Source organism: Lissotriton vulgaris, chromosome 8 (assembly GCF_964263255.1).
Source record: "Lissotriton vulgaris chromosome 8, aLisVul1.2, whole genome shotgun sequence".
NCBI classification, from domain to species: domain Eukaryota; kingdom Metazoa; phylum Chordata; class Amphibia; order Caudata; family Salamandridae; genus Lissotriton; species Lissotriton vulgaris.
Genome location: NC_141696.1, coordinates 1166431963 through 1166504051, shown reverse-complemented (window position 1 = coordinate 1166504051; position 72089 = coordinate 1166431963).

Here is a 72089-nt window from a genome sequence, read left to right as displayed (position 1 = left end):
TCTACCTTGAGTGGTATATTTTTCAATAATTAAGGTTTCTAAAGTTAGTTTGAGTGTTTTACTCAACGTCTTTCGCCTTTTCCTTCCTTTTTCTGTCTTTTTTGGGCAGTTAGCCCACATTTATTTTGTCGAAATGCCATCTTTGTTAGACAAGTGCCCTGAATGTGGCAGGAAGAAGGCCAAGTCGGATGCCCACAGAGTTTGTATTCTCTGTCTACCTACTTCACATGTTCCTGAATCTGCGCCATCTGTAAATCTTTCTCCAGGGAGACCCTGCGTGACAGAGAGAAGATTTGTCTTCAAGACCTGGAGCAGAGATGACAACAGGCTGCAGGTGGGACATCTGGGCAAGGAGAGAGCCAGTCCTCCTCCAAGACCCATACGTCGGCCTCTGGGGGGCTCCCCAGTCAAGCGAAGGCTCTAAAACGATGCCGGTCCCGATCGACGTCGAAGGCAACAACATTGACGTCGAGACCAGGTATGACGATGATATGCTCCCCGTCGACTCAGGGCTCTGGGTCAAAACGACGTTGAAGATCGACGTCGAGGGGACGGACGTCGAGGCCTCATCTGAGGTCGATGTCGAGGACATCCTGGTCAATGTCGACACACCATCGCCATCGATCTGGGTCTAGGAGATATTGGCGCTCGCCGTCGAGAGTACACCGCTGCTCATCGTCGACATCGATGAGATGTTTGACATCGAGAGAAGACGGTCGACGATGAGAGGTATCATCGTAGCTCGATGTTGAGAGCTTAGTCTCCCTCTGTGGTCAGTCTTTCAATGACAGCTGCAAGTTCTAGAGCACGATGACGTCGGTGCTTGCCGTAGAGGGGCACTACATCCAGGGCTCCCTCTTCAAGGCCAGCCCCTAAACGCAGAAGGGTGGTATCTTCCTCGGACTCTGAGTATTCCAGGACCTATTCTCCAACTAGGATACTGGAACCTGCTCCTCGTCAGTTACCGCCTCTGCGGCCCAGGACTCCTACTCCTCCGCCTCCTCCTAAAACTTCTCCGCCTCCTCAACCTCCTCCTCCTCTGCTTCCTCCACCCCCTCCTCCTCGTCCGTCTCAACCTCCTGCAGTTCCTCCTCCATCTCTGCCGGTGCCCTTTATTCCCGTGCCTGTGCTCCCTGCAGAACCTAGAAGGGCAAGATCAAGGTCCCGGCCAAGACATCGCTCTCGCAGCTGGCACCATTCTTCTATGAGGTCTCACCAGCGTGGTCATCATGAGAGTTCTCGTTCTCGTTATACTAGGGACACAGCATCCACTATATATACTGTATCCACTACAGATACTTGCCCACATTATCGGACTCGCCACCTCTGAGAGTGTGACCTATTAATGACATTGCCACGTTTCAGGAGGTTCTTGTGAGGGAAGCGACGAAGCTGGGAATTGCGTTGTCTGTGTCTACTCCCACTACTCAGTCATTTTTGAGACGCAGCGGCAGAGGCAAACTCTCTCGTCCTCTGCTTCCATTGGTGCCCGGATTGGAGGAACCCGCGTCTTCCTATGTAAAATCTGCGCCTTCGAGGCTCCAGAAGAAATACCGCCCCCCGGACTTTGACCCTGCATTCCTTCGGGCATACCCCCCCTGGATTCAGTCATTGTGGTGGCAGCAAAGAAGCAGCATGCTACGGTCCCCTCGTCCACAGTCCCTCTGGACTGCGGCTTAAGGAAAGCCGTAAGCTGGACTCTGTAGGGAGAAAAGTCTGCAACACTGCAGCCACATCAATGAAGGCGGCTAGCTCTCCTGCCCTGCTGGGCCGTTACGACCATTCCTTGTGGGAGTCTCTCCACCAGTTCATGGACCTCCTACCTAGGGACAAGCGGAAGGATTTCCAGGAGGTACTCAATGAAGGACTGATGGTCTCTAATCAGATTATCAGCACGGCAGTGGACACTTCTCTCCTTGCAGCCCACGATTATTGCCATGGCGTTACTCTCTGATGACATTCCTGGTTGCATCTCACCTCTTTAAAACCGGAGGCTCAGCAGCGTATCACAAACCTTTCATTCTCGGGTTCCTCCCTCTTTGGTTTCCATGCAGATGAGGAGATGGCCCGCATGAAGGCTGAGATGGAAACCCTCAAAGCTGTCGGCTTGGAAAAGCCTAAGGAGCAGTGTAGGAATTTTGGCCCTTTCCGACAGCATTATTCCTCTCAGTGATTCCAGCTTGGGCAGGGCTGTCAGTCTGGACAGCAACAACAGCAACAGTTTCAACAGTCATTTCAGCCATTTCCGAGATGCCAGTTGAGAGGAAGGTCTAACCAGCAGTCGACACCAGGGAACAAGAACCCAGCAGGTTACCAAACCCTGAAGGGTTACTTCCCCCTATTCTGTTACCCACTCCGGTGGGGGAAGCATTCCAAATTATCTGGCAGAGTGGAAAAACATAACTCAGGACAGTTGGGTGCTGAAGATTGTTTGCAAAGGATACTGTCTACTTTTCACCAGCCCTCCTCCATCGATACCGCAAGTTCGCTCTCAACATTGGCTGTGCGAGCTTCAGGTAGAGGCTGATACCCTGCTAAGGAAAACAGCGATAGAACTGGTTCCTCCTACCCTACCCAGAGGGGACAAGGTCTATATTCAAGATTCTTTCTTATAAGCAAGGAGGACAAGAACAAATTCAGATCCATTCTCGACTTGCGTCAAGCGAACAAATGGATCAGCAGAGAAAAGTTCTGCATGTTATCCCTGCATCAGATCTACCCTCAGCTGCATCAGGGAGACTTGCTATGCGCAATAGATCGGCAAGATGCATATTTTCATGTGCCCATAGGCCTTAAGTCAGCGCACAGGACTTTTTCAAAATGCATGGCAGTAGTCGCAGCACACCTCTGGAAGAGCAAGGTGTTCGTCTATCCATACTTGGACGACTGGCTATTCAAGGAAGCACAACTGAATTTCAACAACACGTCCGTTCTGCTGAATCGCTTGGGTCTACACATCAATCTCTCAAAGTCTGTCCAGACTCCTGTCTAGTGTCTCCAGTATCTGGGAGCCTCCATCGATACTCGCAAGGGAAGCGTGTGTCCTTCAGAGGAGAGACGCTTATCAATCGTTTGGAAGGCTCAGACTCCCATGACCATACCCTTCCTGATGGTTAGGAAGGTGTCCGCTCTCCTGGGTTCCATGGCCTCATGCATCTTTCTCACTCCTCATGTACGCCTCCGAATGCGGCCTCTGCAGGAATGTTTGGAGGATCAGTGGAACCAGAAAGAGGGGAGTTGGGAGGACAGGATTCTGTTGTCACAGCAAGCCATCGAGTTTCTACAATGGTGGCGCTCTCCACACAATCTCCTCAGAGGGACTTCTTTCCACAAGGAGATTCCAACGCAGACCATCGTGACAGATGCGTCTCTCCACGGCTGGGGTGCGCATTTGTATCACCTACAGATACAGGGCACGTGGTCCCTGAAGGAGTCCACGTACCACATCAACTTCCTGGAACTTCGCGCTGTTCACTTGGCACTGAAAGCCTTCCAGCCTTCCTTTTGCACCAATTTCCTGCTTGTACAGACGGACGACACAACAATGATGTTCTATCTCAACAAGCAGGGGGGATCCCACTCTCGCCCACTGTCTCAGGAGGCCCAGACGATCTGGCATTGGCTTCTGGCCAGGGACTTGACCATCACAGCAACTCACCTCCCGGGTGTGCAAAATACTCAGGCAGACGCTCTCAGCAGATTCGTTCTCGAAAATCACGAGTGGGTCTTAAATAATGATCTGGTGCAAGAAATATTCGAAAGATGGGGAACTCCGGAGGTTGATCTATTAGCCACCTCGGAAAACAGAAAATGCTGCGCCATCGCCTCCAGGTTCTACCAACCAGGGGTGCTGGGGAATGCACTGTGGATCAACTGGTCGAACAGCTTTCTCTACACTTTTCCACCCATTCCCCTGATCCCGACAGTGTTGATCAAACTTTCCCAATCACGGGCCAAGATGATCCTCATTGCTCAGGAGTGGCCCCATCAGTGGTGGTTCACCGATCTACTACACCGGTCTCTCCTGCCGCACATTTGACTTTTGTGTCGGCCGGACCTTACCACGAAGTTCGGAGGGTAGATGGTGCACCCCAACCTCTCGTCACTAATTTCGGCAGTATGGCTCCTGAGCTAGTGCAGTATGGACATTTTAATCTCCCTCAGAACTGTATGGAGATATTAAAGGAAGCGAAAAGACCATCTACACGGACTTCCTATGCATATAAATGGAAGAGATTTTGTATATGGTGTGCCTCTAAGAATGCAGATCCTACCTTGCTGCATTTGGCTCAATCTGGCCTGAATTTTCATTTCGTTAAAGTTCACCTAGCAGTTTTAATTGTGTATAGGAAATGTCCTTCACAAACTTCCTTTTTCCAAATCCCAGTCATCAAAGATTTTCCACAAGGTTTGAAGAAAGTGTTTCCTCCCATTAGGCATCCTTCACCTCTGTGGGAGCTTAAAGGTACATGCATCATTGTTGCCGTTTGCGATTCCTCAATTGCGAAAATTAAGGAATCGCAATTAAGGAATCGCAAACGGCAATGCATCAAAAATTCGCAATTTTCTTAGCGATTCCTTATTTTTCCTTAATTGCGATTCACAATTTGCGAATCGCAATTAAGGAATCCCTTCCCATTGATTCCTATGGTCAAATTACATAAAGGAGAAAGTAGATCTGCCCCGTATTTGATCAGATATCGGCTCAGTTAGAGTCCAGAATTTCAATAGTCACCCATTTAGTTGCTCACCAATTAGTCAAGGCCAGATACAGTTTAGACAGAAGCATTTTTATAAAAAATATATCATTTTTATTCTTATTTACTTTACAAATTTTTATATATAGCACAATTATACAAGGTCATTTTTTAGAAAATTTTCATGATTATAAGATAAAAACATATATATATATATACAACCCATCAGCCTTCCAGCATTCAGACTTCAACAAGTTCATACATCGCAACCAATCATACTCATACAAGACTCATTCATACATTCTACTCAGATAAGATTAGAGACAATTTGCTCTGAGAACATCCTGAATATTCATCTCAGCCATAGGCCGGGGATAGATGGTAAGTGTTCAGGGTAGATGGTTTCAACGCCGACGAGCGTTTCGGTGCCAGGCCCCAAGATAGGCCACACCTTCGTCAGGGCAAGGAAAAGGAAGGAGGGGTTGTACTCAACAATAGGATTAAAACTTCTGATATCCAAGCACTCTGTAGAGAAAACACATCTTTTAGTATAGTGTTTAGCCCCCATTCCAAACAACATTTTATAGTGATATATTCAGTGCTGATCGCATCATTACTAATCACAGTAAAGGATCCACAGGTACGAGAGACACTCATTGGTTATCCTCATCCTTTTCTTTTTTTTTTAAAAACATTTTCAGTATATCAATACATAGGGGAACTAGTCCCGTGATGCTTCAATACAGTGGTAATATCCTATATAAGGGGGCATTGGTGAGCTCGAGAAATGGGTGACATACAGGATAGGGCTAATGAACAATTAAATAATAGTAGGCATTCATGAAATCTTCAATATCCATGCAGTGACCCTCACACACACGCTAATTCACCTGTTATATTTCTTTTATACAGTAAACATAGCTCAAATGAGCGTTCATTCATTCATCTATCTTTTGTGTGTATAATTATACACACTTACGTAATCCATCAAATGGGGCCTGGTTTTTTAGGACACTGAGTCTTAAAGCATGTTACTCAACCCCATGGCACATTAAAGGCGCTACCTGGCATTCAGGTGTACATCCGCGTGTCACGTGCCGTTCAAGCATCTTTCTAAGCTCCATGGCATATAACATTTGTTTATATAACGTAATAACGTTACCTGGAATTCAAGTACACCTAAGCGTATAATGGGCTGTTTGGAAAATAATGACCAGTCTTTTTCAATAGATGGCACGTTTTCAACGCCTTCGTGAAGTCCTATACAAAAGTAATAATCATTTCTCAGAGTCATGTTTACCGAAAATAGAGCCGCTATTCTCTAAGGTTTAACAACTCCCTTCTTACCTTACGCTCATTTGAGCTATGTTTACTGTATAAAAGAAATATAACAGGTGAATTAGCGTGTGTGTGAGGGTCCACTGCATGGATATTGAAGATTTCATGAATGCCTACTATTATTTAATTGTTCATTAGCCCTATCCTGTATGTCACCCATTTCTCGAGCTCACCAATGCCCCCTTATATAGGATATTACCACTGTATTGAAGCATCACGGGACTAGTTCCCCTATGTATTGATATACTGAAAATGGTTTTTTAAAAAAAAGAAAAGGATGAGGATAACCAATGAGTGTCTCTCGTACCTGTGGATCCTTTACTGTGATTAGTAATGATGCGATCAGCACTGAATATATCACTATAAAATGTTGTTTGGAATGGGGGCTAAACACTATACTAAAAGATGTGTGTTGGACCTGGATTCCCCAAGCCTACATATGGTAGCTTGGCACAGTAGTGGTCTACAGCTAACTCCAGGCGTTGGCTAAGTACTTACAAATCTTACCCACAGTAACACAGTGATGAACCACCAAAATAAAGACACAACACCTTTGTTTGCAAAAATACCGTTACCTTTTATAAAAAATAATATGGCTCTTTGGATATAAGTTATACAAGTTACAATATCAGTTTCTTTCAGGAGTCAACATTACACTTTTACTTCAATAAATTACTTTTTACTCCTCCTGCTGTGGAAAAAGGGCAATAAAACACATTCTTTTGTCACTGGTACAGTAAAGCATAAAGATGACTCTTCGGTTGGTTGAGCGAATCTCAGTAGCTTCGCACTCTGTCAGGTTACTTCACATTAACATACAGTGACACATTACTCCACCAATAAAACTACTGAAAAGAAGATGCAGACTGATAAAGCAATACGTTTTTACAGGTTCCTTAATAGGTACTTTACCCCACAGCTCTTAAACACTGTTTGACTCAACAACAAGACCTGAAGGTAGATATTTACTGTATACCCCACCAGTTATGTGCTAAAAGAGGAGACCCAGTAATTTTAGTACGGGTTTCCCCCCTTTTCTGATTGACAGGTACACCTAGCTGGTTGAGAGTCTGCCTTTTCACCTATTATTAACTGTAGGGATCCTCACCCGGGAACCCTGTGGTTCCCTGCACCACTTCCACCTTTCTTTTCTGAGTCAGATATCAGATAAGTGTTATTCTATGAGGTTCAGTTCACTAACTTGCTTTCCTCGAGTCAGGTTCCCCTGGACAAGTCAATCACTCGCGTGGGTCGTAGCCCCACTGTCCTGCTTCATTCACCTGGCTCTGCCGCCTCCCGTTCCCACACTACCCGGCTTACTTGTGAGGTTGGGGGCGTGTCGCGGGTGTTTCCTCCACACGCGCTGGAGCCCGGTAACAGACGGGCTGAAGGGGGAAGGCAGGGAAGGCTTTCCCCGGCCCAGGGCTCCCTACCGCGTCGTCCGCTGTGGCGCTTCTGCCTCCTCTGAGGGGATCGACCTCCTGGAGCTCCGACGCGGCGCTCCTCAGCTGGCGCGATGCCTTTCCTTCCGCTGGCACTACTCGGCGGAGCATGCGCGGAAGCGCTCGTTCCTCTTCCGTCTCGGCGCACCTGCTCCCAGGAAGGACGCTGCTCTCCACAGGGACGCTGCTCGGTCTCTTCTGGGCCTGCTCGACCCTAGGCCCCTCCTGCCTCCACAGAAGCGTTTACACGCTGGGCATGCGCGGAAGCGCCTACCTTCTCCCTTGACACGGCCGGTGCCCCCGGGGTCCCGATGCCGATCGGAGCAGCGCCGCTGCTTCCCTTCAGTCACTTCTCACTTTGGCCTCACAGGAAGGATGTCCACACACGGCGCCCTCGCTCCTCAGGTCGCCAGGGTGCCCCAGCTCTCCAACCTCCCCAAGGCGCTTCAAGGGGTCCACCACTGACTCGACACCCTGGTAAGTGCAGCGCTGGGCAGGGGATATGGGATTAGGGTTCAGAAGGAAGGTCCTGTCAGTTTTTACAGGAATGCTGATTAAGAAGAGTCTTCCTTCTCACGTAGCTCAATTTCCTTATCAATAGTTGATGTCTTGAGAGAGGGATCGGTCAAAGGCTGAAGGGGGAACAATCCTCTGAAGTAACTGTCAGCCTCAGTGACAAACTAGCTGCTCTCAGTGTGTCCACCTCCTCTCACCACTGCCTCACTCCTCTACTCTGGTCAGCCCAAAATGGCTGCTGGTCACTGGCCTTATATAGGTTGGCCTCAGACCTGCAGAAGTCTCTAGTGTATTCTAGAAAGTTCCCTAATGCTAACCTATGGACCTGTCCTCCAGTGGTGTCCGTTATGACAGTTGGTGGACACCATCTTAGGTCTCTGGAGATCCCTAGATTTTCAAGGGGGCTGACTAGGCCTCACAGGTTATGAGGGAAAAATGGCGTCATCGCCAAGGAGCACCTAGCCTCCTGACAGCATTAAAAAAAACTCCTGATGGACATATGTAAAAATAAAAATAGAAAGTCTGGGAGGTTAAGGGGGACAAAAATAAATCATAGTGGTTAGAGTCTTCCCAAAAGCAGACAGGTCTAACACGCGTCCCCCCCAGCTGAAAGTGGGGAGAACTACCCAACCCCTTGGGAGTCCTCATCACTAAGGCGGAAATACCTGGATAGACCGTCTGCATTGGCATGGTCTGCCCCAGGTCGGTGTTCCACCCTGAAGTCCATTCCCTGTAGGGAGATGGACCACCTTAGCAACTTGGGATTCTCCCCCTTCATTTGCATCAGCCAACGAAGGGGGCGATGGTCAGTCTGAACTAGGAAGTGCGAACCAAACAGATATGGTCGCAACTTCTTCAGAGCCCAGACCACCGCAAAGGCTTCTCTCTCAATTGTACTCCACCTCCTTTCCCTGGGGAGTAGTCTCCTGGACAGGAAGACCACGGGTTGATCCAAGCCCTCATCATTTAGCTGCGATAACACTGCCCCAATGCCATGTTCTGACGCATCTGTTTGGACAATGAATTCTCTAGCAAAATCAGGGGCCTTGAGAATGGGAGCGGAACACAATGCTTGTTTCAAGGTCAGGAAGGCTCGCTGGCAAGCCTCCGTCCAAACTACCCGTCGGGGTTGCTTCTTGGAAGTAAGCTCAGTGAGAGGGGCCACGATAGTGCCATACCCCTTCACGAAGCGACGGTAATATCCAGTGAGGCCCAGGAAGGCTCGGACCTCTGTTTGAGTCTTGGGGGGCTCCCAGGCGATGATAGCCTCAATCTTTGCCTGGAGGGGCTGCACCGTCCCTCTGCCCACCAAGTGACCTAGGTACACCACCGACCCCTGGCCGATCTGACACTTGCTGGCCTTGATTGTCAATCCAGCCTGTTGCAGGGCATGTAGAACAGCTTGCAGATGCTGCAAATGGTCCTCCCAGCTGCTACTGAAGACAGCAATGTCGTCCAGGTATGCAGCAGAAAAAGCTTCCATTCCAGAAAGGACCCTGTTCACCAGCCGCTGAAAAGTGGCAGGGGCATTCTTGAGCCCAAAGGGCATCACGCGAAATTGGTAGTGTCCCTCAGGTGTAGAGAAGGCTGACCTTTCCTTCGCCTCCTCTGTAAGGGAAATCTGCCAGTACCCTGAAGTTAGGTCAAAGGTACTTAAGTATTGAGCAGCTCCCAGCCGGTCAATCAGCTCATCCGCCCGTGGGATAGGATGGGCATCAGTTTTGGTCACTGAGTTCAAGCCTCGGTAGTCCACACAGAACCTCAATTCCGGTGTGGTGCCTGGTGGGGCAGCCTTTGGTACCAAAACCACCGGGCTAGACCAAGGGCTTCCAGAAGGTTCAATCACTCCCAGCTCCAGCATCTTGGCGACTTCACCCTTGATGCTGGCCTTCACCTTGTCCGACAGCCGGTAGATTTTAGACTTCACAGGTGGGCTGTCTCCTGTGTCCACGTCATGGGTACACAGGTGGGTCCTACCCGGGACAAGGGAGAACAGAGAAGAAAATTGCTCCAGGATCTGGCGGCAATCACTCTGCTGTTCAGGAGTTAGGGATGGCGAGAGAATCACTCCCTCCACCGACCCATCCTTTTCTTGGGACGAGAGAAGATCAGGGAGAGGTTCGCTTTCTTCCTCCTCTGCTCCATCGGTTACCATCATCAAGACAACCGCGGGCCTCTCATGATGTGGCTTGAGGCGATTGGCGTGCAGCACCCTGTGGGGCTGCCTCGGGGCCTTAAGATCCACCAAGTAGGTAGACTTCCCCTTCTTCTCCAACACCTCAAAGGGGCCTGTCCAACGGTCCTGGAGGGCGTTTAGCTCTCCAGGTTCCATCACCCACACCTTCTGTCCAGGCTCCAGTTCCACTGGGTGAGCGTTGTGGTCATACCACTCTTTCATCACTGCTTGGCTGGCCTCCAAGTTGTCTGAAGCTTGCTTCCACAACTTAGCCATTTGGCTCCGGAAGGCCAGCATGTAGCTCACCACGTCCTGGGGAAGTTTTCTGGGAGTCCGTTCCCATCCGTCCTTCACCAGGCTGAGAGGTCCCCGTACAGGGTGCCCGTACAAAAGTTCGAAGGGGCTGAAGCCCACTCCCTTTTGTGGCACTTCCCTGTAAGAAAACAAGAGACAGGGTAGGAGGATGTCCCATTTCCTCCGCAGGCTCTCAGGTAGACTCCTGATCATACCTTTCAAGGTTTTGTTAAACCTTTCCACAAGACCATTGGTTTGTGGGTGATAAGGAGTGGTGAACCGATAGGTAACTCCACACTCCTTCCACATAGCCCGCATGTACGCTGAAAGGAAGTTAGTCCCCCTGTCGGACACAACCTCCTTGGGGAAACCTACACGGGTAAAGATCCCCATCAGGGCCCTTGCCACCACAGGTGCAGTGATGGTCCTCAGAGGTATTGCCTCTGGGTACCGTGTGGCATGATCCACCAAAACCAGTATGAACCGGTGGCCAGCTGACGTTGGTGGATCCAATGGCCCTACAATGTCGATGCCCACCCTCTCAAAGGGGGTGCTAACGACAGGTAGTGGTTCCAGGGGAGCTTTAAGCTTCACTCCTGTTTTCCCACTAGCTTGGCAGGACACACACGTCCGACAGTATGTGTCAGACGCCACTTTCATTCGAGGCCAATAGAAGTGGGGGACAAGCCGGGCAAAGGTCTTGTCCTGTCCTAGATGTCCTGCCAATGGTATCTCATGAGCCAATTCCAGTAGAAAGGCTCTAAAGCATTGAGGGACCACCAAGGCTCTGGCTGAACCATGGCCAGGTGCCTTGGGCTCACTGTAGAGGAGTCCATCCTCCCAGTAAATCCGGTAACTCCCTTCAATGTTTCCTGCTGCCTGGGCGTTGGCCTGTTGCCGCAGCCCCTCGAGAGTAGGACACTCTTTCTGAGCTTCACAGAATTCTTCCCGGGAAGGACCTCCCTCCACATGCCATTCAGTAGGGATGGGTAGGTTCTCCAAGGAAGCAACACTCTCCCCTGTGGACTCCAGATCCACCTCCGCAGGTGGTCCAGCTGTCTCACGAGGTGGAGATGTCGAGGCAGGGTCCTCCGGCCTCTTGTCCTTCTCCTCTCCGGCAGCCGGCTGGGCCATTGTTCCAGGCTCCAGCGTAAGCAACTTTCCCCTTCGGGCAGTTGCTGACCTTGTGCTGACACAAGTCCAGTCAGGGGGTCCCAGCATTTCAGAGTGAGTCTGGTACTCCACCCTCCTCCAAGCATTGTGCTCCATGTCATTCCCTAACAGGCAGTCAACAGGCACGGCAGGGCTTACGGCAACTCGAAGTGGACCTGCAACCCCTCCCCACTCAAAGGGAACCTCAGCCACAGGGTAGTGGCCCAATCTGCCGTCAGCCATTACGGCGGGATGGAGTACATCTGGGATGACCTGCTCTGGAGACACCAGCTGACTCCTTACCATAGTCATGCTGGCTCCTGTGTCTCTCAGAGCCTCCCCTCTACGGCCATTGATGGTGACCCACTGCTCATACTTAATAGTATTGGAGGGCAGCTGGGTCTTGGGAACCATCTCCTTATCTCCCAGGGACACTAAAGTGACACCCGCCCGCTCCCCTCCATTAACCAACGGCATCTCCTCCCCGAGCACTACACTAGTGATTCCCGGGGCTTTTCCTCCAGTGGGAGGGGGTGGTCTTTTTGGGCACCTCACATCTCCTTTATAGTGTCCCACACCACCACACTCAAAACAATGAACAACCCTTGGCTGCTGGCTTTGGCCAGGGGTAGGGTTGCGAGGGGGGTTACTCTTGGGGATGAATCCCCTGCCCCTTCCTTGTGAAGTATTTTGTGGCCCTTTAGAGAACTCCCTCTTAGTTTCCCCTCCCTCTTTCTTCTGGGGGGCGCCCTGTCCTTGCTTCTGGGAATTCCCTCCAGTCCCCTTAGTCGACACCCGGGTACTAACCCAGATGTCCGCCTCCTCAGCAAGCTTCCTGGGGCTGGTCAGCTTGCTGTCCACCAGATGCTGTCTTAGCTCGGGAAGACACTTCTCGAGTAGGTGTTCCTTGAGTATGAGGTCATATAGTCCCTCATAGTCCCCTACATCGCTGCCTCTTACCCAACCCTCCAGGGCCTTCCGGGAGTAGTCCAAGAAATCTACCCAGTTTTGCGTGCCCAGCTTGTAGCTGCCCCTAAACTTTTGTCTATATTTCTCAGGGGTCAACCCAAACTTCTTGAGCAGTGCTAATTTCATAGCCGGATAATAGGTCTGTTCACTCGAGTCAAGGGCCAACAAAGTGTCCCTGCCAGTGGGGGGCATGTATTTGTATAACCCACCTCCCCAGTGGACTTCCAGAATCCCATGGGCCCTCAGCGAGACCTCGTAGGCGGCTAGCCATTTAGCAATGTCGTCACTGGGTACATAACAAGCCATTATGTCTTTTGGTAGGTACGGTCTAGGTTCTCGGGTGTTGGTTTGGTTATCGCTGCCACCATTCTCTGGTTTGGGGGTACGTAAGTTTAGGGCTTGCAAATCCATCTCCTTGATGGTCCGCTCATGCTCCAACCTCTTCTCCTCCCTCACCATGTCCATCCTGGCCAGTTCTATTCTCATCCTCCTCTCCTCCCTCCTGTCTTCTAGCTCGGCGTCGGTCAATCCCCTCTCTGACACACTACTGCCCACTCTAGAAGGTGTTCTAGGACCTGTTACCAGGTTCTCCCCTCCCGCCTGGTACAGTGTTGTGGTCTCCAGGACAGTGTCCTTGTCACTCTCTTCAGGATCTACCTCCTCCCCGGAATGAGCCTCTACCCATGCCCGAATACTGGTCAGCAGCTCCACTTTCCTGGCGCCTTTCTTGAAAAACACCCCCTGCTGCTGACACCATTCTTTCAATTGAGGCACAGTATAATCGTCTAGCTCTTCCACATTTATCTCCATTCTTGTTTGAAGTATAAAATGCTATACAGGAGAAATCCACAGAGTGACCTGAGGTCAACCTCCACCCACCGCCAGAAGTCAATTTAGAAAAACCAAAAATGTAAATTAGGAGGGCCGCAGGGAGAAAACTCCAGGTGGGGTCTCGTGGTTGTCACTGCGTTACTACTAAGTAAGTGTAAGTACAGATCCGCTATCCCACCGCTGAAACACCAACTATGTTGGACCTGGATTCCCCAAGCCTACATATGGTAGCTTGGCACAGTAGTGGTCTACAGCTAACTCCAGGCGTTGGCTAAGTACTTACAAATCTTACCCACAGTAACACAGTGATGAACCACCAAAATAAAGACACAACACCTTTGTTTGCAAAAATACCGTTACCTTTTATAAAAAATAATATGGCTCTTTGGATATAAGTTATACAAGTTACAATATCAGTTTCTTTCAGGAGTCAACATTACACTTTTACTTCAATAAATTACTTTTTACTCCTCCTGCTGTGGAAAAAGGGCAATAAAACACATTCTTTTGTCACTGGTACAGTAAAGCATAAAGATGACTCTTCGGTTGGTTGAGCGAATCTCAGTAGCTTCGCACTCTGTCAGGTTACTTCACATTAACATACAGTGACACATTACTCCACCAATAAAACTACTGAAAAGAAGATGCAGACTGATAAAGCAATACGTTTTTACAGGTTCCTTAATAGGTACTTTACCCCACAGCTCTTAAACACTGTTTGACTCAACAACAAGACCTGAAGGTAGATATTTACTGTATACCCCACCAGTTATGTGCTAAAAGAGGAGACCCAGTAATTTTAGTACGGGTTTCCCCCCTTTTCTGATTGACAGGTACACCTAGCTGCTTGAGAGTCTGCCTTTTCACCTATTATTAACTGTAGGGATCCTCACCCGGGAACCCTGTGGTTCCCTGCACCACTTCCACCTTTCTTTTCTGAGTCAGATATCAGATAAGTGTTATTCTATGAGGTTCAGTTCACTAACTTGCTTTCCTCGAGTCAGGTTCCCCTGGACAAGTCAATCACTCGCGTGGGTCGTAGCCCCACTGTCCTGCTTCATTCACCTGGCTCTGCCGCCTCCCGTTCCCACACTACCCGGCTTACTTGTGAGGTTGGGGGCGTGTCGCGGGTGTTTCCTCCACACGCGCTGGAGCCCGGTAACAGACGGGCTGAAGGGGGAAGGCAGGGAAGGCTTTCCCCGGCCCAGGGCTCCCTACCGCGTCGTCCGCTGTGGCGCTTCTGCCTCCTCTGAGGGGATCGACCTCCTGGAGCTCCGACGCGGCGCTCCTCAGCTGGCGCGATGCCTTTCCTTCCGCTGGCACTACTCGGCGGAGCATGCGCGGAAGCGCTCGTTCCTCTTCCGTCTCGGCGCACCTGCTCCCAGGAAGGACGCTGCTCTCCACAGGGACGCTGCTCGGTCTCTTCTGGGCCTGCTCGACCCTAGGCCCCTCCTGCCTCCACAGAAGCGTTTACACGCTGGGCATGCGCGGAAGCGCCTACCTTCTCCCTTGACACGGCCGGTGCCCCCGGGGTCCCGATGCCGATCGGAGCAGCGCCGCTGCTTCCCTTCAGTCACTTCTCACTTTGGCCTCACAGGAAGGATGTCCACACACGGCGCCCTCGCTCCTCAGGTCGCCAGGGTGCCCCAGCTCTCCAACCTCCCCAAGGCGCTTCAAGGGGTCCACCACTGACTCGACACCCTGGTAAGTGCAGCGCTGGGCAGGGGATATGGGATTAGGGTTCAGAAGGAAGGTCCTGTCAGTTTTTACAGGAATGCTGATTAAGAAGAGTCTTCCTTCTCACGTAGCTCAATTTCCTTATCAATAGTTGATGTCTTGAGAGAGGGATCGGTCAAAGGCTGAAGGGGGAACAATCCTCTGAAGTAACTGTCAGCCTCAGTGACAAACTAGCTGCTCTCAGTGTGTCCACCTCCTCTCACCACTGCCTCACTCCTCTACTCTGGTCAGCCCAAAATGGCTGCTGGTCACTGGCCTTATATAGGTTGGCCTCAGACCTGCAGAAGTCTCTAGTGTATTCTAGAAAGTTCCCTAATGCTAACCTATGGACCTGTCCTCCAGTGGTGTCCGTTATGACAGTTGGTGGACACCATCTTAGGTCTCTGGAGATCCCTAGATTTTCAAGGGGGCTGACTAGGCCTCACAGGTTATGAGGGAAAAATGGCGTCATCGCCAAGGAGCACCTAGCCTCCTGACAGCATTAAAAAAAACTCCTGATGGACATATGTAAAAATAAAAATAGAAAGTCTGGGAGGTTAAGGGGACAAAAATAAATCATAGTGGTTAGAGTCTTCCCAAAAGCAGACAGGTCTAACAATGTGTTTTCTCTACAGAGTGCCTGGATATCAGAAGTATTAATCCTATTGTTGAGTACAACCCCTCCTTCCTTTTCCTTGCCCTGACGAAGGTGCGGCCTATCTTGGGGCCTGGCACCGAAACGCGCGTCGGCGTTGAAACCATCTACCCTGAACACTTACCATCTATCCCCGGCCTATGGCTGAGATGAATATTCAGGATGTTCTCAGAGCAAATTGTCTCTAATCTTATCTGAGTAGAATGTATGAATGAGTCTTGTATGAGTATGATTGGTTGCGATGTATGAACTTGTTGAAGTCTGAATGCTGGAAGGCTGATGGGTTGTATATATATATGTTTTTATCTTATAATCATGAAAATTGTCTAAAAAATGACCTTGTATAATTGTGCTATATATAAAAATTTATAAAGTAAATAAGAATAAAAATGATATATTTTTTATAAAAATGCTTCTGTCTAATCTGTATCTGGCCTTGACTAATTGGTGAGCAACTAAATGGGTGACTATTGAAAATTCTGGACTCTAACTGAGCCGATATCTGATTAAATACGGGGCAGATCTACTTTCTCCTTTATGTAATTTGATTGTTTTTCCCCCCGCAGATCTGCCTCTTATCCTACCCCGGGGGGCCCCTCACTTTGTGACTTATTTGATACTTTTCCCAGCCCTGTGCTGTGGGGTTCTGTTTGATTGTGCATGCAGGGACCCTCCCTTAACTGTTTGAAACATCTGATGTTTGGTGTAAGTGTAGTTAGGTATATATGTGCAACAGCTGTGTGAATGTGTATGTAATCAAAAACAGAGACTGATCCAATTCTGTTTCCATTGACTCCCCTAAGTAGTGAGTCTCCTTAGAGGTTTTCCCTTTTATACCATCCAAAAATGGACAGCATAAAGTCCTTTGGTTTCTCTGATGAAGAGTTCTCTAAAATGATTGGGGCAGAGGGAACATCCAATACTTTTGCTCCATCCAAAAAGATTGATGGCGAATAGGACAAACTGTTTAACTTAAAAAAGAAATCCATTAGAACAGAAGCCCACGCTAAATACATGCTAGACTACTTGAAGGCAGGTACAATACCCATAGGCCTAAGGGTCAAAAACATCCCCGGGCTATTTGTGGAACTACGCCACTTCATTGAAAAATGGACTTTAATCTCCAATAGATGTAGCAGGGACTATATGATGCTTATTATTGAGACCGCACGTGAGGTACTGTCTATGCTAGCGAAAGAGATTCAAGAACTAGAAGAAAAGCTTAAGAAGGACAATCCCTCTGACCTCGGTAAACAGATTCTCGGTGAAATAAACATCGAACTGGACTCTTTTTCTGACTACCTGGTAAAGAGAAGAGTTGAAAAGTTCAGAAAAGATGTTAGACTTTTTTCGCAAGAAAAAGCATATCCGTACCTGAACCCCCAATTCTATACTACCAATGGAGGGACCAACCAATTTGACAACCAGAGAGACACTAAGAGACGAGTACAAACGTTCTCTAATTCAACAGACTCTGAAGGTGAAAACGAAATGAATAATGATCCTAATTACAACTATGGGTTCCAACAATACCCTGAACAGTTCGATAGATCAAATGGACAGGATCATTTTTTAGGCAATCACCGAGGCAACCACCGTCCGAGAAATCGGAGACCTCAATTTGCTCGAAGCCAGGGACCTCCACAGAGATACATCCAAACCCGGCAAACACAGTACTGGAGGAGGTAAAAGAGATCCCGGTGTTTAATCTATCTGATCTTGATATCCCTGAAGAATCATTATCCTTACTTACCCATGGTCTATCATATGTTCCATCCACTCAGGTCGATAGATTCGGGATATTCAGAGACCTACATGCCTTTTTTAGAAAGATACGTTAAAAAAAAATCTTTCTCAATAGACCTGACTGTGAGAACACCGATAATATGTCTGGACTTAAACCTCCATCTAATTTCACCCCCGGTCTTGACATTGTGGGGCCTGAAGTAGGGGTCTTTGAAAAGGCGGTTGTCCTTAAATTGACAAAAGCACTGAAGTTCACTCCCTCCCCCAAACATAATCTTACTGCCAAGGAAAAGATGGGCCTGAAAGCCCTTAGAAACAACTCCAACCTAACGATTAAGCCATGTGACAAAGGTGGAGGAATTGCGGTTATGGCGACCAGCGACTATATTGAAAAGATGGACAGCCTCTTGGCGTCAGATGCCCACTATAAGCGGATCCTTAGATGCCCTGAGGAGAACTTGAAGAGACAAATCCTAGCTATTGTGACAGAAGCAGCAGATGAGGGGATAATCTGCACGAAAGAAGCAGAGTATCTTACCCCCACTCATACAAGAATGCCCATTATATATGGGCTACCTAAAGTGCACAAAAGCCAAACCAACCCGCCCATGAATCCAATTGTTTCAACTATTGGATCTGCTACGGAACCACTGTCAAAATACATTGACAAGTTCTTAAAACCCCTAGTATGTAAACTTAAATCGTACATCAGGGACACGGGCGACTTCATTGGAAAAATGGAGAATTGTGTATTCGATCCGGACAAAGAGTTTATGGTTACCATGGACGTGGAATCATTATATTCTAATATTCCAAAGGAAGGAGCCATTATGGTCTTGAAAGAACTGCTTCTGAAGGAAAATGCCTTACCCAATGCCCAGCTCCTCATTGAGTTTTCGAAAATCGTGCTCAATGAGAATTACTTTGAATTTAACCAACAGTTCTACCACCAGGTCAAGGGGGTGAGCATGGGGGCGTCATGTGCACCGAGTATAGCTTGTCTGTACATGGGTCAATTCGAAAACAAAAACATCTACAACGAAATGGCCCCGTTTTCGGAAAATGTGGGAGCCTGGTCGCGCTTCATAGATGACATCTTTTTCATCTGGAGTGGCGACCAGGACTCTTTAGACGAATTCATCAAATGGATCAATCTAGCAGATGAACATATCAAACTCACTGCCAAAGCGAGCAACACACAAGTAGAGTTTTTGGACGTATGGGTGAGACACAATGGCGAATGCCTATATGTGTCATTGTACATTAAACCCACCGCCAAAAATACGCTCTTAGAGTACGGAAGCTACCACCCCCGCTGTCAACGGGACTCTATCCCTTTCAGCCAGTTCTTACGACTAAGAAGAAACTGCTCACGGATGAGTGACTTTTTAGAACAATCCGATCTTCTGAAAATCAAACTCATGAAACGAGGGTACCCCCATCGTTTAATCAAGGAGTCCTTTAAGAGGGCCAGATACTTTAACCGTGAAAGCATGTTCCAGACGCAATTAAGGAATCCCTTCCCATTGATTCCTATGGGCCAAAAGGCCCATAGGAAGGAATGGCAAGACAATCTCAATTTGCGATTCGAAATTAGCTAATCGCAAAATGAGATTGCGATTTCAAGGGTGCAGGGGTGTCCAAAGGACACCCTGTTGCACCCCTGAAATCAATCCATGCACATATGTTATGCACACACATGCCCTAAGGGCATGTGTGTGCACAACATGACAGTTTGAAAAATGCACAAAATTGCATTTTTCAGATTTTTCGCAAATTACCATGAGGTGCAACCTCATGGTAATTTTGTCCTCCTAATTGCAAAATCGCAATTTTTTTAAGTGTCATGCATTGCATTTAAGGAATCGCAAATTGCGATTCCTTAATTGCAATCGCATTTTCCGAAATCGCAAAAAATTGCGATTTCTTGTGATTTTTTGTTGATGCATCCCAAATAGTGATTAAGGAATCGCAAATGGCCGAATTTTGCGATTCGCACTATTTGCGATTCCTAAATCCTTTGATGCATGTACCTGCTAATGTGGTGCTTTCTAGACTGATGCGGGAGCCTTTTGAGCCCATTCATAAGGCTTCTCTCCAGCATCTGTCCTGGAAGGCAGCTTCCTTGTAGCCATAACATCGTCTCTCAGGGTGAGTGAAATCCAGGCTCCCTGATGTCAAGAGCCTTACACTGTTTTTCATTCTCCTAAGGTAGTCATGAGAACTCAACCTAAATTCCTTCCGAAAGTAGTGTCAGAGTTTCATGTGAATCAAACGATTTCTTTACCCACATGTTTTCAGCATCCTTCCTCTCCTGCTGAGAGATCCCTTCATCTCTCGATGTTAGAAGGGTGTTGAAGTTCTACTTAGATAAGACTAAGGAGATTCATAGATCGGATCAGTTGTTTGTTAACTATGGCTCTTTCAGGACTGATATTCCTACCTCCAAGCAATCCATCTCCAGGTGGATTATGTCCTGTGTTCAGTTGTGTTATCAGAAAGCCAACAAGACTCTAGTTAGAAAGCCTAAGGCTCACCCTACCAGAGGTAAAGCTGCTACAGCGGCTTTACTCCGTAACGTCCCTATTGCAGAAATCTGTAAGGCTGCCACTTGTAAGTCAGTCCATACCTTTACTAAACACTACTGCCTGGACACTGATGCCAGGGCAGATGCTCAGGTGGGGAGGCTTCACTGAGGAATCTATTTGCACAATAGTGGGTCTGTTTGTTCCTTCCGCTGCTGGGGTTTGTTGTTTGGGGAGAAGCTTGCTATTCTATTCACATGATTATGACTATACACTGAGATCCCCTACTACAGAAGGAGTAGTTTCTCACCTGTATCTCCAGTTCTGTAGTAGGGGTATCTCTTTGATAGTCATAAGCAATCTGCCCTGCTCCCCGGTGGATGAAACAGAGATATCCAGAATTAAGCAGGCCTTGCTTTACATGCCTTCAAAAAGAACTGAAAGTAACTAGCCTTTGGCTGTGCATCATGGGATACCGAGGGTCTCTGGAAGGATTCTTAAAGGCACAGTATCCATTTACTGACACATAATGGCAGCCTACGGGCTTGTCTGTCCAAGCCTTCATCTATATCATGAAAAAGGATCTTTGTGAAGGTGAGTTTCTCTATGTGTGAAACTCAGTAAAATAGTTAAACGTAACTGTTACCTGGCTATCTTTTTCACTTTAGGATGAAGTAATGGCCAGGGTAGCGTAGTTGTTTTTAGGCTGCATTATTGTCTTTTATTATCTCTTAAGTGTCTATGCAGGACTGCAGAAGAGGACAACTTAAGAGAATATATCTAATTACGTGCTCTGGGGTCCACGCACATGGGCAGGACTATTCACATCATTATGACTATCACAGAGATACCCCTACTACAGAACTGGAGTTACAGGTAAGAAAGTACTCCTTCTCGTGCAAGAGATATGAGCTGTTACAATTTCAAGAAAGTGTGGAAAATATAATACGTACAGCGTAAGCAGTAAGAAGAAATAATAGTGCAATAGCATGGTCTTTTAGCTATGACATATATTCATATAAACATACATAAATAACACAGGCTAAAATGTGAATACTCGTCTGGTGCCTCTAAATAGTTCTGCCCCAGTGTTCCTAACCTAAGTATAGTACGAGGTAAGAAGTAGGTGCTGTTTTCTATAGTATGGTGAACCACAGTTTGTATTGCGTTTGTATGCCAAGAGTCCCTCTAGTTCTAGTCATCTCCATACCTTAGAATGAGAGCGGTTGGAATCTCTTTCCGGATCTCAATCCCTAACACCCCGCGAAGGGAGTCAGGACACTGGAAGCTGGATTCTCTGCAAGCAGGATGACAGCGTCTGGTCAGTACATCAGGCGGGGACTCGAATTCCTTCCAAACTTCACATGGTGAGCCGTATCGAGCTGTGTAGCCGAGCCGTGGTTTGCCATGGTAAGTGAAGGTATATTTATACCTGGAAGGTGCCTAGGAATGCTATCATTGACTTAAAGTCAGGCAGAGGAAGACATCATGAATGACCCCTAAGGAATAATTGTTCATGCATAATAAATGAGTTCTTGGCGAAATCATTAATGCAAGCAGGGAAAGTCCCAATGGCTTAAGGGTCTGGTTTCTAAGAACTCGTTGTGACGGGGGATGGACGGATGTAGGTGACCATGCCTGTATTTGGATAACATGGCTGATGTCTAAATAAGCACTGGGATACTATGTCTAAATAAGGGCAATGTGAATTGTGCCTATATAAGGGCATGATTCGGGAAACCTATGTAAGGGTATCTAAATCAAAACACATTGATTGATAATTTGCTTATACAAAACCTGGATGCGCTCTGATTTTAAATATGAGAATTATTTTATTTATTCTTGTGCAGCAAAATCCCTGGTAACAGGACGTGCCAGTGGAGGTATAGGCATTGTACTTAATAATAGCATAAATTGGAATCCAAGAGTGTTTGTTCACTCTTCAAAACTATGCATTTTCTTAAAGTTAGCTCTGTGCAATGTGCCTGGAAGACCCTACACATCCTTTCTTTTGGTGAATGTGCATATCCCCTAAGGAGGTTGTGAGACACTGTAGTTGAACCTATGCTCTCCTTTGTGCACAATATTAGTGTTTAGTAAGAATGTGCATTGATAATTACTGTGGGAGATTTTAATGCTTTAATCTCAAACTGTTCCTCTATGATTTTTGGAAACAGAGTTGGATGAAGTGTGGAATATTCCAGAGGCTGTTTTGCCTGGTAATGCTAGATTAGACAAGTGGGGCCTATGTTTTCTGGTCTGCCTGAGATTTAATGACCTTATTGCTCTAAATGATAGGTATTTAGAGGACTTACCAGCCTCTCTCACCTTTCATTCCTCTCGGGAGCAATTGTTAATTGATTATTTGGTGGGATCTAACCAAATGTTTGGTGCTTGATCCCAATTTGAGGTATTGAGGATGTTCAACCAAAAGCTTATGGCATTTGAGAGCTGGAATTCTAGAAATGACACTATTGTCTACAGTAAAAAAAAAATGGGCATACATTTTAGTCAAATAATAATAAGATGAACCTGGCTGTTCATGTTAAAATAGCAATTTCAGACCCTTCTGTTATTTCACTAGAAAACCCTATCACCTGGTATGAAGAGCAGTTGTCCCTGTTTTGATTATGAGGGAGAAAAAATAGTACTAATAGCGTTAAACCCTTTGTAGCTCTCTCTTAGGAGGTAAAGAAGGTAAATCGTGAAATAAATGCATTAGTAAGGAAACAATTTAAGCAATGTTTGATATTTAGGCAAAGGGTAATCAATCGACTGAAGCGGGTGCGAACTAGACTGAAGGTGTCTGAACGAAGGACCAGAAAAGGATCAAGTTGAGAGAAGCCGCTTTTTCTGGTGACTTGCATAAATTCTGGTCATTAATAGCTGAACACTGTGAACCTAGAATTAAGGCTGAGGCCATTCCTATAGCTGATGCATAGTGGTCCCAATACATCTCGCAGCTACATGCCATCAGTTCCAGGTGCAGGATGTTTTTGTAGTCGAGTGCTGAGCCTCCTTCTTTGAACCAATACTCCTCACTCGCTCGTGAGGAGATGGAAAGTTTTATTAATGGTGGAAGATTCTCTGGGGCAATGGGTCCAGATGAACTTCCAATATCTGTTATCAAACAAGAGGTTTCTGAATGGGCTTCGTTCTTGTGCCCAGTGTTCCAATATTGTTATCTGCATGGGGTTTTACTGATTTCTTGGAAAGGTAGTTTCGTTGTGCCGCTATATAAAAAGGGTCCTAAAACCTTCTTCTGCTAGTTTTAGGCAGATTGCACTATTGGACGTGATTGGCAAATTGTTTGCCAAGAGTATTCTTCACCACTTCCAGGATTGGGCATTTGGCAATAACCTTGTTCTGGTGGAGCAAGCTGGTTTTTGTAAGAACTGCGGAACCATGGATAATTTTACAGCCCTTCAAACACTGATTGGCAAGTATCCTGTGGGCAAAGGAATGCCCTTATATTCTGCCTTTACAAAGTTCTCCAAAGCATTCGATAGGGCTGACCATGGGACGCTGTGGAGGAAATTGGTTGCATTGGGATCCCTGTGCATTTTCTCAGGTTGGTTGTTGCTTTGCATTCTTCAACTCGGACTTCGGTTCTGATGGAAGGTAATCAGGGTCTTTGTAGCAAAGTAGACACACATAATGGTCTGAAGCAGCGGTGCTTACTTGCGCCCCTTATTTTTTTCTGTTTACATACATGACCTACAGTGCAGAGTTGGACAGCCTAAAAGGGGATACGCCTGAATTAGGAGCAATGAGTATTGGCTATATACTCCACGCTGATGACATTGTTATACTGGATTTATTCCCAATAGGACTACAGAGGCATCTCTCAGAGTTAGGAAATTATGCTGATGAGCACTTTGTAAAAATTAATAACTTTTAAGAGTTAAGTGATGGCATTTAGGTTTTGGGGTGAAGAGTTAGGAAGGGTTTGCACTAGTTCCTGGGGAATGACAAGATGGAAGTGGTGAAGTTGTATCCATATTTAGGTAGAATGTAAATGTAATGTAAATGTAAATTGATACTTGTATAGCGCACTACTCACCTGCAAGGGTCTCAAGGCGCTTGTACAAATACCGCTGTGGAACCCATCCTGGCTTTCCCTGTGAGGCATCCACTCCTGGGAACCCCCAAGGTGGAGGCCAGGCATCTTTAGCGTTGTGGGGACCGTTGTGGAGATTAAACAAGCTATTGCCCAGAGTTGCAGAGTGGGACTCCATGATTGGAATAGGCACCGAGGCGAGAATTATCAGGTCCGTGGAATTTTGAGCCCAAGACCCGCTGAGGCGGGAAATTGAACCGTGGTCTCGGGCTACCCCTCTGCATCAGGGTCTGCCGCTATAACCATTGAGCCACACTTCTCCTCTGCCGCGCTAACCTTTGAGCCACACCTCTCCTCTGCTGCTCTAACCATTGAGCCACACTTCTCCAGTAATTGTTCGAATAAGGATCTCATTAGCCAGTGTAGAAGTAAGGCGTTCTTTCAAGCCTCTGCCATATGCAGGCTATAGTAATGTTCGGGCAAAGGCATTTTGCCCATGTTTAGCGGTTTATAAGATTAAGATTCCCCCTACTGAGTTATGCCTGTGAGGTAATGGAAGAGCATCATTGGTCAAATCTGTAATTTTATTTTTTCGGCTGTACCCTCGGGTCTCCAAATGTGTTTGCTATGGCAGCTGTTTTTAGGTGTGGGAATAATTTATTGAATGGTGAACCTTGGTCCATCAGAGCTGCCTAGAAAAATGAAATATTTTACTGTTTGAAGGAAATAAGTGCCCTCTTTTCAAACTATATGAAAGCTCTAGATATGTTTAAAAATTGGTCAGAGTGAGATGGTACACCTTCCGCAGTTCACCTTAAAAAACGTGATTAATAAATCAATTTATGAAGCGAGCCAGCAAAAGGACATTGTGTTGCGTGCTCAGTATGCAAGAAATTAAATAACACTGGAAAGTAGCATTTGTATAAAAACACAACCATATGTATTATGGAACCTCACCAATGGTGTGCGCAGAACTATTTTGTTACCAAGGTTGAATCTCCTTCCTTTACAAATTATTACTGTATCCTGGGAGGGACTATCAAAGGAGAAGAAGCTCTGTGATCTCTGTGGGAAATGGGGTACAAGATCTAAATCATGTGCTTTTTATTTGTCCTTATCTTCATTTATTGTGGCACCAATTGCTAAGACCATTGTTTTTAAAGTATAATATAACTACAGTAGCAGAGGCCAGGAAATGTCTTTTTGCACCACCATCAAAAATTGTTTGTGCAAAACATGTTACATTTTATACACAATTTTTAAATATTTTGTAGAATTGTTCGATTTTTTTGTATTTTCATAGTAACTGCATTTGGTCATAAATTTGTGGAATGTGCCATTTTTAGGTCTCTAATACCTTCTACGGTATAAAAAAAAAATTTCTATTAATCTTTCCTTGTAATGATGGATGTAATGCACAAATAGAAGTACTATATTAGTGTTGTACTGTAAAACATTATCCATTACTTGTTTGTCATATTTATTAGGTCTGTTTAGTATTGTGTTATAATGTTTAATTGAATTGATAGCGTATTTGTACTTTTCTCTGTCTATGAAGCCTTTTTTTAATCTACAGTTGGGTATAGTTGTACATCGATTGGCTTCTCCTTGTATTTAAGAACTGTATGTATTTTATATTGCATCAATTGCTTTTTGAGAAAAAATGTATTGTATCTTATTTGGACCTCTTGGAGTTCCAAATCATAATAATAAAATCTTGTAAAACTTGGGTGTGGTATAGGTAAAATTGGTGACTGAGTGTAGGGTGGAAAAATGTGGTATAGCCTGAGTATGGGGAATGTGGTAGAGGATGCAGAATTGGAGGCTGAATTAGGGGAGGGACCTGTGAAATTAGCATAGTATTGTTGGGGATGAAATCGAAAGAACACTGTGGAATGTAGGGGGGTGAGAGGAAAGGAGAGAACATTCGGCAATTAAGGTGGGTACGGCACATAGAGCTTGACATTTTGTGAGACAAAGAGACAGGTAGTGGGTTGAACCAGAGATGGTGCAGTGGGAAAGTTCACTGACCCTGAGGAAGTTGTGACGGAGAGGTGCTGTTCTGAGCTTAGTTAGGTGTATTGCTAACACATGAAAATGAACCCTGGGGTCAGAGCTTCTGCTCCAGCAATGCCTGCATGGTTTGGAAATCTGCTCGGACCATGAGAGTGGTCTGGAAATGATTAATCAAGATGTTGGGTTACCTGAAGACCAGTGTGACAAGGATAATGAGCAGATTCGGGATTAATTGAAAATAGATACTTAATGTACATGTGTAGAGAATACTTGGGGAGGTTTTTGTTTGGATGGAACACAGTATTTGACATGGATGTGGGTAGAGTGTGTGGTTGGAAGAGTGTTGCCATTGTTTTGATCCTTTGTGGAAAGAGTTTCAATGTTGTATGCAATGACCACCAATGTGCGGTTATACCATTATAGAATGCAGAGCTTAGCAATGTTATGGATGAAGGAGGGTTAGGAATAGGCACACAGTTTGTGGGTGTCATTAGGCTGGCAGCTATAAACAGATCTTCAGGTTGTTTTATGGTATTTCCTATCATCATAGTCCAATTAACTAGTTACTAAACTGGGTTATGAGATTTTTTATTAAAGTTTAGGGTCCTGATGGATGGGGTGGATTTTGTTACAATCATTCCTTATATAATTGTCATAGTGAGATGTCAAAAAGCGGTTAAAGTATGCATACCTGCAGTATGTGGCAGACCTCTTCAGCTATTCTATGCCTGTGCCGTTTGTAATGGGTGGTTTATTGCCGTGGACCTGGTACAGTGCTGGGTGACTGACATATCCTGTAGAGGTTCTGTTTTATGTGAGTGTAAGCAGTATAGAGTTATTAATATGCAGCCAGTTTGAACTATAATCAGCTGACCGCCCACTCAGTATTATGGTATTGGCATTAGTGCAGGCCAGGAGGGTTATATATGAATTGACATTACTATATAATGCACAGGTTAGACATAGGTCAGCTGAACATGACATACCTAGACATAAAATGTATGTGCTGGGTGGATCTTTCCATATTTGTGGACTGTAGACAGTAGATTGTACTCGAAGGAGTGATTATTATTCGTGAACTCTATCCCAGAGTTTTGGAATTATGTACTTGTCTAGAAATAAACATGTTTTGACCGCTCGTTTGAAGTGTAAATGTTCCAAAATGCTTTTAATCTTGGCTGGTAGTGAGTTCTAGAGTGTGATGGCTTGTAATGAGACAGGATTCCTTATAGTAAGGTGGTAAAATGATCCATGGTGCAGTCATGGAGTGCAGTGTTCTATTGTGTTCGTATTGCTTGAATTTAACTTGTAGGTATAGTGATTCCTTTCCTATGGAGGCTCTGTGTCATGAATACAGAGTGTCTTGCACATTGCTCTTCTTGCAAACAGATAGCTAATTGAATGATTAGAGGACTGGATTATTAAACTCTCTTGAGTGGAGGGAGAGGAGGAGTCTTCCTGCAGCATTTTGGATTAGCTGTATTGTGCGTAAATGAAAGTTGGGAAGCCAAAGTATAGGATGTTGGCATAGTTTAGCTTAGATAATACCAGTGTAAGGATAGACTATAGTTTTTGTTGGTGTTCAAGGTATGGGAAGATGTGTTGCAGTGTTTTATTGCGGTGAAGGTGCTATTTGTGACATTGTTGACATGTGGTATTAATGATAGGTCTGAATATATCTTTGCCCCTTGGTTCCTTACTTCTTTTGATGTAGTTTATAAGTTCAATGAGTTCCTTGGGCCATGGTGGTAGGCTGATATTTTTTCCATTGTCCACAGTTCATGATCTTTGTGTTTGCAGTCTTGAGCTTTAGCTGGTTGCTCATCATTCATGCATTTATGACACAAACAAAGTCATGTTTTGAGTTGAAGAAGGCTTTTAAGCTATCCATTTTTAGAATAATTTGCATATTATCTGCATAGTTGTCACAGGTGACATTGCATGATCTAATCAGTCCGGTTGGTGGATTAGGTAGATGTTGAATGTTAGAAGAGATATGATGGACCCCGAGGGATACGATATTGTTGAGTGCGAGGAACTGATGTGAAAAGTGATAGTTATTACCATGCTTTGTCTATCTCTCGGGGTAAGAGGCAGTCCATTTTGAGCATTTTGACATATTCCAAGATGATGAACTATTTGCAGTATCGTGTTGTGGTGGAAAGTGCCAGTTGATTCGGATACATCCGGAAGGAGTATAGCAGCTTCTCTTTTCTTGTCCACTGTGAGTTATAGGTCTTCCAAAATTGACTTTATTCAGCAGAAAATCCATAGAAGCACTTACAATCAGTATAATCAATGTATAAAAGAAATAAAATAAGAATATGAACAGTCGTCTTGAAAAGATCAATATGCGTTAAGAATGTTAGTTATTTTATCAGCGTCCAGTAACAAAATACCATCAATAATAGACACTTTCTCACGTGTTGGTGTATTAAAAACATATTAGAACAAAGTTTCACTGACTCCCACAAACCAATTACCAAACAGTTTATGACACAGCACTCCCAGATTGGGGAACAAAGTTTCTTAAGCAGATAGATTAGAGTCTCCTGTGTAACAAACAGCCTTCTCCCAGATTTAGATTATTACTGCACCTAAAATGTAAAGGGCAGCCAGAGAACCTCCTGGTTCTCTTACCCCCAGAGGGGGTGCAAAGAACCTGAGACAAGCATCTGGTGCAAATAAGAACGCTGTATTCACTAGACTCATCACTAAGACAATGGGTGCATTTATCTATCAGACATCAAAAAAGGCCGCTGGACATGTGCTCATTTTTGCCTGTCTCTCTACATGGACAACAAAAAGTGAGAGACCGCAAACACTACAGACTGCCTGCCTTCACTTTTCAAGATTCTGAATGCCACTGTATAAATCCTGAGGTCTCATTTATGGCACATGGGAAGTATCCATTCCCTTCTGCTTCCTAAATATACTGGGCAAAATAAAAGTACATGGTGCACTATTTCTGTGTCGTCTCCTAGGCAAGTGGGGCAGAGCCTATCAGCCTCCTTGGGATCTTTCAGCCAGTTGGCTGTAAGTAGTGAAGTTGCAGCATCCCTAATCAAAATTTCAAGAAAATTGACTTTGCCCCAACAAGTTCAACCTCATCCAGGTAGTCCTTGGGGAATGCCATTGGGGCAAGCCCGAAACTAAATGGCAAGCAGAATGCATGTTTACTTTATGCCGACGATCTGGTGATTATGGACCAGACCGAGGTTGGCCTGCAAAGGAAACTGAATTAATTTAAAGACTATTGTTCCAGGAAAAAACTTGTGATTAATATGGATAAGACCAAAACCTTGAGCTTTGGCTGAAGAAAAACTGGGTTCTCATGGTGGATAGGGTCAGAGAAAGTGGAATCGGTTACTGAATACAAATACTTGGGGCTATGGTTCGAGAAAAGTTTGAAATGGAACACTCACTTAGAGGCATCAAAACCACGAACTTCTGCATTGATCAGCAGCCTGAAATTGTTTAATAAAGCCTATGGCGCAATGTCCGATAGACCAGTGCTAAAAGTATATTCGGCTATTGTACCCCCACAATTTTTGTATGGCGCTGAACTGTTATATTTAAGCGGCAAGGAAAACTGGGATGTCGAGGAAGGTAAAAACGTAAAAAAGTTATTTACACTTCCCTTGTCAGCAATGGTCCAGGCTGTAAGACTGGAACTAGGATTGACCTAATGGGGTATTCTAGCCGGTATGGCCCTACTTCGCGTCTGGCAGCGCCTAGGAGTAGGCGTAAACACCAAAATATTTCAATGGTGTAAAAACGAAATACAGAATAGCGAAATAAAATGGGCAAGAGAGATTAGGGTGATTATGACAAAGCTATGCAATAAGATGGAGGTTAATGTGTGCCCCACTATCTCAGTGGTTAACACTGATAAGAAGACACTTAGGTTGTTGGGGAAAGAAATATCTCATGCACAGGACCAAAATTATCTTGCAAATAAAACCTCAGTTCGTTTTATGACTGTTGCATGGAAAAATGATCAATGCTTCCCCTACATTGATAGGCTACCGAATTGCCAATTACGAAATGAGGTTTTGAGGGTAAGAATTGGGGTAAACACTTGTTATATAAACACATTGGTAAAGTATGTGGTGATTGATAAGACGGGAAGAGGCACCTGTTCCTTGGGCACCCAATGTGATCTGCTACATATTTTATTTGATTGGCTGAAGTTCCTGGATTCACGTATTATGTTCTTAAAACCAATATTTAAGAAATATGAGATTAAAACAAGGGCCCAGGCTGTGACCCTGATGACTGAAATGACCCATCTAGATATTGCCGTGACTATGGGGAAATTTATGCAAAGAGTGAAGGCATTTTTTTATACCTTTTAATGAGTTTTAGCAAATAGTTTACCCACAATTTAGGTAAAAGTGGGTCTTTAGATTGAACATGTTTTTAGGATGTATTTATGTGTGTTAATGAAATGTTCTTTTAGATGTATTTTTTACAAAGATATGTATTGTTTGTGGACCAACGGTCCGAATAAACGTGAAATAAACTTTAAAAAAAAAAACCTCATCCAGGTAGTCTTCAAATATTTATTCATCTTTATGTTCTAAAAAGCACACAGTAAGAGTACCCTGCCTTGGCTGCCCAAGTGAAGTCCATGTTTATACTGCAAATATCTACTCAATAAAAGTTTTAGATATTACACAAACCTCATCTAGAGTGGTCTACAGTCTCTCACACTCTATCCGTGTAAGGCATGTTTTTATGTACTTTATCCAGGGTGTATTACTTGATACGAAATGCCTACAATTTCCAGGAATAAACTATAGAGTTGCCCGAGTACTTCTCAAATATAGAATGAGTCTCAAATCTATTTGATCTGATATCAATTTAAACGCTGTCTAGTCTGAGGGGAATTAGTGAAGCACTTAAAGGGAGGTTAGTCAGTGAGTGCATGAATCTGCTTTCAACGACCACTAGAGAGGAAATATCATTAAACCCCAAAGTTCTGCACCATAATGAGCTGCCCCAAGAGCCTGAAGATAGAATATTTGTAGTGCTGGAGAGATTGGTCGAAATTGAGATCCTCTCTGCATCTTTGCTACGCACCTTGACTGTTGTTCCAGTTTAAGCCTTCAATGTGTAATACGGGGTTGCCAGTCAAAGTGCACTGATCGAGTTATCACCAAATAGTCAAAGATTTGGGCCCCCCACGGAGGCACTCTATTGAGCGATGTATTCGCTCTGGTGTATCTACAGGAATTGAAACCCATAAACGTTGTTATCCGATGTTAATCTCCAGATCCCTCTGTTTGTAGCAGTAACAAAAATTATCCAGTAATTCATGAAGCTGCATGGGTGATTTAGATATTAGGAGTGTATCATCTGCAAACAGAAGGGCCAGTACTCTGACATCTGATAACCTTAGGGCATTGCTCTCACACTTCTTCAAATATTCAACCATGCCATTGATAGTAAACAAAGTAGGGGTGAGGACACAGCCCTGACGAACGCCTGAATTGACTGGGATAGAGTCCGTCATTTCATCCATTTGCCCACCCCTGACCTGTGCATAATTATTATGATGCATTCTAATGATTATATCCAACAAGTACTTCAAGACTCCCATTTTGGCCAGCGTCTGCCACAAAGATGGTCTTGGTACTTGGTCACATGCCGACTACAAGTCTACAAATACCACATATAGGCGTCCAACCTCCACTCTTACAGTATTCCAATATAATATTTGAAGATGGAACACCTGATCCATAGTACAGGTGCATTCCCAGTAGTTAACCATTCATGCAAACCTGTCCAATATAATCCTGAAGAATGATGTTTGAGGACTGTCGATAAGGCTAATTGGCCTAATATTGAAGGGAATAGTATGATCTCAGTCTGATCCCCAGTCGGAGGCTAAGGTGCACCTCCCAGTATGGTATTGAGCAACAATAGGAAATAGGGACACCAATTATCAATTTGAGCATGAAATCATATCCAGCCCTGGTGCTTTGTTAAGCGTAGTCGGTTCTATAGCTTTATGAATTTCAATGGAAGAAATATAAATGGTATCCAGATTTATCATAACCGGCTCAGCTAAACCTCTCTGCTGGGTGTCCAACCCCAGTGGTCTTGCAATTTGAACAGAGTTCAATGCCTTTGGCCATACTGGGTCAGTCTAGTGAGATTCCAGCTCAGATGGGCAAGAGCAAAGGGCTGAAAAAAAAGTTACAACCAATCTGCTGCTGAAATGTTCTTTTCTATAGGACATTGTCTATCTATGCTTCCAGCAGCCAACATGTCCCAAATGAAATGATGATCCTTTGCTCTTACTGTACTCATTTAATAGAATTGCCTGTTACAGGTCTTCCGAGATGCATGTGATAGCTGACTCTGTGCCTCTGTCTGCGTGCAGATTGTTGTTCAAGCATCAAGTTATTTTCGTCTATAAACTTGTAAAGTTGAGAAAAAACTGTTCTTTCAAATATTTTACAGAGGAACTGGTAATTAGCTAGTGGTCAATAGATTGCTGAATGAAATGCATTTAGGTTTTTCTATTTGAGGAGCCTCCTAATGTAGGCAGGTTTTCAACTCGGTGGAAAAGTCCTTGTTCTGAGGACCTGTTGAGTAGGTTTCTGGACACCTCCCTATGCAGGTTTTGTGAAGAATTTGTTTAAATATTTTCGAAGTGCTGGGTGTTGAAGGAAATCCTGAAGGTCTGCTTGAGATGATAATGGTGAGGAAGTCTCATGTCTTTATGTGAGATGGTGATAGAAGTGTTTAGTGATGGGCAATTATCTTTGTCTCTTTCTATAGTGTGTTGGGTTGAGTCATGGGCAGGTCCTAGTGCCAGCTACCCCTCTGCTGCGTGTCGCTTGCCTCCAGTGGCTGGTCTTTTTAGCTCCCCCCCCCGTGTATCGCCACCTTTGTTCATTGCCTCCTTTTCATTATTTTAACTGTTTGCTGCTACATTGTATCCCATTTTTGTCTGTACTGGCTCTTGTTCATTGTATCACTGAGCGTGTTCATTGTCTGCTTTTTACTGTTTTAACTGTTTGCTGCTACATTGTATCCCATGTTTGTCTATATTGACTCTTGTAGTTTGCTTTGCTCGGAGTCTGCTGTTTATCACTGCTCCCTTGCCGTCGCTTGCTTTTCCACAGTTTTTCACCGCTCCTTTCCTGCCCACTTCCTTCCTCCCAGCACCCTTCTCAGGACCTACTTAATGGAGGCTACAGCATGACCCCATTGAGCAGGTCCTAGTGCCAGGTCCTCCTCTGCTGCGTGTTAATCGCCTCCAGCAGCCATTTTTTTTCAATTCCCCCAGTTTATCGCCACCCGTGTTCATTGCTTTCTTTTTATTGCTTTAAATGTTTGATGCTACAGTGTATCCCATTTTTGTCTGAATTGGCTCTTATTCATTTTATCACTGTCTATCTTCATTGCCTGTTTTTCACTGTTCTAACTGTTTGTTGCTACATTGTATCCCATTTTTGTCTGTATTGGCTCTTTTTGTTTGCTTTGCTGTGAGTCTGCTGTTTGCCGCTGCTAATTTTCCTGATATTTTTGCCACTCCTTTCCCTCCCACTTCCTACCTTCCCAGTGCATCTTCCCCCTCTCAGAACCTATTTATTGGAAGCCGCAGAGCAGAGCAGTGGCAAGCCTGTCTGAGCCCTTCTGCGCCCGTCACATCTGGACCGTGGCAGGAACCCTGGCTCTTCCACCATGCACAGATACACAACAGCGCCCGTCCGAGCCATGGATCCCAGGCGCATCGACAACAACAACTGCAGCTGCATATCTTCACGTATCACCATAGGACTGTTCTCCTGCCAGCACACCTGCTTCACCTGCAACACTGAATGAACCAATGATGCCAGAGGCACCGGAAACACCACTGCATCTACCCCGCTGACTAAGACTGCTATGGCATAGCTCTAGTGCATTCTGCTCAGCGCACGATCACTCCGCAAACACGCTATGGACATCTGGGACCCCAACTTATCCTTCACTCAGGTCATCATCTTCCTCACAGAGACCGGACTGAACCCCGCCTCTTCGCCAAACATCACCATCGCCACCCGCAAAAGCTACAAGATAACATACCGGGACCAAACCAAAACACAGAGGTTCCACCTCAATAACCCCAGCAACACCAACACAACCGAAATCCTGGACAGCATGAGCCATATCAGCCTCAAGCAACTTGTCACCGACCCTACCCACATCACAGAACACATGTTCACATCTAGCAATAGAGTCAAGTGCAACCACGTCTCACAGCTCAACTGGACCAACCACTACAGCATCCACTTCACCATCTCAGGGCCAAACAACACTGGCACTATGCCCCCAGCTCCACATGTAGAAGCTGGAAAAAGATAATAGAAGACCAGTGGAACAACGCTGTCAACACCCACCTCCCAGACACAACATCAAACCTAGAACAGGCTCCAAAGAATTTCTCCCAGTGGATCACAGAATGCACTGACACAATCGCCCCTGTCAAGCCAGCCAGATCAAAAGAACATGCCAGATGAGCCAGTTGATTCACTGTGGAGCTGAAATCCACCTAATGTAACTGCTGGCAACTAGAAAGGAAGTGGCACACCAGCAAAGAGACAAGAAACATTAACACCTTCAAGACAGAACTCAACCAGTACAACCGACCTAGCAGGCCAAATAGAAGACACCAAAAACTGTAGCAAGGAGTTCTTCAACATTGAGAAGGAGTTCTCAAACCATGTAGTCAGAGAACAACAGCACCCCCTCCCAAGAACTGTGTGACACTCTGGCAGACTTCTTCAATAAAAGATCTCTGTCATCTAGGAAAACTTCAAATCCCAAACCCCCCACTGACAGCATAAGCCTCCTCACATCCACAAACACAAAACTCGATCACCTGCTCACCCATTAGGACCCTCACTCAACTCAAGCCACAATCTCCATCATGACCTCCGCGCACTAGGGAGCACCTATGGACCCTTGTTCCTATCACATCTTCAACCTCAGGAGTAAGACATTTGGTGACGAACTCAAGAAAATCCTGAACACCTCCATCACCTCGCCCTCCTGCCCTGAGGACTGAAAACATGTTGAAGTGAGGTCCCACCTGAAGAAACCATCCTCTGTCAAAGCAGAACCAAAGAAATACCAGCCCATCTCCCTGCTCCCATTTCCAGTGAAGGTTTGAGAAGGCAATCAACCAGCAACTCATCGAACACCTGGAACTCAACAAACTCCTAAACCCCTCTCAATCTGGATTCTGAGCCAACCAGAGCACTGAGACAGCCTTGGCCACAGCTCCTGACGACATCTAGGACCTCTTGGACCATGACAAAATGACAGTCATCATCCTCCTGGACCTGCCATCCACCTTCAACACCGTCTCCCACCACATTTTGATCAACAGACTCCACCACATTGAAAATTCAGTGAGATGCCCTTAAATAGATGGCCTCATACCTCCCCAGAAGAACCCAGAGAATCTGTCTCCTATCATTCACTTTGGAACCCAATAATATCCTCTACAGCATCCCCCAAGGATCGTCCCTCAGCACCACCCTCTTCGAGATGAAAATGACCCCCCCCGGCCAACACTGTAAGATCGCACAGACTCAACATCATCTCCGACGACTCCCAGCTCATCCTGTTGCTGTCAGAAGATCTCACCTCCACCAGAACAGGAACAGGCAGGCACGAACACAAGCACGCGCTGGGCTGAGAGAAATTGTCCACATTGTTCTTCATTGTTTTTAACCGCCACTGATTTGTTCAAATCTGCTGCTAGCGCATTCTTCACATCGTGAACTTTTTGCACTTTTGAAGCTGTTTTAAACATTTAAAAAAATAAGAATTGATGTAAATACCTGCAATTTGCTAACTCCTCCTAGCCCTTGAGCCTCCCCGGTCCACCGCAGCTTCTATAGCTGATTGTGTGAAGGGAGAAACTCCCGCCGAACACAATCACTTCCGGGTGGCCTCTAGACGGCGGTCATCTTGGAAGTCGGCAGTCTAGTCCTCTCAAGAAGCACTGCCCGAGGCTAGATTTAAACTCGGGATGGTACCGACGCGCAGCGGGTGCTCTGCTGGCGTGCCAAAGGCGTGCCTAAGGCAAGCCTGTCTGTGCCTGTCCGCGCCCATCCGGAACCAGTGCCAGGAACCCTGCCCAAACCACCCTCTATCCTATAGAACCTATTATATTCACTAACATAGAGCTTTTGGCTATGAACACAGTAGCTCATTCACCCTGTATGCACGCCTTGATAGCAGAGCTGCCCTAGAGCTGTTCGGTCTGTGGTTTCACAGCAGAGACCAGGCTGCCAAATGGACAGGGATTAGAAAGTAGGATTGATCACTGAAAATTTTGGAAGATGGGACTACTCAACTGTAGATCCCTCCCAAAGCATGCAGTAGAGATTAGACTACTTATAGAGGAGGAAGAATTGGAGGCCCTGTTTCTGACAGAAACCTGCCTTTGAGAAAGCTCAGCCCCAGAGATTATCGAGGCCCTTACCCAGGGCTTTGAAATATTGCGCCTGGATGGAGCCGGAACTATAGGAGGGGGCATTGTAATTATTTGTAAAACACAGTTAGCTTGTGCCATTATCACTCTCAATATCGCTAAATGCGAGGCCTTCGCCTTTAGACTGTCCCTCTCCCCATTGTGTTCCTTCTAAGATGGACTTATATACAGGCCCCCAGGTGCCTGTACGCAGTTCTTAGAAGCTGCCCCTTACACCCTGGCTAGCATGCTAATAGGGAAAAGCGCCCTCACAGCGCTAGGCGATTTTAATATCCATCTAGACGATCTTAATGACCCTTCAGCAATGAGATGCCTAACTGACCTGGACGCACTACAGCTTACACAATTGGAACCTTACGCCACTGACAAAATAGGCCATATCCTAGGCCCCATTTTTTCAAATGATGCCAGACTGGAGGTGCTAGCACCCAAGAGGATGCCTTGGACAGATCATTCCCTGATCCCATTGCGCCCCCTTAAACCTCACATAGGTGACAATAAAAAGCAGGTACCGAAGTGGGCCGCAAATGGCCTAGAAAAGTCCCTGAGGCTTGCATCACTGATCTTGAGTCCTCCGTACCACCAGACACTAAAGACCTAGAAGAGACCCATAACAACTGGCTAACCTGGATAAATGGTTCCATAGATCGGAATATCAAGAAGCCAGGTCCACTGATACAAAAAAACTCGAACAGGTCATCTTGGTTTTGCCCAATGCTGATTGCTCAAAAGAAGAGTTGTAAAAGGCTGAAGCGTAACTGGAGGAAATCTTATCACCCAGAGCTCAAAATAGCCTATAAACTAGCCATACAGCTTTATCACAAGAACAGCAGGAATGCACAAGCAGCGTTCTACGAAGAAAAAATAGCAAAGTCTTCCAACTCCTCTAAGGAGCTTTTTAAAAGTGTCAAATCCCTCAACACAATTGACCCCGGAACAAAAATTTCACAACATTCTAAAGAACAATGCAATGGGCTAGCCTCATTCTTCAAGAGCAAGGTGGAAAATATCTATAATTCCCTCCACCCTAACTCCACCAAGCAATTAGGCACCCCGGAGGACCCCAACAGCACTATAAACCTCCCAAGGAAGGAAGAACAAACAGGACTCTCCACCACCTGCCCTCTTTTCCTTCCCCAAAGTGAGTGAAGAACTGGTGGGCTCCCTGTTACAGAATATCAAACCCGGCTCTCCTCTTGACCCGGCTCCATCCCATATTCTTGCCCAGGGCGGGAAAGGTGTCCTAAGCCAACTTTCCAATCTAATCACTCTCTCCTTCGAAAATGGCAAGGTTCCCAAAGAGTGGAAGCACACCATCATTAAACCCCTGCTGAAGAAACCTTAACTGGACTCTGCAGTTCTGGCTAACTATCGCCCAATATCCCTGTTGCCCATTCTGGGCAAGATCGCAGAGAAACACACGAACAGCACAATTTCTCGTTTCCTGGAAGATAACAACTTCATACACCAGACCCAGATGGGATTTCGACCAAAACACAGCACAGAGTCAGTACTGCTTGTGGTCAATGAAAAACTTAAATACATCTTAGACCATGTGAGAGCTGCAGTGCTTTTATTATTGGATTTAACCACGGCGTTCGATACGGTGGACCACACAGTACTGATCCAAAGGCTTGAGGATGTGGGAATTAGAAGAACAGCTAATCAGTGGGTGGCTTCATTCCTAAGTGCGAGATCCTTCCCATGCATGGAGGTCGGAATCACGTCAGACTCCCTCTCAGCACCATGGGGACTCCCTCAGGGATCCTCCCTAAGCCCAACACTCTTCAACATATACCTTAGCCCCCTGGCCCACATAATACAGCAATTTGGCCTCTCCATCGTGTCATATGCCGATGACACACAACTAGTTGTCTCAATCTTTGATTCCCTTAACTCGGACCATAGATAAATAGTCCCTTGCCTGGAAAAAATCGGAACCTGGATGGCTGACTGTAGCCTTAAACTGAATGGGGACAAAACCGAGCTAATGATCCTGGGCAGCAACTTCAGCCCCCACTCAGAGATACCCTAGCCATCCAATTGGGGAGGAGGGGCCGCCGCCCTCCTAAAACAGCTATAAAAATCTAGGAATGTGGCTTGACCTGAACCTGACTATGTAGGTCCAGGCCAAAAAACTATCTAGTACCTGTTTTGGGATACTTCGTTTGATCAGAAAAATAATGTCCCTGCTCCCAGAAAAATTGATGAAGACAGTAGTACAGGCCTTGGTGGTATCGAGGCTTGACTACGGCAACTCCCTCTATCTGGCTTCCCCCAAATACGTTAAGAACAGACTGCAAGTTGTACAGAATGCAGCTGCATGACTGCTGTTAAATATACCTAGACATCAATCAGTCAGATCCTCCTTGAGGGAGCTTCATTGGCTCCCGGTCCAAGCCAGGATCAAATTTAAGTCCATAAGCTTGGCTCACAGAGCCATGCATGGGAGAGGCCCCACCCTGATACAAAGTTGGTCTCACATTATTCACCCAGTTGCCACCTTAGGTCAAGCTCTAACTTTCTGATGAATCCTACCAGATTCAAGAGAGTCAGGTGGGGTGGAAGGTCTTTTGCCCACCTGGTACCTAAACTGTGGAACAGTATGAATCCGGAAGTCTGACTAATTTAAAACGAAGTGTCCTTCAAAAAAGACTCAAAACATGGCTTTTCCCCTGAACTCATGCACTAACATCTGCCTGTCCTGTTTATTCTCAGCACTGGTATGCTCAAGGGTAGCCTAGCCATGCAATATACCAATCCCCTAAACCTAAACCTAAACCAAATGTCACGGATGCTTGGTAAAAGTCGCCAACAGGATGAAGGAAAACTATCCCAAGCTCAACATGGAAAAGACAGAAGTCCTAATCTTTAGGAATCACACCTCTCCATGGAATGAGGCATGGTGACCAGCTGAACCTGGCTCATCCCCTGTCCTGACAGCCCACGCCCAAACCTCGGCATCAACTTGGACAGTTATGTAATGTTATGTTATGTTAGCCGGATTTGCAGCGTGCACAGATGCCCCAGCAAAGGGGCGTCCTGGCGCTAACAGAACAGAAAAACCGGACAAAAGCGATACCAGAACTCAAACACAACAGCACTAGGGGGCTGGGGGAAAAAGGAAAGTTTTAACAGCCTTCCTGAATGATAGAAGTCCGTCAATAGCACGAATATGAACAGGAAGGGAGTTCCATAACTTGGCAGCAAGGACTCTAAAGGAGCGGCCGCCAATCCTAAACCTCTTAAAACGTGGCACTATAGCCAAGTGGAGACCAGAGGACCTCAGAGACCGTGCTGGAACATAAGAGGAAATAAGGTGCTCCAGGATCTAAGGGAAGAATGTTTAAGGTTTTTTAAACGACAGACAGAGGGACTTAAACGACAGACAGAGGGACTTAAACTTAATTCTCTGAGCAACAGGGAGCCAGTGGAGCTTGTGAATGGTTTGTCTGGCTGAGCAAAATCTGGGTAAGCCAACCAGAGCCCTGGCGGCAGCGTTCTAGACGCGTTGGAGACGAGAGAGTTCAGCCTGATTAGCTCCGAGAAGAAGAGAACTGACATAGTCTAGCTTGGACAGAATCATTGCTTGTACAATGAGCTGTCTAGTAGGTGTGTCAAAGAATTTAAAAATAGATCGAAGCTGATGCAGAGTCCCAAAACACGTGGCAGCAACCTTTTTAGTGTGAGTGGAGAAGCTCAATTGAGAATCAAACCATACCCCTAAGTTTTTAACCTCAGTGACAGAGATAGGAGTAGGACCAAGCTCATGAGGCCACCAATTGTTGCCCCATAAATGGGTCTGTTTCCGACGATGAGCACCTCGGTTTTCTTGGCGTTCAATTGAAGGAAATTGTCAGTCATCCAGCGAGCCACAGATATGAGACCCTCGCGGAACTTAGCAGCCTCGAGATCGGAAGCCCCACTTATGGCAACCGCCAGCTGTGTGTCGTCAGCGTAGGACACCATAGTCAGGTTCCCACGCTTGGCGACAGCAGCTAGCGGCTGCACATAGAGGTTGAATAAAGTGGGGCTAAGAGCCGATCCCTGCGGAACTCTCTGGGCAATCGCATATGGTTTGGATTCAAAGGGTGGAGTGGCAACCTTGAAGGTGCGACCAGATAGAAAAGATCGAAACCACTCAAGTGCCAAATTGTCGACACCAGCCTCAACCAGACGCTGAAGTAAGATATCATGGGAGACAGTGTCAAACGCGGCACTGAGATCTAGAAGAACCAGTGCCGCCGTGTAACCAGAATCAACCAACATGCGAAGATGTTCAGCAAGCTATCTATGAAGAAACAGGTAAACGCAGTCCCATCCGCCTGCTTCCACACCACACGCAAGCACTGCAAGATCTTACAGTAGCTCCCAGTCAACACCAGAAAAACCGTCATGCAGGCTATTTTCACCAGCAGACTGGACTACTGAAATACATTCTATGTTGGAATCACCGAATGCCTCCTGAAGACACTACAGACAATACAAAACTCAGTGGCAAGACTCATCCTCGAATTCCCCAGACAGACCCATATCACACCCAACCTCAAGAGGCTACAATGGCTTCTGACCCGGAAGAGATGCCTGTTCAACATGCTGGCCCATGCATACAAAGCCCTGCACAACGAAGGACCAGCATACATTAGGAAATGCATGACCTGAACCAAACAACCAGACACCTACGATCTGCCTCCCTCTTCCTCACAGAGACCCCTGAAATCTGCCGAGTCAACATAGAAGGACGCTCCTTCTCACACCTGGTGACCAAAGTTTGGAATGACCTCTCCCTGGACATCAGGACCACTGTTCATTCGGGCAATATAGGAAAGGATTCAAGACCTCACTGTTTGAATAAACAGATATTCATGCAGCAGTTGGCAACTCCAGCGCCTCAAGACCCTCACAGGTGATTTGCTGCACTTTATAAATCCTTGATTGATTGGTTGGCTGGATGGGAGGCTTATCTGTGTTCTCCATAAGATAATTTTCTATCTTTTTAACTTTTTGAGATCAATTCCATTGGGCTTTTGTCACAGGAGACTTGTGATTGTAGCGATTCTGTTTTTTGGCCCTCTGAATTGCACAATTTGGCTAGATTCTTGTGGAGTTCCTCAAAAGGGCAGTCAACTTCAATTATGCATGTGAAGTAGTGTTGGCTCAATGTGGGTCTAATGACTATTGAGTGGGTTCTGTTATATTGGGGAAGTATGATTTTGTTTTATCCTTCCCTTGATTTTCTCCACTTGAGTTGAAGTACGTTGAGGTGTGTTACCATTCTTTTTGATGTTGTCATTAATATATGTGTGTTTTGTAGCTAACCGTAGATCTGTTTTTTATCTGTATCTGGTTGCCCAAAGCAGTGGAGATCCAGTTGTAGAATGTGGATATGTCTATAGGTCGCTTCTCAATTGTGGTTCTTTTGAGACTGGGATTTGAGTTTTTTATGTCTAGATTTTTCGACTGTGTGCACGTTTGTTGTTGGTGTTTGTTGCTGTCTTTGGAGTACTGTAATTGACAAATATGTTGATCCCGAAGGTAATAATGTTGAAGTCACTCTTGATTTCCAGGGGAAGGAAGTGCCCTTGAGAGAGTAATGTATTGTTTCTACTAAACATTATAAACGCTTTGGGTATTTGCTGCAGCATCAAAGTAATGCATCCCACTATCTACCCTAGATGACTATATATAAAACTATTAAAACTTAGCCAACTTGTATGTACAAACATATTTTCAGCTAGGCTTCTCAGTGCAGCAAAAATAGCTTGATCACATCAGCCCTTATGAAGTGTCAGTGACTACTGTTATCTTGGATAAATAATGTTTTGCTAGTGCCTCTATTTCACACATAGGAATGCTGTCAAACGTAACATTGTACGGGATGTTAAACTCGTGACAAGATGTTTGTGGGAAATATTCAGAAGAAAACAAAATGCTTACTTTCCTGATCCCTTTACTTCTAAATTTACAACTAAAGTAAAGTGGTCTAATAGTAAGATTGATTCTATCCTGTTATACTGTTTTCGCCTTTTGTCAATAATGGAATAACAGACTTCTGTTAAGCGATTTGGGCTATTAGGGCAGCCTCTTCTTTCTTTGATGGAGGATGGAAACATTGCGATTTAGGCTGGATTACCTGGAAAGGTTTTTATTTTCCACCGGGGTGTGGCGCAATCTGGTTTTGTAAGTTTCCAGACAGCAAAGGCCAATGACGTCTAAGGATGAACAAACAGAAACCTCAGGTTTCCATTGCCTCCCCCTGACTAAAAGACGTGTGTCAGACTACACCTCTTCAAGTTGGCACTTAATTAATCTGTCAGATCTGCATCTGCAGGATGTGGCTTTAGACATACCAATACATTTAACTGTTAAGCCCTTGTAGAGAAGTGCATTACTCCTCAATGCGTTTTTCTCTTCCTGTGAACAATGCACTTTAAAGTAAGGGACATATGCTGAAAGAGTCTGTTAGTCCAAACCACCACACTGTCAACTGATATGAGTAAACTAAGTATTAGTGGTCGATGTCCTTTGAGTGTGCTAATTTGTGTTTATGCCGTACAAGCAGAACAGAGTTTCAGGAATCAGTCTGCATGCTCAATAATTAACTCCTCACAGTGACTTTGCAAACATTACTTTATCAGTCTTTAACTCAGTTTATTCTACTTATTTTTTCAAAAGAGAATTGAAACTTTAAAATTACCAATCAGTGCAATGCATGCATACGAAATGGGAACCTACATGAGTGCACACTGACCAAGACTTTATTTGACAGCTTTTATTTAGATGTGTTAATACTCTATTAAATGTTGTGCACATTTACAACTATAACAACACAATTTTTATTTCACAAACACAGCACAATATTGATTGGATAAAATTGGACCACGGAGAAACAGCAACCCTCATCCTTCTGGACCTGTCAGCCACCTTTGACACTGTCTCCCATCACATTCTGATCAACAGACACCACCACATCGGGATCCACAGAGACACCATCAAATTGATGGTTTTTGTACTTCACTGGTGGAATGCAGAGGATCCGTCTCCCACCGTTCACCTCGGAGCCCAAAAGATCATCTGCCGTGTGCCCCAAGAGTCGTCCCTCATCCCCACGCTCTTCAACACTTACATGAGCCCCTGCCTGACAGCGTCATTTCGCATGTCATCCTTCTATCCCATTAGTCTAGAAGAATCCCGGGCAGGAATCCTGGCGACTAAATCAGGCTCCCCTTTTGATCCCTGTCCATCACTGGTTCTGCACACATTAGTGGACATTGTAAACCCCACCATAAATAGTATAATAAACTCCTCGTTACGCTTGGCCTCAGTTCCGGAAGAATGGAAATTAGTAGCAGTAAAACCATTACAGAAAAAACAGCTACCAGACCCAACAACATTGGAAAATTTACGACCTATCTCCCTGCTCCCTGCCCTTTGCAAACTCACATGAAAAGCCGTGAACAAACAACTCACTACGTTTCTCGAGGCCAACAACATCTGGCACCCAAACCAAGCAGGTTTTAGGGGGCAACATTCAACGGAGTCAGCCCTTATTTTCACCTCCGAAACTCTTCGAACCGCAATGGATCAGGGGAAGAAGGCGGTCCTAGTCCTGCTCGACCTGTCCGCGGCCTTTGATACGGTTTCACATTCCATCTTAGTGGACCGTCTGGCCACGGCCGGAATAGCGGGAAATGTACTGGACTGGATAAAAAGCTTTCTAGCAAATAGACGCCAAGTAATCACCTTAGGCCATTTCAGATTGGGAGAAAAAAGCTAAACTCAGGAGTACCGCAGGGCTCATGCTTGAGCCCTACGCTCTTCAATGTATATATGGCCCCCCTGATCACACTTATATCATCCTTTAATATAAACACCATCGCATACGCGGATGATACACAGCTCATCCTACTATTGGACGATGACACCGGGGAGGCCAAAAGGAATCTTAAAAATTGCCTCACAGCCACATTCCAATGGATGACTGATAACCATCTGAAATGCAACTCAGAGAAAACTGAGATTCTGCATATGGAAAAGACAATTTGTTCAGTCCCACACTATGGTGGCCGGAAGATACCACCGCCCCCCCAAGCACCCTAACATCAGTCAGAAATCTAGGGGTCAAATTTGACTCAGCCCTAACGTTCAAACAGCAAGCAGTAGCCGTGGCAGGAATCTGCTTTGGCATTATAAAGGGGCTAAGAAAATTCTTCAAATTAATACCACTCACAGCACGGAAAATGGTTGCAGTAGCGCTTATTACATCACGCCTAGACTACTGCAACAGTCTCTATGCAGGGACTAATAGGACGGTTTGCCATAAACTACAAATGGTACAACATGCAGCGGCAAGACTGGTGCTGGGATGGAACAGAGAGTCATCCGCCACGGCGTCAATGGACGTTCTACACTGGCTGCCGATACATAAAAGGGTCCTTTTTAAAATTCTCCTAATCACTTTCAGGGCCTACTATGGAAGAGGACCTGGCTACATTCAGAGCATGTTTAAACGCTACATCCCTTCACGAAATCTCAGATCGGTCAAAGCGAACCTCCTTACCATCCCTAATTTCAGACTAAAAACCAGAGGAGGAAAGGCCCTGGCGGTCCTAGGCTCATTGGCCTGGAATAAATTGCCTCTGTATCTCCGTCAAATTTCTGTGGAAACAGCGTTCAGGAAGAACCTCAAAACATGGATATATGGTATATTCGACACTCTATGTAAAAGCCTGATATGATCTAACACACATAGTTTTAGCTCCAGCTAAAGCAAAGCGATCCCTGTCTTATTGTGTAAGTCTTGTCAAAGCGCAAAGATGCTCCTTGGAGTGAAAGCCGCGCTATATAAGAACCATTTACATTACATTACATTACATTACATTACATGGACAGCATAATCTCCTAAACCAATGATACACAGCTCATCCTCTCACTGCCCGAAGACCCATCCACCACCAGCGCCAATTTCCACAGATACATATGACCATTGTTCACTGATTGACGGACAACTGCCTCAAACTCAACATGAGCAAGACAGAAGTTCTCATATTCAGGAACAACACCTCGCCATGGAACAACGCACAATGGCCTTGGGAACTTGGCTCGCCCCCCTCCCCCAACTGACCACACCCCCAAACTTGGCATCATCTTGGATAACAAGCCAACTATGAAGAAACAAGTCAACCCAGTTTCAGCTGCCTACTTCCACACCCTTTGCATGCTCTGCAAGATCTTTCGGTTGCTACCAGTCAGCACCAGAAGGACTGCCACACAGAACCTCATCACCAGCAGACTGGATTAAGGAAACACGCTCTACGTAGGAATCACTGCACGCCTCCTAAAGATATTCCAGACAATACAAAACTCAGCTGCAAGACTCATCCTCGACCTTCCTAGACGGACGAGCATCACACCCCAGCTCAAGAAGCTGCACTGGTTACCAATCCAGAAAAGATGCCAGTTCAAGAAGCTGACCCACGCTTCTAAGGCCCTGTACAGTGAGGGACTAGCATACATCAACAAACGCCTCACCTTCCACCTGTCAACCAGACACCCTCGATCGGCTTTCCTCTACCTTGCAAACAACCAGCGGATCTGCCGAACCAACAGCCAAGGGCGCTCCTTCTCGCACCTGGCAGCCAAAGCATGGAACAACCTTCCCCTAAACCTCAGGACCGCACCACCACTCCAATTCAGGAGAGAACTCAAGATCTGGATGTTCGAATGAACAACCCACCTTGCAGCAGCCAATATCTCCAATGCCTCCGGACCCTCAAGGGTGATTTGCCGCACTCAATGTTTTATTGATTGATTGATTCAATTGTAACATTACACTATTATGCATTTTGTTAGCAAATGACGTTAGTGGCTGATACACAGCATTAGGAACTCATGAATGTGTATTGCGCTGTTTAATTTGTTTTAATAATTTCAGATTTGCCACAATTCATCATAATACCTTTATAGCGACTCTTTACAGTCGTAAAAGCACAGAAATTAAAGAAATAATGCAAATTAATACAGGAGTAACCTAAATTCAGGTGGTGTACATTGGAAATTACAGTACATCAAAAATATTCTGAAACTTTTCCTAAATTTAAAACGGCAATTATTTTTAAAATTGACATAAATTAGTATAAAATACATTAAAAAAGTTATTTAAACATTTTAAGGGGATTAGTTAATAAACACTCCAGAATTAATAATAATAATGAGCACAGTCTTGGATCTAAATATCAATTTCTAAGAGAAACCTTCGTTTCAGCCACATAGCCTGGAGGAATTTAGAGATTGCAATAACAAATAAAGTGTTCATATCAGATTTTAGAATTCTGGATAGTGCAAAACAATCCCTTATGCCCAAATTCCTACACAGTTGTACAATCCATTTGCTCCTAGCCTGTTAATAAGCCGGGCAGAAGCAAACTACATGGATTTCGGTTTCCTCTTCCACGTGGCATCCAGGGCATAAATAACAAGTCAGCCAATTATTTGTTGTTGCGAACAGTGGAAGGGTCCCATATCTAAATTGGAGGAAAAGCCTCCGGGTAAACGAGAGGTGTATTGTGTCCAGGACCTGTTCAAATGAGTAATGTGATTTAAAATCGTAGAACCCATAGGTCAAGCTTGAAGAGCTAACTATACGGTACAAAGTTAATAATTTATAATCTTTCAGCTCTTTAAATAAAACATTTTTTGTAATAGCTGAGCACGCCTCCTCCAGTGAAGCCCATAGCTCCTCCCTGCCAATGGCAGTGAAGGAGTCTCTCACAAAAGCAAGCCATGGTATCTTTTCCACAACTCCTGGTAACAATAGGAGTGCCTTGAGTTCATCCCTATAGTGGCTCAATTCTTCTGTACGCCATAGCCGAAGCCAATATAACAATTGTCGGTTCGATATTAAATCGGCTACTGGGAGAATTCCTATGTCCATCCTAAGTGGAACCAACGGGGTATTATTTGGGAGGGCCATAATGCTTCTAATAAACTTGTTTTTAGTAAGCATTAGTGCATTTGTTTTGCTATGCCCCCACAGTTCCGCCCCATACATGGCTGCTGAACGAGCTTGCACTTTATAGATCTCCAAATGGGGGCTGATTACCTTCTGCGCACAGCCCTTGTGCACTTTTCATAGGCCCCCTATTGTCTGTGGAAGCCTCAAGTTCGCCTTATCAATTTGGGGTGTCCAGGACATTTCATCATTGAAAGTACTGTGAAGTAGTGTGGCTCACTGGTTAGAGGCGGCAGACCCGAGAGCAGAGGACAGCCCGGGACCAGGGTTCGATTCCCGGTGCGGCAGGTTTCTGGACCAGGGTCAGCGGACTCGATAATTCTCTCGCCTCGGTGCCCACTCTGATCAGCGATCACACTCGGCAACTCTGGGCATTAGCTTGCCTCATCTTCACTAACGGCCCCATCAGACCGCCGGGGATGCCTGGTCTCACCCTGGAGATACCCATTAAGGGACCATCTCTCAGGGAAGCCAGGAAGGGTTTCGCAGTGGTCGAAGCGCCTTGGGACCCTACGGGTAAGTAGTGCGCTATATAAATGCCAATACATTTACATCATTTAAGGGCAGACCCAGATATTCAAAGATATGGACTCTTTCGAGCGGAATGTCCTCCATTGCCGGGTGAGAATAAGTAGAAGTTTGGCATTGAAAACCATATATTTAGTTTTACCAATGTTAACTAACAGTTTCCTCTTTTTGCAGAACTGGGTGAATTCCCTTAATACTCGCTGCATCCCCATTGGTGTCTTTGAGAGGAGCAGGGTATCATCCACAAACAGAAGTGCGGGAAATTTACGTGTTCCTATTTTTGGGGAATCCAGAGCTTTCGCAAGATATAGGTCGTCCACTAATCCATTAAGGAAAAGTGAAAAGAGGGTCAGTGTGAGCACACAGCCCTGCCGAACCCCCTTGTCAACAGGGAAGGGGGCCGTCAGTTGCGCATCTTTTCCAAACCTTACCCGGGCGTATGTGGCCTCATGAAGCCGTTGAAGTTGTAAACAAAGGTAGGATGGAACCCCCATCGTTGATAAGATATTCCATAACTGGTCTCGATCAACCATGTCAAACGCTGACTTTAAGTCAGCGAAAGTTAGATATAAACTCCCCTGTTCAAGTACCACATGCTTCCAGTGGATCAGCTGTAATCTAAACAAATGATCAACCGTCGACATCTTGGCCCTGAAACCAGCTTGTAGTAGGGTGAGTTTGTCATGATCTTCCATCCATTCCTGCAGTCTCCCTAACAGCAATCTTCCATATAATTTCTGGGGGACATCAATAAGGCTAACAGGCCTATAATTTGACGGTTCCAGAGGAGAACCTTTCTTATAAATGGGAACAATCTCAGCACCTGCCCAAGTTGGAGGTGTGGGGAGGCCGTATTGGATTGCATTAAAGAGTACTAAGAGATATGGGCCCCAGATTAGCTGCTCGCTTTTAAATAAATCGCCCGGGATTTTATCCAATCCCGGAGCCTTATTGGGCTGAAGTTTGGCCAATGCAGATGTCAATTCTCCCATACCAAATGGGGGTGCATCCGTTAGACTTTGAAAGTTAAAATTACATAGCGGAGTGTTACTAAAATTTGGGTCAGGAGAAGAGCAAGAGTACAGATCCTTAAAATATGAAAACCAGGCACCCTCAGCAATATTGGGATCAGGCGTGGTTCTACCTTCCACTTTCCCAAAGTAGACCAGATTCCAACATTTTTTACTGTCTTTGTGATCAAGGGCCAGCCTGATCTCTTGCCATTTTTCAGTTTCCCATTCAATTTTTGCATTTAAAATAATACCCTTATAGGCCCTTCTAGCCTCCTTGATACGGGAAGTGTCGGCCCCTTTCAGTTCGGTTAAAAGGGTTTGTTTCGCTACCCTGCAAGCTTTCGTGTACCATGATTTCCTTGGGCCACCCGAATTATGGTTATTATTAGTGCCGCTTTTGAAAAAGGAACTGGTCAAAGCCTCAGTGAGTTCTTGGTAGAGTACACGTAGCTGGCTATCAAACCCAGGATATCTTGTTTTGGAAACTATTTCACTTGTTCTCTCCAATACGGGGATAACACTGGCATATAGTTTAGGAAGTGATTCCTCAGATTGTTTTTGCTTGGTCCATCTAATCCGCCTCCCTCCCTCTACAATCTCGAGACTCTTTTGTCGTCACTGGGTCCTCTAGAAGGACTCCACTGGTGATCCCAGACCATGACTATAGGATTGTGGTCGCTCTCGCATCTTTCTTCTACAGCAAAGTCAACCACCTTATTTGTCACAATTAATAAATAAGAGTCAGTGATAAAGGTTCATGAGTACATGTTTTCAGTTCATCTGAATTTAGCTGGGTGTCAAAGCAGGTATGTATGGGTGTTAGTGCTAAGCGCAAAACTAACAAGGGAACAATAGAGGTCTGAACATGGATTGGAACGCTGGGACATGACACATTATTGTTGACAAGGAGGCAGAATATTTTTGCTGGGTGAAACCTGTTGGGTAAAGATGTGGTATTCTCTGAGGAGGTGAACATTCAGATCCTTTCTGAATTTCAGGATAATCGGAACAATTTTCTCATTGATGGTAATGTTGTTCCAGTTCCTGGCAGCATAGTTGAACAAGGTCTGTCTTCTATTCTGACTCCTTGTGCGGCTCTGACTGTCTGAAGTGTTTATTTACTCTGCCAAAGGAGCATGGCTGTTCTTTCTGGTGCCTTGTATGGAGTGCAGATGTAGATGTAATGTGGGTTTGGGGCGTTGTGGTTGAGCTTTTTCCGGATGCAGCATGAAGGATGCTTTCCAGGAGACAAGTCAGGCATTGGGGAAACCGTGGAGATTTATGGATTCATTGAAGGAGAGGTATGTGTCAAGGGTGAATCTAAATGATTTAAGCACTGGGTGTCAGTTGGGCAATAGGCCATCCAAGTTAAACGATTCTTGAATTTGCTGCTGTTTGTTGATGTTGGTGGGATGGAGGAATTTCATCTTGGTTGGGTTGAACTTTAGATAGGTGCTGGCCAAATTGTGTGTAAGATCTAGGCATGTTTTTGGTAACTAAGGGGCAGGCTTACTAACATAATGTGCCGGGTTTGTGTCACAAAACCAAACTGTTTATTTTGAATTTACTTTCCAGTACAAAACGTGTTTTGTTCTGGAAAGTTGCCAGAAAGCACAGATTTTTCCTTACTTTCCATCAAGGGCATTCCATGGGTGATACATGGGTGTTCCCATGCAATCATGCATGGATTTTAATGCAAAACACTATTTACTAACAATAGTAGACAGGATTTTGCACCAAAAAAATAAAGCCTCTTGGAGGAAGTCGTAAAAAAGGAGAAATGCTTTTATTTCTCTAAACATTTCTGAATTTGCTTGTGCACTACAGTGTACAACACACATCCAAAATGGGAAAAGTTTTAAAGTTTGTCTAGGCATTGTATTTGTACTGGAAGAATACTCTTCAAGTTCAAAACCTATGCTAGACATGATGAAGACACCTTTGCAATAGAGTGCAAAGATGTGCGTGTGGTGCTAGCAGCATGATTGTGCACCATGGCTAGAGAAAGAACTTAAATTTTAATTTTGAGGATCTTGACAATAAGATGGCAAGGGAGATTAGCTTGACCCTCAAATCGCTCGAGCTGACCCAAAAAAACAAAGACGCCACTCACATCAAGGGACACCTTTTAGATCCTATATTCACAAACATTGCACACTTAGAATTTACCACCACCCTACCTCTGCCCTGGTTCGACCACTTACTGATCCCGTTTATTTGGCAAAACAGTACCGAGTCTCCATCTATCCCGACATCACGCTCACTAGAGAGAGCATGGTCCAAACTCTCGACGGAGAGCTGGACCCTTAGACTGGAGCAGACAGTCCTCGCCCCCCCCTGACCCAGACCCCATAGAGGCGGACAAAGACTTTTCCAAGTGGTTGACTAACTCCCTGGACGACGTCCTTCCCCGGAAAAGAATAGGAAAGAAGAGTAGTGTATTCAAATCACCTTGGTATATACCGGAACTCAGAGACTTAAGGAAATCCTGCAAAAAATTGGAAAGCACGTGGAGGAAAGACTGGGCCTCCCACTCTAAAGCAGACTATCGAGCTGCGATAAGGACTTATAAGGCCTCTCTGAAAATGGCCCAAGTTTCTTTCTATGAGGAGAAAATTAGAACCTCCTCTAACTCGTCTAGAGAAACTTTCCGGATAGTGAAAGATCTCCTTAAAATACCTAATCCCCCGGCCATGCAGGATGTGGCTGGAGTTAGATGTAACCAATTAGCGATCTTCTTTGAAAATAAAATCCAAAACATATTAAATACCTTACCACAAAGCGATGTGGCTTCGGACCCTGTGCGACCGAATGCTCATAGCTCTGCCCCCCTCCTTGATGCCTTTTCTTCGGTGTCTATGGAGGAATTCCCAAAAACTCTTACTTCCTTGATAAGTGGCTCCCCTTGCGATCCTGCGCCGATGTACATCCTGAAACGAGTTTCAACTGTAATCTCACCATCGCCTACGGACCTACTCAATGCCTCATTTGCTCAGGGAATAGTGCCCCCCAGCTGGAAGCAGGCCATGGTAAAGGCTCTATTAAAAAAACCAGAGCTGGATCCCGCAGAGCTGGCCAATTTCCGGCCAATCTCCTTGCTACCAGGCCTCAGCAAGATCGCTGAGAAAATTGCTAACCAGCAGCTCTCTTCCTACCTGGAATCTAATGGGCTCTTACGCAACTCCCAAACAGGATTTCGCCCAGGGCACGGAGTTCGCCCTGATAGCTGTGGTTGAGGAGGCAAGGTGCATCTTGGATTCGGGAGGATAAGCGTTGGTGATCCTCCTTGATCTGAGTGCAGCCTTCGATACGGTAGACCACAGGATCCTAATCCAACGCTTGACCAGTCTGGGAGTCACGGGAACAGCGCTTCTCTGGCTGACATCCTTCTTGAGTGACCGAACCTTCCAGGTATGGGAAGGCAATGTACGCTCTAAACCAACCCCCCTCCATTGTGGGGTCCCTCAGGGCTCTTCGTTGAGCCCTACTTTGTTTAACGTATATATGGCCCCTCTGGAGGAGGTGGTTACTCCGTTTGGAATTAGAGTGGTCACTTACGCAGACGACACCCAACTAGTCGTCTCACTATCCCAAGAGAAGCACTGCACGGAAAATCTTTACTTGTGCCTCTCAGAAATACATTCATGGATGAGCAGATCGCGACTCAAACTGAATGGAGCTAAGACAGAGCTTATGCTCCTAGGTCATCATATAACATCTGTACCCAGCGCCATCTGGCCCGTCTGCTTGGGGGACCTCCCTACCCCTAAGAACGAACTGAAAAGTCTGGGGGTCTGGCTAGAGCAAGACCTGTCATTCAAGACCCATGCGAAAAAAACAGCGGGCATCTGCTTTGGTTTACTTCGATCTGTCCAGAAGATTCTCCCTCTCTTACCAGCTCACTCAAGAAAGCTGCTTGTACAAGGGCTAATCTTGTCTAGATTAGATTTTAGCAATGCCCTCTTTCTAGCTGCCCCAGCAACCACCATTAACACCCTCCAACGTGTCCAGAATTCAGCGGCCAGGCTGCTTATTGGCACTTCCCCTAGATCCTCAGCCAAACCCGCTCTTAGAGCTCTCCATTGGCTGCCAATACGGGAGAGGATTAAATTCAAGTCCTATTGTATTGTTCACAAGGCATTACAGGGGAAGGGTCCCCCCCATCTTAGGGAGTCTTATCTATTCTTATAAGGCCACCAGGACTCTTCGCTCTGCTCATGGAAACCTAGTCAAAGTTCAGAGAGTTAAGAAGGCCCGAACAGTGGGACGCCGTTTCTCTGTCAATGCGGCTACCCTGTGGAACGCTCTCCCTGTTAGACTCCATACTGAACCTAGCTATCCTAGGTTTCGAAAGCTTCTCAAGACTTTTCTGTTCCCCCAAGACTCCTACGGTTCGGTACTCTCCTCAGTTGTTCCCTGTTCTATAGCGCTGGGACGCTCCCGGGCAGCCATGCGCTTTATAAATCTAATTTCATTTCATTCATTCATTTCATTTCAACAGTTTATACATGGTTCTTTCCTGCTCTCTCCCACTCACGCAATGCAGCACAGTACCTGTGAGATGTTTGTAAATCTTGGCCTAAATGTCGTAAATAGGTGTGACTATTAGGCAGAGTTAAGTGCAATTGGCATACTGATGAATCTCCATGTTGCTGTCAATAAGTAGGGATCCAAGTAAAGGTTGAAGATGATGGGGGGAAGGATGAAATCATGGGGTACCCCACAGGAAATGGGAGTTGGTGGGATCTTTTTTGTATCTCCATAGGCATCATCAAACAGGCGCAACATTGAGAATTTTGACCGGGGGATGACAATAAGTATCATCTGGTTTAAATATACATGGTATTAGCAGGGTAGTTAAAATGATAAATGTGGGCTCCATACCACTACCCAGTGATATATCTATTAATTAATTCTGAGTTGTATGTAACTACTTGCATGACTGGATTGGCACCCAAAAAGTGTTGTACTTTAAGTTCCAAGAAATTTTACCTTGAGGCATGCAACACATAACATGCAAAAGCTCAATATTGATGGGGGCAATTTCGCTATCTACAATTGCAAATCTGGATCCTAGCGATCAACACTAAAAATAAAATGAGCATATGCTCCCATGCATTCGTTTGTGCTCCATCAGAAAATATAGCACCAGAAAGTTATTTAGTTTGAACTCACAATCAAGAGGTTTATGAATAGGAATATTAACCCACTATAACAAATAGCTTCACCCACACCTTCCAATATTTGCTCAGGACTAGGCAGTTACAAAACAGATGAATGTTGTCTGCCCTGCATTCATTGCATCACTCTCGAAAGACACTCATTTAGGGAAGTTCCTCTTTGCCTGCGACTAGTATAGCCTGTTCAACATTTAGAAGTATTTTCAAAATTGTATCCAACCATCTAATGAACTTAAAGATACTTTCTTTTTTTATTTTTTTATTTTATTTATTCATTGGCAAATTCAGACAAGCAGAACAAATTATTAGAAATAAACAATACAGATGAATAAGATATGCATGGAATACAACGTAGAAGCATGTTATATGTTGAAGTGACTAACCAATATAATACCTAAAGAGTATGGGACATCCGTGAATTATATATATATTTAATGGATTGAAAACAAAAGCAACCCAAGGCATATACTTTTTAAACTTAACGAACAGCGTCATAATGCAAAGTCAAACGCATTGAAAAAAAGGTGAATAGGACAGGAAGCAAAAAGAAACATAATATCAAAATATATAATCAAATAACCAAAACTTGGTTTCCGCTTTCAATATTATACCACCTAGTAATTGGCTCCCACAGCTGTTTTCCTATTGCCCTCATTTTCCTACCTCTTGTGGCATAAATTGCGATTTCCTGTTTATAGATGGCAATAAAACGACTAAGCCACATATGAAAGGTAGGGGGCTCTGCATCTTTCCTTCTGGCTGCCAAAATTATTCGAAGCACGGCATATCCCAGGAAAAGTATCGCCTGTTCTTCACTATTGTGATCCAAGGAATCGTCATGGCCTAATAGGAGCAATGTTATAGAGTCTCTTATCCGATGCCCAAAGATTTGGGCCCAGTATTCCAGTATCATAGCCTTGACTGTTGCCAATGCAGGACATTCAGAGAACATATGCAAGAGATTTGCAAGTGGCTGATTACATCTAGGACAGTTGTCATCAGTCCTGAGCCCCCAAGCAAACAATTTGGCTGGCGTATTGTATAGGTTATAAATGGTTCTGTAATATTGGGCCTTTAAATTAGAAGCTATGAAGTACTTTGCTGAGAGAGCTAGCGAGAGATCTATATCTACATTGGGGTTGATTAATTTCGAGGTCCAAGATTGTTCCGTGCGTTCAAGGTCGTCAGGGGCATTGGCCATAAACATCTGATATAAAACCCCGATTCTTGTAGAGTTTTTCCATATAATGGCCAGTAATGGTATATTATCTAGTAGAATTTTTGGTGTAATATTACAGATGCTGGATGATATTTGATAGAATTTTAGAAAATCACGAGCGGGAATGTTGTATCTTTCTTGGAAAGACTCAAAAGATGATGGGATACTGTTACCAAAAAAATCTCCTATTGTACTAATACCTAGGAGCTCCCACCTCTTAAATCTTATGTCGTTAAGAATGGGGGAGAAAATTTTGCATTGCCATAGTGGTGTATATTTCGTAAATGTAGGAATATCCAGATGTTTACAGATAGCTTTCCATACCACACGTGCGTCTGAAACTGTCTTTAATTTAATTTTTTTGTAGTATGATGGTTCTACCTGCCTTAAAAACAGTCCCTTATATTTCTCACCCAAGCTAAGCTCATATATTGATGGAATATATGGAACTGTAGAGGTTAACAAAAAAATGTGTGTGGAGGGTCAAGGGGCATATTTACCGACCTGTCTGCTATCACCCCTAATCAGACTATGAAACGTACAACGAAGCAGACCAGGTCAAACGATGGTGTGTAACTGTACCAGTGACTGAGAAACAAATAGAATGCATGTGTGCATCAATGCCGTTGGTAGTTATTGGCAGCAAATAACTAGAAAGAATCCCATCAGACCACCCTTGTTGGTGGAGTTTACGTCACTTGGGAGTCATTGATCATACCATACCACAAATGGCCATATAGTGCCGTAGTGAAATGGATGTCAGTAATCCAGTCATAGTGTTTGCCATAAGGTGGACATAGTGATGTGCAGTGCTCGAGTGATAAGGGTGAAATAAAATTGACTACCCTAGTTCTGACAAAGTATACATACAGAAACTTTGGTGTCAAAAATTAAAAACGCCTGGTGAAAAGTCTACCCTATGGCGCTGTGCAGGACGGTCGACATGTTTCAGCCTCTGGGACATTGTCCCGGCTTTCTTCAGGACCATAGATACAAGGAAGCTACTGCAACTAGAACCACAAGCAATGCGTTGGGTGACCTCCTCTTCCGCTTGGCTCACACACTGGGGCAACGACGGACAGAGCGGGTCCTCCTACTCCCGAGCGGTTGCCGGGTGAGGTGAGGTCTTCACCCACACAAGGCTAGGAAGAAGACTATCTTCTCCTACCAGTGGACGCCTAAAACGTTTGAATTTCTGGTAGATATGTATCAGTTTTGTACCCAACGCATTGCTTGTGGTTCTAGTTGCAGTAGCTTCCTTGTATCTATGGTCCTGAAGAAAGCCGGGACAATGTCCCAGAGGCTGAAACATGTCGACCGTCCTGCACAGCGCCATAGGGTAGACTTTTCACCAGGCGTTTTTAATTTTTGACACCAAAGTTTCTGTATGTACACTTTGTCAGAACTAGGGTAGTCAATTTTATTTCACCCTTATCACTCGAGCACTGCACATCACTATGTCCACCTTATGGCAAACACTATGACTGGATTACTGACATCCATTTCACTACGGCACTATATGGCCATTTGTGGTATGGTATGATCAATGACTCCCAAGTGACGTAAACTCCACCAACAAGGGTGGTCTGATGGGATTCTTTCTAGTTATTTGCTGCCAATAACTACCAACGGCATTGATGCACACATGCATTCTATTTGTTTCTCAGTCACTGGTACAGTTACACACCATCGTTTGACCTGGTCTACTGTAGAGGTTAAAACACCAGGTTTAGCAGTCAGAAGAGGGTCCATATATTGTACTAGTGTTGCCCAAAGATATAATCTTAAATTCGGTAAAGCTAAGCCACCTCTATCTTGAGGGAGCGCCAGCAGGGGAAGGGCCCGTCTTATTTTACCATAGCTCCACATAAACTTAGAAATAAGGGAATCAATAATCTTAATAAAGTGTTCTCCAGGCAGTAAAGGGATTGCTCTAAAAAAATATAAAACCCCTGGAAATATATTCATTTTAACATAATTGGCCCTACCTATTATCGACAGGTGCAAGCTATCTATCCTTCTAAGATCACTTTTGATTTTATCAATAAGGGGAGAATAATTTAAATTGTTAATCTTGCTTACCTCCGCAGAGAGGCATACTCCTAAGTATGTAGCCTGTTTAGCCCTAAGTATGCTTTCACAATGGGTGTTATTAGTGGCTAATACCACCGTTTTGTCCCTATTCAAAGAGTACCCTGAATACAACCCAAATGCCTGAGTGATTGACTCAATTTCGGAAATTGCTTCAGACGGATTGGTGGTTATAACAGCGACATCGTCTGCATATGCCATGATTTTAGTGGAGAAAGACCCAGTGATAACTGGTTGAATTGCGGGTGAGGTTAATAACTTCTGAATAAGGGGATCGATATAGAGGGCAAATAAAACCGGGGAACTTAAAGATACTTTCAAAAAACCATTCAGTACTTTGCCTTGAAACCACATCTGCCACTGCGTCCAGCAGGGATCGATAGTAGATTCTTCTGTGTCTAGAAAGTTCTCACATATCTTGTTCTGTTCATGCTTAACACCAGTGCAGGAATGGATAAGTTCTTGCATATTCAGGCTCACTTTGGCGATCAGGATTAGTAAGGTGGTAGGTGAACTACTGCAGGATCATTTTGGAAACACCTGTGTATGTTTCCGAAGTGTAAATCTGTGATTGGTGGTCAGTGGTTTCAAAGGCTGTGGAGAGATAGAATAGGATCAGGAGGCAGGTGCCATTCTTGTCAGAGATCACCACACGAATAGTACTGGTCTTTGCTATTGTCTCATCTGCAGCCAGGTTGTAGTCTACCTGCTTTTCCTTTCTTATTTTGTCTTTGTTAGTTTGCTATCGGTGAGTTCTCGGAAATAACACAATGGTGAGTTTTTTGTTTTAGGGTATTATGTTTTCAACGTAGCGTTTGTGTTTTTTCAAGGGCATTGTTGAGTAAGTTATGGAGGGAATTGGCATCTTTATGTGGCTTGTGAGTATTGGAGAGCTTGATGAATATCTTCCTTGAAAGTCCATGGAGAGAAACGTTATATCTGTTTTTTTCCTTTGGATTGCCTTTGATCCGTTAGTGTGGGGTGGTGGAGGTAAACGAAGACTTCTGAGACACTTGGTCTAGCCCAGGGTCAGTAGAGCCCACAAGATTGATGCCAAGTAAGATTGCTATGATAAGGTCAGTGGGGTTGCCATTGCAGTGGGTAAGTTTGGTTATGTGTTGCTTGATGTAGAGGCAGTCTTTCACTTTCTTGATGCTACCATCTCCAAGGGAGATAAAGTCTCTAAGGAAAGTGGGGTGGGTTAGTTAGATAGTCACACTGGTGAAGAGTTCTGCAACTTACTTGGTGAAGTCTTTGTTGGCTCTAGGAGAACTCTTCATCAATTTGACAAACTTTCTGAGATGGCAAGAGTGGAAAGTGGAAGGTGAGGTGGTCAAATGATTTGACTTAATCTGTGTTGGTTAAGGTACAATGCCAAGTGGACTTGTGATTAACAGCAATCATTCCTTCTATCTCATGTTCACTGTCTGCCTGTTGAATGTTGTAGCCTGGGGCTGAGGATGTCTAAGACAAGTAGAATGTGGGTATGATATATGTTTCAAAGATGAAGAGTGAAACTAGGTTATGTTGCATGTTGAAGTCTGTTTGTGGATGAGCTTGAGCTTGCACACATTTTCTACTGCTATTGGGTGCATACATTTTATTTATTTATTTATTTATTTAATGCAATTTTTAAAGCGCGCAAATACCCGTACGGGTGTCTCGGCGCTATCGTTACAGAACTCACTTCTTGCGATGTAGGGGAGTTTAGGATGAAAACAACCATGTTTTGAGGTTCTTTCTGAATTTTATTAGCGTGGGGGCGGTTTTGATGTGGAATGGGAGTGTTTTCCATAATTTAGCAGTTGCTATGGTGAAGCATCTGTATCCCCAGTTGGTCTTTCTTGTCCGTGGAACTTTCAGCAAATGGGCTGAGGATGATCGTAAGGTCCTGGAATGTTCCAATGGACAGAGGGCCTTTTTTAGGACCTGTGGGCCTGGATTGTTGATAGCTTTATAAGCTATACATAGAGCCTTAAATTTAATTCGACTCCTGATTGGGAGCCAATGCAGCTCTCTGATGTAGGGAGAAATTGAGGTAAATTTAGGGATGGATAACAAAGTTCTGGCCGCGGCGTTTTGCACCGTCTGGAGTTTGTTGAGTACCTTTTCCTGAGCATTCAGCAGGAGGGAGTTGCAATAATCAGTTCTTGAGAACACTAAGGTGCTGATCAAGGTTTTGCCCGCAGACGGTGGTAAGTAAGGGAGTAGTTTTTTTATCCTTTTTAGGATATAAAAGGAGGAAGATACCACAGCGTTGGCGTGATGGAGAAAAGTCATCTTATTATCGAATGTGACTCCCAGATTACGCACCTTGACTACCGGTTGGGGGGGGTGGCACTCAACTGAGATGGCCACCACTGAGGGGACCAGGCAGGCTGCAAGTTCCCGAATGTCATCACCTCTGTTTTATCAGAGTTTAGTTTGAGACAGTTTGATGACATTCAGGAACTTATTGCCTTCATTCCCTCTTGGAAATTGGCTGCGACTGAGGTTCCATTGTTGTGCACCGATAACACTAGTTGGGTGTCATCTGCGTACGTTGTTAGGGCAATTCCGTAAGATTTTATCACCCTCGCTAAGTCCGATACATAGATATTAAAAAGCGTCGGACTTAGCGAGGAGCCCTGTGGAACTACGCAGGGGAGGGAGAAGGTCTGTGAGGTATAGTTACCCATCTTGACTGTCTGGGGGCGGTTGGCCAATAATGAGGCAATAAGATCTTTGGCCTTGCCTCTTATTCCTAAAGCCGAGACACGGTCGATCAGGGTGATATGATCGACCGTGTCAAAGGCAGCGGAAAGGTCCAGAAGTATTAGGACCGCCGCTCCTCCCTTGTCCATCGTGGATCTAATTTCATCTGCTGCTTTAAGTAGTGCTGTCTCCGTTCCGTGACCCTGTCTGAAGCCAAACTGGGTGTCATCGAGTAGGTCGTTGTCATTGATAAATTTCGAAAGTTGGGTGTTCATTATTTTTTCGAAGATCTTGGCTGGGAAGGGGAGACAGGCAATAGGTCTATAACTAGCAGGGAGACGAGGGTCCAGAGTTGGCTTTTTTAGAAGTGGCTTAATGATAGCCTTCTTCCAAACCGATGGATAGGTGCCTGTTAAAAACATAGCGTTGCAGATAGTGGTTAATGCGGGAGTGACAGCTTCCGGGATGAGATTCAGGATAGAGGGGGGACATGGATCGAGGGGGGATCCAGATTTGATGCTGGCTACCAGGTGTTGAATGTGTTCCTGGTTGGACGTTTTGAAAGATGAAAAAATCGGAGGGTTACTGATGGGAGGTGCCACGGGAGTGGGGGTGGAGGCGGTGTGAGAAAAGGTCAGAAAAATGGAGCTAACCTTTTCCTCAAAGAAACTGGCCAAAGCGTCCGATAAAGACTGTGAGCCTTCTAGGTGCGAGACGGGGGGATTGGACAGATGGGTGACCACCTGAAATAACTCTCCTACCGAATTTTTCGCCTGGTTGATTCGTGAAGTGAAATAGCGACTTTTTTCTGAGATTATGAGTTTTTTGTAGTTAGCAAGGGCGTTTTTGTAGGTCATTTTGTCCACAGGGCTGTAATGGCGGCGCCACTGCCTTTCAAGGTTCCTGCAGTACTGTCTCTGAATTCATAGGGGCTCCGTGAACCGCTGAGTTGAAGGCACTTTCCTACTGCGGTGGGAGGTTTTAATCGGAGCTAGTTTGTTGCAAGCGATATTTAGGTTAATCAAGTAATTAGAAGACACTAGTGTGGGGTCCTGTTCATTGGGAATATGGCTCTCTTGCATCATCTCTGTTAAGTGAACAAGGTTGATATGTTTCCAGTCTCTAAAAGAGACTAGAGAGGAGGAAGTGGAAGTACATGATGTTTGTGATATTGTAGTCTCATTATGAGTGTGATTATGGAGTTTGATGCTAGGTGCATGAGGCAAATTATGTAGATGGCCTACTTTAAAGGATGGCATTCTCACCCTTGGCAGAGCAAAATAAACGTAGTTATTGCTCTAATAAATGTTTTGTCACTAACATCATGGAAAGTTCTTATAAGAAATCGGGTTACTGGTTGACTGGGATGAAAGCCCTGGTCAAGCAGCAACCACAATACTTGTCGGAGTAAGGCACTAGCATACCCCAAATTAGCCTGTGCACAACCACCTGTTAGCTTGGCACAGAACAATCAGGCTTACCTTATTGGCAATTTGTAAATATTTGTGCAACACTCCAAACAGTAAAACAGTGAACACATCACACATAAAGATCCTGCACCAATTTAGAAAAATAGTGCTTAGTCTAATAAATAAAACAAGACCAAAACAACAACCTGAGTTATGAATTTTGAAATAATAATGTGTAAAATAGCACCTAAAACACAAAGCATCAACCTCAGCTCTTTGGTTGCGCTCGACTAGGTCAAAGTCAAATGTTCAGGCCAACTGCGATGTTGCACAGGTCAGATACAGTCCCAGATTAGTCTAGATGAAGTTTTATCTTCTCAAGTTTTGTGCCAAGAGCGATGTTCGGGTTGAAGAGGGTCACGGAGAGAAAGGAGAGCGCAGCCAGCGGTTGTTACAGTGGCACAAAGTGCAGGCCGGGAGGGCTGGTGCTTCACTTTGGCAGTCCTCCACAAGTCAATGCTGCTGTGTGAAGCAAAATACTGGTGGTGGCTCATGCTGGATTTCTATGCAAACAGCATGGTCCCGATGTGGAAGGGCCTGGTCATGATCACAAACAGACCACAAGCTTGATTTATGAGCCTGTAAGCTGCACCAAAGGTCCAAGCCATGATAGGTCCCTTTGGGGGTCATAAACTCGCTGCAGCTAGGTCCAGGAGCTGGTTGGGGAGCCCTTTTATGTCCCGGAGGTTCAGATCAGGAGGCCAGCAGACTAGCTTTGTAGTCATTCTGGGGTCCTGCATTCAAGATGAAGTTGCAGGTCCAGTTCTTCTTTCCCAGGCAAGAGGGCAGCAGGGCAGCCCAGCAGGGCAGCAGTTCCTTTTAGAGCAACAATTCATCAGAGTGGCAATCCTTGTAGCAGCACTTCAGTCCGTCGTCCTTACAGACTATCCACAGGTCCAGAATTGTACTGAAGAGTTGGGGTCTAAGGTCCAGTATTTATATCCAGATGTACATTTGAAGTAGGTGAGAAACTTCTAGAGGTTTCCCTTTGAAGTCCCCAGGCATCCTGCCTTCCCCGGACCGGCTTCAGACTAACTACAGGGGCCTGCAGCCCTTTCAATGGCAGCAAAACACAGCATATTCTGGAGTAAGTGGGGCTGTGCCCAGCCCCTCCCTCCCATCCTGCCAGTGATGGCTTATCCGGACACACCCAAGCTCCCTATTGTGTTTGGCTGTCTAGTGGGAATACACAAAACTCAACCGTCAGCTACTCACAGTCATGTGATCAGAGACAGGCTATAGGCACTAAGCTAAGGGCCTTATTATGATTTTGGCTGCCTCGGAGTGGGGCTGCCTCGGAGTGGGGCTGCCACGCTTGTGCCCCGCTTCCACCCCTCTCTGAGACAGCCCCACTGCACCCCAATGGGAGCGTCTAAGGCAGTTCCGGCAGGGCATGGACTGTCAAGTCCATGCCCAGCAGGAACTAGAGGTGCATGCACACAGGGGGGCACAACATGTGCCTCCCTCCATGCACCCCATGACGCACAGGCAACAGGTGGCACTGTAGGCCCCCTTTGTTTACTCACTGGCACATTTTTCATGGCGGTTGCACTACCATGAAAAGTGGGGTGGTGAAAACCTCTTAATATGCTTGGCGGTCCCGCAGCGGCCGCACCAGCATAATAGAGTCCTCAGATTGATGTGCCACCGCCAGGGATCTGATTGTGGATCCCTGACAACAGCAGAGGTCCTGTAGTGGTCCAACCACCACAGTCCTACAGCAGTGGGTGGACAACCAGTCAGGCGTGTCCGCGGACTGCCAACACAGGCAGCCGAACTTGTAATAAGGGCCTAAGGCAAGAAAACACCAGCAGTTTAAAAGTGACATTTTTAGAACCACAATTTAAAATCCGACTTCACCATAAGTTAGGATTTTACGTTGCGATAACAGAGACACCTAACATGAACTGGTTATCTCTTTCCCATTTGTTTATTACACTTATATAATGCAACAAAGCAACTCCAATGTTTTCCTATGGGAGATATAGCCCTTTCAGTAATCAAAGAAAGAATTTAAGAGTTTTTTTTACTACCAGGACATATTAATCTCAATTTACATGCATTGCACCCTGTCCTCTGCGCTGTTCAGGGCATTCCCTAGGGGTGACTTATAAGTATTAAAAAGTAAGGTTTGGGTCTGGCAAAGGGTTTAATATGCCAGGTCAAAATGGCATTTTAAATTTGCACACACAGGCTCTGCAATGGCAGGCCTGAGACATGTTGAAGGGGCTACTTAAGTGGGTTACTCAATCAGTGCTGCAGGTCCACTAGTAGAATTCATTTACAAGCCCTGGGCATATGTATTGCCAGTTTACTAGGGAATGAGAAGTAAATTAAATATGCCGATTGGGTATAAGCCAATGTTACCATGTCTTGAGGAGAGAGCACAAGCTCTTTAGCACTGGTTAGAAGCCAGCAAAAACAAAGTCAGTAAAAACAGAGGAAGGCAAAAAGTCTGGGCAAACACTACCCCAAGACTAACAGGTCTAACAGTTCTCTTCTTATTAAAGGCAAAGTGTAAATGGCATGCACCCACTAGCTTCACTTAGTCCATAGTCCATCCGTCAATAATCATAATATTTTAATTTGTTAAATTTCCATAAAATGTATATAATAAAAAATCACATATTAGGAAAGAACAGAAAACAGTTTCTCACAATATATTAGAATATAAAATGTGATCCAGAGATAAATAAAATATGAGTAGATTTACTACACAGCAAATTAAGTGCACTTCTATATATATATATATATTAAACTGTAATATCATTAAAAAAACTCTTACAGCATTATAATACTTACACATTATTTCTGAGCATCATTAGTAGCACTTAAGCAATTCTCACAACTAATTTCTTCTTCTAATTTGAAAGGAGTTTTTTAAAACACAACCAATCACTGGAACATAAAACGCACCATACAGAACTGAACATGGGGAACCTGAGTCATTTACACATTTTAGGTGCTACTTGTACCATTATTGACGAGCCTATTGCATTCAATGCATACTCTCTGAAGAAGGAAAGAGGCCTTGGGTCACCTTTCTTAAGAAATTAGCTTCTTTAGGTCAGGACACTTCAGGGATTGGCTTGGGGCATTTGTAATCCCATCTTGGATAATCCACCAAAAATATTTTAACCTCACCATTTTATATTGGCTGTTTGAGTGGTTCTTTTAGCATCCACCTAACCCTTTTGAATTATTTGCCAAAAGCGATGTCTGGAATACAGATTTAATTTTTCGTCCTTTTTAAATCTTTGTAGCTTTAGAAATTAGTTCTTGGTTTTTCCTTTGCTCTTAAAATGAGTTTCTTCTTCTGGGTCAGTGAAGTAAGGACAGCACCAGTTGATTCATATTTAGTTTCCCATTTTTGCAAAAAAGGCCCGTCCATCGATCTGTGCGGTTATCTGCCACTTATCCGTCCATTATCAATGCAAGTAAAATGTCAATACAATAGGGACCAGGTTGTATAGATTACAGGAGTGCCATGTGATTTTGCTCCAGCGTTTCCATATTAAATGTATTTCCCCTGTGAAGTTCAATTTTTCACGCACATGTGCATCATATTAGTTCAAAATTGACATTTGCACTTTGTGGCTGGTGCAAAACGCAATTCTTGCATCAACTGGTCAATACACATTTCGGTGTTTAATTTAAAAAATAGAAATTCTCATCATCATGGTTTCTTTCTACGGTTTCAGTATGCTTCCGACTTTTAGGAGATTCACAAGTGGATGAGGAAATCCATGGAAATTCCTGATTTTTGTGATTACTCCTCCCAACTAAAAGATACTCCTGTGGATTGTCTGCAGGATAGAATAACTGTAGCAGAAATGTGCATAAGCACACCTACCTCATTTTTTTTCTATTGAAGAAAAATATTTATCCCAGTGGAGAAATCAGTTCCCCAGGCTCCCTGGTAACATTTTCTATATAGTTCACATACTTAAATGTGAAGTTAATAGCATATTCCGACGGTTTCTAAATGCATACAAAGTTTCGATTTGTGGATGTGCACTACTTTCCAACAGCCCCCGCCTCCCCACCTGTGCCTTGGGAACACCCATGCTACTACAGTCTCACTAAATAATGTGAAAAAGCACTACATTGGAAGATTTTCTGTGGCAGCAGCACCTGCTCAGAAAGTTGAGTCTAACGATTTCTTGTTTACAAAACACTCTGGGGCGTGTTTATAACGAAGTGGCGGAGTGTGGCGTCGGCCTCCTTTGCTTAATGCCACGCTTTGCCACTTCTGAAATACAGGGCTGCACCATATTTACACCAAAATGGTGCAGCCCTGGGTTTCCACCTGTGGTGGCACTAAATTTAGCAGCCTAGTGCCAATGCAGGCACCCTTGCACCATAGTGCAAGGGTGTCTGTGTTGAGGGGAACATTGTTTATGTACAGGAAGGACCACCTTCCCGCACATCATCATTTAATGGCCTGTTGCTGTTTCTATGAGTGCTGCACACTGGGAAACAGCAAAAATTAGGAGCAATAAAGCATTTCTCCTCATTTCGCCTGTTTAAGACCAGGTTTTCCCTGGTCTTATTTACAAAGTAGCCTTAAGCCACGTTAAGTGGCTTAAGGCTGCCTTGTAAATAAGATGAAGCACATATCTCCACAGGAACGTCACTAAAAGTGACTTTTTTGTGGCGATAAGGGCTTGTAAATATGCCCCTCTGTTTTAAGTATTGAAAAAAAGTAGTTGTTACTTTTACCCAACCTATTGGTACTCCATTGACTGACCTCAGAAGAACAGAAGGCCGAGATGGCTTTGTAGATTCGAACTGTGACCTTCAGATCACACGTTCAACTCATCGTGCCATCCTGATGACTGTAGAATTTTAAATTATGTCTGCACAAAGGGTTGTGAATCAGGTCCACTGTACGCTGGTTGCACCTTGCAAGAACATTTACCACATCCTGGATTCTAAACCGGCCCATGCGTTACTCGGAGGCTATAAAAATATCTGTGTGTGGGAGAGGAACCATATAACTGCACAGAGAGCTCGAATCTGCTTTCTTACGTTTTGAAATAAAACTCCAATCTTGATAACTTCCTTCCTGAAACTGCTCCTCCTTTTCACTCGGATCGAATTGTTGTAATGTTTATTCAGATAACACCAATAAGCCCTTTACTGCTGGGCCCGAGCGGCGCAGACAGGGCCAGACCCTAAGGTAAATACTGGCTGGCCCAGCTGTGAGCAGCGGGGCCCCTCTCAGCGCTGGTTTTCCCATGTCCGAGTGAGGCCTGTGACTTCTGTGGGCTACTAATGCCCGTGAGCGGACTGCTTCAAGGAAAGGAAGTCTCCGACCTCATCTGATTAACATGTCTCTGCGGTCTGCAAAAACCTGGAGGCAGCACAAACGCCCTAGTGCTTGGCAACATCACTAGCTTGCACTGAAAGGTCAGACAACACAGGGAGGTCGTTCTACGTGGACACTGTTTTGAGAGTTTTTATTATGTTTTTTAAAGCTAAACAAAGATTAGCTCAGCACTATGTTATAAGGTAGGTAGTCAGGAAAATACACATAAATCTCGTTCATAAATCTAAAAAAAAAAAAGAAAAATTTTAAGTGTACTTAATAGCCATGTATTGTGCGTTTGGGTATTCAGTTCAATTCAATTAACTTTATTCGACCTTAACCATTAAGGTCATAAAAGAGTGAAAGTCATACATACAGTCAATTAATATATCTCATTTTCATAGCATAATAATCAATAATTACAGATAAAAACAAGGTAAAAAGAGTTGGATTAAAAATACAATATTAAAAGACAAGTAAAATCATTTGGGATAAAAAAGATACATACTAAACGGTGCAGTCATCAGTTAAGGTGCAAGTTATGGGCTAATCAATTTCTGATTTACTAGGATATGACTTAAATAGGATGCAAGGGAGAAACATACATAGTGATCGTGCAACATTTGTAGGAAAAACAGAGGTGGACAACATTGGGTGAATTTATATTTCTAAAATATTTGGCGAATAAACTTTTTACGCTCAGTAATCTTAACATTTACAGAAAAATATTAAGTGAAGATTGGACTGAGGGGAAGTACCGTCACACGGGCATACTGGCAGTTCACTAATTGAATACACTCCCGAGGGAAAGCCCAACACACAAGGGATGCAGTTTAATCTGAAACGTACTAATACATATTGGTGACGGATGTTGGTCACAGCAACCAAGTATGAATTTGGGCCCTCAGGAAGGGAGTCCCAGGTATAATGCCACCATTGTTTTATTGCAGTTAGATGCATATCTCTTATTTTCAATAAAGATTTGAAAGCGAGATTTAATTTCAGCTTCAGGGATTTTCTGGGAATTAAGAGGATCATTATATAATGCTTCTAGGCCGAAACTTACTAATGTTTCTCTTACATATTTGAGCCAAGGGGCCTTGAGTGCCTGTTCACAATCGAGGCAATCCTTAATGATGTTTTGGGTAAGGCCCACCGTGTCCCTCTGCCAGATTGAGAGCCGTAGTAAAACTGGTGCAAGTGATATGGCATATGTTATATATGGTACATTCAATTTGTGATTCATTGTATAGCTTGAACAACTATTAGATAGAGATAATAGTTTTTTAAAGATATAGGGCCAGATGTAGGTAAATTAGATTTACCGATTTTTAATTACCGAATTTTACCGATTCGGTAATTAAAAATCGGTAAATCTAAAGGGTGGATATGCAGGTATTTCCAGATGTGGAAATACCGAATCTGTAACAATCGGTATTTACTGATTCTGTAAATACAGAATCGGTATTTCCCATTGATTCCTAAGGGCTTTGAAGCCCATAGGAATCAATGGGAAATACCGATTCTGTATTTACAGAATCGGTAAATACCGAATTTTGCAAGGGTGCAGGGGGTGTCACTTTGACACCCTCTGGCACCCCACAAATAGGCATGTGCGCCATGTGGCACACAGACATGCCCTGAGGGCATGTCTGTCTGTCACATGGCTAGGTGTGCATGCACACATGTGCATGCACACCTGAATTCGGTATTTTACCACACAATAGGATTGTGTGTTAAAATACCGATTTTGTAGGGCCTTTGGGACTCAGAAGAGTCCCACCTACATCTGAGATTTACCGAATCAGTAAAAATACCGATTCGGTATTTTACAGAATCGGTAAATTTACCAAATCGGTAAATTTACCGATTCTGTAAAATTGTGCCCCTTACATGCCAATTCTTGAATACCGGTCGGTAACAGCCGAAAATACCGATTTTCGGCCGTTACCAACCGACCTACATCGGGCACATAATCTTCTAGCCGTTGTGGTTGATTAGAATTCGATGTCCCCCAAATTCCAGCTCCATGTGTTGCGGAAGAAATGGCCTTAGCAGAATAAATCTTTTTAATTGCCTCTAATGGCTTTCTGCCTAATTTATATATAACGGACAACATAGCCACAGTGCACTAATCTACAGTGTTAAATCTGTTTGATATCATATTTGCCCATGTTCCCCTGTTGTTAAAAAGTACCCCCAAATATAACAAGCATTTGCAATGCAATAGGTCTTGCATTTACGTGAGTTTGAGCTATTGGCATTGTAAATGACAATGTGTTTTATTTATGTTTCAAAAACCAAAACATAAATAAAAGGAATTGTCATGTACAATGCCAATAGCTCAAACTCGCGTAAATAGGAGACCTGTTGCTTGTTTGTTTGGTGCTCGGGCCTAATTATAATCCCAATCCGACTCTTCTCCCAGGTCTCTGCCCATGGCCAGCACTCCTCTGCTCTGTAACTAGGTCTTCGCTTCACAACTCCACTTACACACGTGTGAACTAACAGCACTATACTGGTGCCGAAGTCTCATGATTGTAGAATGTGCAAACATTCTGGAAGTGGGACAACACATTAAGAAAACATCACAATACTATCACATTCCCAAATATTTGTAAGAATTCTGTGGGACTCGTACATATACTAGACTTACAAAGTTCGTTTGACAAACCTGCCTATCAGCAATACATCTAGCACGGAGGAGGCGGAGAGCAGCACAGTGGACACGGTGGGAACTCAAGGCATCCGTTCACCCAGATGTATTCAAATGAAGCACGAACAGTACAAAAATCCTGTAACTAGCTTAATACTTCACAAGACTCTTCAAGCTTAACACTATCCAATTGATATTTATTTACAATTAATTCTCTATACACAACCACAAACCGTTGAACTTATTCGATGATAATATTCAAGCTTTTTCATTAACTCATACAAGATCTTTTTTCTATACAGATATCCTACAAAAATGGTTTTAAAAAGAACCCTTCATTGCTGCACGCAGTGCAAATGAAACATGGCTCTTACATTTCCTTGGCCAGAGAGTCATTACCTTGGCTAGAGAGTAGATAAAGTTTTGAGGTCTGCTTGCAAAAATGAGAAATTGATTACCAAACTATATTAGAGGGACTTCGACAAATACCTTTGTTTTTGCCATGAAGCAAGATCTAGCTATTCTATGTAAATCTCTGTAGCTTCATTTAAAATAAAGGAGAAAGGTTTGTCGCTGTGCAAAGGATTGTGGGTATGCAGATTGCACATTATTTTTTTTTGCTTGTTTCCCAACAAGCAGCCAGGCCTGCTCAGCGCTTTCTGGCTGTTCAGAAAAGTGCTTGCTGTGGGCTCGTGTTTGGGCAGCGTATGTATGTATTGTACTTTGATAATTCCACTGATAATTGTGTGGGGAACGTTGAGAATGTTCGGGGAGTTGAGCTGGGATGGGCTACTGGATGGCAGGAGCAACTCGGCTCTTATCTGAGAAAAAAGGCGGGTCGGGGAAGGAGGGGGACGAAGGAGACAAACAGAACAAGTGCGAGCAGACACTCATTACAGATATCTTTTTTTTTGTATACAGAGATCCCACATAAATTGTTATAAAAAGAACCCTTAATTGCTGCACACAGTGCAAATGAAACATGGCTCTTACATTCCCTTGGCTAGTGAGTAGGTAAAGTTTTGAGGTCTGCTTGCAAAAATGAGAAATTGATTACTGAACTTTATTAGAGGAACTTCGACAAATACCTTTGATTTTGCCATAAAACAAAATCTAGCTATTAAAGTTTTTTATAGTATATGTAAATCGCTGTAGCTTCACTTAAAATAAAGGAGAAATGTTGGTTGCTGTGCAAAGGATTGTGGGTATGCAGATTGCACGTTAATGTTTCCTGCATGTTTCCTGACAAGCAGCCAGGGAGAAAAACAGAACAAGTGCGAGCGGACACTCATTACAGATCTCTTTTCTATACAGAGATCCTACATAAATTGTTTTAAAAAGAACCCTTCATTGACACACGTAGTGCAAATGAAACATGGCTCTTACATTCCCTTGGCCAGAGAGTCATTAAAGGTTTGTTGCTGTGGGAAAGATTGTAGGTATGCAGATTGCACTGTAATGTTTCCTGCTTGTGTCCCGACAAGCAGCCAGGCCTGCACAGCGCTTTCTGCCTGTTCAGAAAAGTGCATGCTGTGGGGGCCGTACGCATGTATTGTACTTTGATAATTTTACTGTTGATTGTGTGCGGAACGTTGCAAATGTTGGAGGAGTTGAGCTGGGATGTTCTACTGGATGGCATGAGCAGCTCGGCTCTTTTCTGAGAAGAGGCGGAGAAGGAGGGGGACGAAGGAGACAAACAGAACAAGTGCGAGCGGACAAAAACTGTAGTTAGGCGCCGCTGCTTCCGGACTACACGGAAGTTACTATCGGATCAACTGCCAATAGAAAGCAAGATAAGAACAGCAATGGCACAGTTAAACGAATCGCAAGCGGTAGGACAAATTAGACTGAGTTTCACCCAACATACAGATTACTTTGTGTCTCGCTGAGACAGCGCATGCACTGCCAAGGCGAGACCTAAAAAGGACTTAGTAATCTCCACTTTTCGTTCCACAATATAAAATGAGGAATTTTCTTTGGGTTGCTTACCCACAATCAAAATAAAGGTTTTCGACTCATTGATGCAAGGAGGCCATGTAAGATACATAGGTATTGATCAGCTTTTGAAGCGCTATGCCAGTCCTTGCAATCAAAACGACGTTGTCAGCATAAAGTAAAATCGAGATCCGTTTATTATTTATCATGGAGACATCAGCTGCGGCTTGATCAATTGCTCCTTCAATGCCATTAGTATACAGGGAAAACAGGAAGGGGGCTAACACGCACCCCTACCTGAAAACCCTAAGATTAGGGAATGATCTAGTGCATTCGCCCTGGCTACCA